The following is a 72089-nucleotide window of genomic DNA, read 5'->3' as shown; positions in this document are numbered from 1 at the left end:
TAATGATATTAGTGGAAAGTGTTAATGATCAGTGGAAAGAGCACGGGCTTTGGAGTCAGTGGTCAGGGGTTCAAATCCCGGCTCCGCCAATTGTCAGCTGTGTGACTTTGGGCAAGTCACTTAACTTCTCTGTGCCTCAGTTACCTCATCTGTAAAATGGGGATTGACTGTGAGCCCCCCGTGGGACAACCTGATCACCTTGTATCTCCCCCAGTGCTTAGAACAGTGCTTTGCACATAGTAAGCGCTTAATAAATGCCATTATTATTATTATCATTATTATTGTTATTTGTAATGATATTATTAGTAACGATTATGAACATATAATCCTTCTAGACTGTGAGCCCACTGTTGGGTAGGGACCGTCTCTATATGTTGCCAACTTGTACTTCCCAAGCGCTTAGTACAGTGCTCTGCATACAGTAAGGGCTCAATAAATACGATTGAATGAATACAATGATATGCCCTTTAGCAAGACTCTGAGGGTGGGAATAAAAGTTGGGAAATGGGAGGTAATATAGGAAAAGGGAAGAAAAGGTGACTGCAGCTCCGTCTTTCTTGTCAACTCCATCCTCTCTCATCAGTCCGTCTTTTCTTCCTTCCATCCATTAATCCTTCGAACCATTCATCTATCTATTTATCTACCCATCCATCCATCCATCCATCCATCCATAGCACGGGCTTGGGAGTCAAAGGTCGCGGGTTCTAATCTCAGCTCCTCTATTTGTCTGACCTTTGACCTTGGGCAAGTCACTTCACTTTTCTGTACCTCACTTACCTCATCTGCAAAATGGGGATTGAGACTGTGAGCCCCATGTGAGACAGGGACTGTATCCAACTTGATTACCTTGTATCTACTCCAGCACTTAGAAGGGTGCTTTGCACATAGTAAGCACTTAACAAAGATCATAAATATTACTATTCTTATCAGTGGTATTTATTGACCACATGCTGGGGAAAGGCACTGTAGTAAGATCTCAGGAGAGTTGAAGAGAGATATAATTACATTGTTCCTGCTCTCCACGAGATTATGATCTAATGGGGGAGACAGACAGGAAATAACTTACTTAGAGGAGAAAGGCGGGAAGGGAATTCGTCCGCTGAGAAAGTGGACGAATGCTTTATTCAGGAGTACAGTTTATATATTCAGTATGAACAGAGCTTTAACAGATTTGCAATCAGGACATGTCAGAAGAAGCAGAGTGGTCAAGTCGGTAGAATGTGGGCCTGGGTTTCAAATGGACATGGGTTCTGATCTCGGGGGTACCACCACATGTCTGCTGTGTGACCTTGGAGAGGGTCGCTTAAATTCTCCGTGCCTCAGTTCCCTCATCTGTAAAATGGGGATTGAGATGTGAACCCCACGGGGGACATGAACTTTGTCCAATCTGATTAGCTTGTATCTACTCCGGCACTTAGTATAGTTCCTGATATATAGTAAGCACTCCACAACGACCATAAGAAAAAGTTGAAATAGGCTGATTGACTGACAGATTGAGTGTCTCAGATTTTGAATTAGACAAAGGTGAAGCCATTAAAAGTGGCTAAAGACTGTCATTGAATACAGGAAGCATTGGGACGCTGGGTGCAAATGCTGCTGTTTCCACGGGAACCCCGAGGGCCGGCACCATAGCTGATGCTGCAGTGACCGGGCCCTTGTCTCCCAGGAGCCTCAGGAACAACGTGACCAGAGGGTACGTGGCTTCTCCAGGCCACGAGGTCCCTCGGCAGGGCCCTGAGTTATCCTCCAGGGATCTCCCTTGGAGCAGCTCCCGCTTTATCCTCAGGGACAGGTTCCATCTGGAGAGCTTCTCGGAGTCTGAGGGAGAGCGGAGAGGGACCTAGGGTTCCTCTATATTCCTTCCTGGCTGACTAAATACAGGAGCCTGAGGGGAAAGATGAGACCTGCCCAGCCCTGCAGAGGTCAGCGACCCCCAGCCCGACGCTGCCCCGGTGAGAGTGAATGGGGGTGAGTGGGATGGAGGGGTGGGGGGAACGAAGACGAGGATGGAAGAGATGGAGCCAGTCTGGGGCCTAAGTTGGGGTTCGGACCAGGTCAGCGGCTCCCAGCAGGGCAGTGGTACTAGCAGGAGGGGAGGTGTTTCCCAGTTCAGCAACCCCCAACAATCATACCCCTCTCCTCCTTCCTCCTCAAACCTAGCTACCATAACAATGATGGCATTTGTTAAGCGCTTACCATATGTGAAGCACTGTTCTAAGCGATGGGGGGGATTCAAGGTGATCAGGTTGTCTCACGTGGGACTCACAGCCTAAATCCCCATTTTACAGATGAGGTAACTGAGGCCATGAGAAGTTAAGTGACTTGTCCAAAGTCACACAGTTGACAAGTGGCAGAGCCGTGTTTAGAACCCATGACACCTGGCTTGCAAGCCCGTGCTCTTTCCACCACGCCATGCCAGGTACCCCCCCAGGCTACCATGCTCCAGCACAGTGCCAACACTACGGATAGTCACCTTGGGCTTTCCTGGGTCCAGGAATCCCTTGCAGAGGGTAAATGACATGCAGGGCTGAGAGAATGGGACCAGCTTTGGACCACCAGTGGCACTATTAGCAATTCCTCCCTGTATGAGTTTTTCCCAAATTTTGGGAGAAAACAAATAGCGGGAAAGGTTGGAATCCCTGCCTTCATGGGTTTTCTAGCTGGCTGGGCTACGTTGACACAGTATAATTTACTATCAATCAAGTAATCGTGAATCATATTTATTGAGAGCTTATTGTGTGCCCTAAGCATTTGGAGAGTAATACTAATAATAGTAGTATTTGTTACGCTCTTCCTATGTCCCAAGCACTTTCCTAAGCTCTGGGGTGGATACAAGTTAAGCACAGTCCTTGTTCTTATGACTCCCAAGCCTGTGCTCTATTCACTTTAGAAAAACATAACAGACACATTCCCTGCTCCTTCTAGAAGGAAAGAAAGAATGGCAGGGTGAATATGGAATTATTGCGTGCCATTTTACAGATAAGGAAACAGAGGCCCAGAGAAGTGAAGCAACTTGACCGATGTCCCAATCAGAAAAAGGAGAGAGGCAGGATTAGAACCCAGGTCCTCTGACTCCCATTAAGCTAATTAAGCTAATCTTGGGACAGTACAATAAAACAGATCTGGTAGATGTGTATGCTACCTACTAAGAGCACACAGTCATGACGAGAACCCCTGGGCCCATGCTTTTTCCACTAAATGAGTATGGAAATGAGTTGATTCATGCTTGAGTTAGATGAAGTGGATTTAGAGGGATGGGAAATGAATGTGGAAGATGGTTGGAGGAGGGGGGATTTTAGCAGTGCTCAGTATTCGGGAAGACCTGTGCTCTCTCCGATTTTGAGTGGATAAGAGAGGGAGTTCCAGGCTAGGAAGGAAACAGGAGAGTCGATCGTGAGTATCAACTAGAAAGTTACTTTGAGGGCTGAGAAGACGAGTTGAACGATGGACAGGAGTGAACTGCACCCATTGGGCAGAAAGTCTTCAAGCCGAGTGTGAGTTTTTGTTGCTTGTGAAAAAACTTGTACTGAGTGAAGGCTGACGAGAAGAGAAGATGTAGGCTGAGCGATGCTTTAGGAAAGGACTTGTACTTCCCAAGCGCTTAGTACAGTGCTGTGCACACAGTAAGCGCTCAATAAATGCGATTGAATAAATTGAATGAATGAATGACTAGATGAATGATGAGTTACTCTTGTGTTTTTGTGAGTCAACGTGTGAATGCAGATATTGAACAAATTGAATCAGTTGATGTATATGTGGGTTTTATTTTTGTTGTTTGTTTTATGGTATTGTTATATGCTTATTATATGCCAGGTATTGTACTAAGCACTGGTGTAGACACAAACTAATCAGTTTAGACACAGTTTATGTCCCACATGTTGTTTTCAGTCATAATCCCCAATGTACAGATAAGGTAACTGAGGCACAGAGAAGGTACGTTACTGGCCCTAGTTCATACAAGAGACAAGGGACGGAGTCAGGATTAGAATTCTGGTACTTCTGTCTACCAGGCTCATTCTTTCTGCACTAAATGGATGAATTTTGTATAAAGACATTTCTTGTTTGATGCTAAAACTACCAAAAAAATTTCACAACAGTCGTGTTCATATCCTTATGTTCTCTGACATCTCCTATCCCCTATTCATTTTAATTTCAGCCTCCTCAACCAAAAATAATACTCTTGATAGTTATTAAGAGCTTACAACGTTCCAAGCATAGTATTAAGTGCTGGGGGAGATTCAAGATAATGTGGTAGAACACAGTCCGTGTCCCACGGAGCATTCACAGACTAGGTAGGAGGGAAAACAGGTAACAAATCCTCATTTTACTATTGAGAAACTAAGGCATAGAGAAATTAAATCACTTTCCCATGGCTATGCAGCCGACAAGTGGTAGAGTTGGGATTAGAAGCCAACTCCAATAATTTCCGGGCCTGAGTTCTTCCCAGTAGCACCTTTTTTTCTACACAGTTCATATATTGGTGCGTCCAATAGAATGTAATCTCCTTGGGGGCAGTGATTACATGTATTATTACTGTGACCTCCTTAGGTACTCAATAAATAGAAATGATTGACTGTGAGCCCGTTGTTGGGTAGGAACCATCTCTATCTGTTGCCAACTTGTACTTACCAAGCGCTTAGTACAGTGCTCTGCACACAGTAAGCACTCAATAAATACGATTGAATGAATGAATTGACTTATTCATATTCCTTCACCCCCAACATAATTATCTGTAAATTAAATTCTTCCTTCCATATTCCTTTTCCGGAGTCGACACCATTTCCCAGAAATGTTCAATGTCTCCACGGTGAACTCGAATATCATTTTGAATTCATTAACTGTCTCCTCTCCATAATCACTAGCAAGTGTCCTGTCAATTCCTTCACTCATCTCATCCCAACTGACTCTACCTTTGGCTCTTCTATACAGCATGAAGTATAGATCACATACAGAAATCAATGCTGCCTCCCAGAAATGTCCAATATCTCCACGGTGAGGGAATTCCTCTTACTGAGTTTCTCAGAATTCCGGGAGCTGCAGCTGGTCCACGCCATGCTGTTCCTCCTGGTATACCTGGCGGCCCTGACAGGTAATCTCCTCATAGTCACCGTCACCACCCCCTGACCAGTGCCTCCACACCCCCATGTACTTCATCCTCAGGAACGTATCCATCCTCTACTTCTGCTACATCTCCGTCACCATCCCCAAGTCTGTCGTCATCTTACTGACCGACTGTAGATCCATCTCCTTCCAGGGTTGTGTGGCCCAGGGCTTTTTGGTGGGTCTGTTTGCTGCTTCAGAACTGTTTGTCCTCACAGCAATGTCCTACGATCTCTAGGCTGCCATCTGCTATCCCCCGCATTGTGAGCTCATCGTGACCAACACGGCCTGTGGAAAGATGATGGACGCTTCCTGGCTCAGCGGGGTGCTACTTGGTTTCCTGCTTTCAGCTTCGATTTACTCCCTGAGGTTCTGTGGGTCCAACACCGTCCAGAAATTCTTCTGAGATGACCCCCCCTGCTGAAGATCTTCTGCTTTGAGAACCACGTCGCCATCGATGTAAGCGTCATCGGTGGGGTATCTTTAGCTGTCGTCTGATTCGTCTCCATCGTCGTCTCCTACGTGCACATCTTCCAGGCCGTGCTGAAGATGCCGGCCTCCGAGAGCCAGGCCAAAGTATTCTCCACCTGTCTGCCCCACTTCACTATCTTCCTCTCTACGGCCATCATCTCCTACCTCAAACCCGGCTCAGACTCCCCCTCGACCCTCGACCCGCTGGTGTCCATGTTCTACACAGTCGTGCCCCCCACCCTGAACCCCCTCATCTACAGCCTGAGAAATCGGGACATGCAGGCCGCCTTAGGGAGAGTCCTAAAGAGGAGATTCCTCCTCCCTCTTCTAGGAGGCAAAATGTCTGTTTCTTTTTGCTGAACTACCCCATTATTAATCAATCAATCAATCGTATTTATTGAGCGCTTACTGTGTGCAGAGCACTGTACTAAGCGTTTGGGAAGTACAAGTTGGCAACATGTAGAGACAGTCCCTTCCCAACAGTGGGCTCACAGTCTAGAAGGGGGAGACAGAGAACAAAACCAAACATATTAACAAAATAAAATAAATAGAATAGATATGTACAAGTAAAATAAATAAATGAATAAATAGAATAATAGATATGTACAAACATATATTCATATATACAGGAGTTGTGGGGAAGGGAAGGAGGTAAGATGTGGGGGAAGAGGGGGACGAGGGGGAGAGGAAGGAGAGGGCTCAGTCTGGGAAGACCTCCTGGAGGAGATGAGCTCCCAGTAGGGCTTCGAAGGGAGGAAGAGAGCTAGCTTGGCAGACGGAGGGCATTCCAGGCCTGGGGTATGACGTGGGCCAGGGGCCGACGGCGGGACAGGCAAGAACGAGGCACGGTGAGGAGATTAGTGGCAGAGGAGTAGAGGGTGCGGGCTGGGCTGTAGAAGGAGAGAAGGGAGGTGAGGTAGGAGGGGGCGAGGTGATGGAGAGCCTTGAAGCCGAGGGTGAGGAGTTTCTGCCTGATGCGCTGATTGATTGGTAGCCACTGGAGATTTTTGAGAGGGGAGTAACATGCCCAGAGTGTTTCTGGACAAAGACAATCCGGGCAGCAGCATGAAGTATAGATTGAAGTGGGGAGACACACGAAGATGGGAGATCAGAGAGGAGGCTGATGCAGTAGTCCAGACGGGATAGGACGAGAGCTTGAAGGAGCAGGGTAGCTGTTTGGATGGAGAGGAAAGGGCGGATCTCGGCAATGTTGCAGAGTTGAGACCGGCATGATTTGGTGACGGCTTGGATGTGAGGGGTGAATGAGAAAGCGGAGTCGAGGATGACACCAAGGTTGTGGGCTTGTGAGACGGGAAGGATGGTAGTGCCGTCAACAGAGATGGGAAAGTCAGGGAGAGGGCAGGGTTGGGGGGGAAGACAAGGAGTTCAGTCTTGGACATGTTGAGTTTTAGGTGGCGGGCAGACATCCAGACGGAGATGTCCTGAAGGCAGGAGGAGATGCGAGCCTGGAGGGAGGGGGAGAGAGCAGGGGCAGAGATGTAGATCTAGGTGTCATCAGCCTAGAGATGATAGTTGAAGCCGTGGGAGCTAATGAGGTCACCAATGGAGTGATTGTAGATCGAGAACAGAAGGGGACCAAGAACTGAACCTTGGGGAACCCCCACTGTAAAGTGATGGGAGGGGGAGGAGGAGCCTGCAAAAGAGACTGAGAATGAACGACCGGAGAAATAAGAGGAGAACCAGGAGAATACGGAGTCTGTGAAGCCAAGGTTGGATAGCGTGTTGAGGAGAAGGGGGTGGTCCACAGTGTCGAAGGCAGCTGAGAGGTCGAGGAGGATTAGGACAGAGTATGAGCCGTTGGATACGGCAAGGAGGAGGTCATTAGTGGCCTTTGAGAGGGCAGTTTCCGTGGAATGTAGGGGATGGAAGCCAGATTGGAGGGGGTCGAGGAGAGAGTTAGTGTTGAGGAATTCGAGGCAGCATGTGTAGACAACTAACCTTGGGGATATCCATATAAAGAGCTGTCCAAAGAGAAATTCCAGTGTCTGTGGATTTGTCACTGTCTGGGACAGAGGGTGATTAGGCATGTTTGACTGTTAACCCGGTGTGGGCATGGATTGTGTCTCTTAATTCTGAATGGTACTTTCCACATGCTTAGTTAAGTGTTCTGCACATAGTAATCAGTCTAAATATGATTAAATGAATGAATAAATGACTGAGAATTGATTGCCTGGGCAGAATCATGGCATAGTGGAATGAGCATGTGTATGACCTTGGTCCAGCCACATAACCTCTTTGTGTCTCTCTGCAAAATCGGAATTCAATATGTGCTCTCTCTCACTCTTACAGTCTGAACCCCTGTAGATCAGGAAATGTGTCCGATCTGATTAGTTTGATTCAATTCCAGGACTTGGTAGTCTTTTGCAAGTAAATTCTTAATGAATTCAATAATGATAATGTTGACATTTCTATTGATAATAACCGTAATTCTATGAATTTTAAGATTGCTCGGTGTTGATGAAAATCAGAAAATGAGAGGGTGACAAGGGAGAAGGGATGCAATCATGGATACTGTACCCCACATTTGACTGCTTGTTTACTTGCTTTGATGCCTGTCTCCCCCTTGTAGACTGTGAGTCCGTTGTGGGCAGGGATTATGTCTATTTGTTGATGAATTGTACTTTTCAAGCGCTTAGTACAGTGCTCTGCGCACAGTAAGCACTTAATAAATACGATTGAATGAATGAATGAATTAATTTGGCTGATCAAATCATTGTCTCGAATCCATTTATTCATCCATCCACCTATCCTTCCGACTGTCCATCGTCCATTTGTCTGTTTGTTCACCCATCTGTCTGTCCATTCATCTATCCAACCGTCTATTCACAAATGCATGAATCCATAAAAATAACAATGGTGATCTTTGTTAAGCTCTTAGTATGTGCCAGGCACTGTACTAAGTGCTGCGGCAAATACAAGCTACTCGGCTTTTACACAGCCCCTATCACACGTTGGGCTCGCAGTCACAACCCCCATTTTACAGATGCGGTTACTGAGGCACAGAGAAGTGAAACCCCTTGCTTAAGGTTACACAGCACACAATCCACGCATCCATCCATCTATCTATCCATCCATCTACCCATCAGCCCTTCCACCATCCATCCATCCAACAACCCATCGGTGCATCCATCTATCAATCCATCCATCAATCAATGATATTTGTTGAATGCATCCTGGGTGTAGAATACTGTAGTGAACCACTTCAGGGGGATCAAAATATATTAAACACCATCCCTGTTTTCCAAGAACTTAAAATCTAACAAGGGAGATAGACATACAATCAATTAGTGAAAGGATGAATAGGGAATGGAAAGAATGGTAAATAGATGACTATGTGCTCAAAGAGTACATTTTGTCAAAGCCACTATGTAGAAAACTATAATGGTGCCTGTGAGTGCAAAAATGGAGTATTGGCCTAAGATGCTGATTGGTAGATGGGACAAGATGACGTAGAGAGAGGACGCATTGTGGGATGATGGAAGGGCATTTAAGATGGGGAAACTGTGCTCTGACGGACTGGAAGGTGGCAGGGGGTGGTGGAATTGTGGGATGACAGATTATTCCTCCATTTTCCGCCACTGAGATATTTTGAAAGGGGAGGGGACAGGGCCATTCAGAGGAGAGAATGCAGTGACCTCCCCACCCCAGTTTGGTACAGTGGCTCAGCTCTGAGATAGAAGAGGACGATGTCTAGGCTACAACCTATTCCTTCTGTAACCAGGGATCTTCCCGTACACCCACTCACTATCAGTGATTCCTTCTCATCATCCCGTTCTCAGAACTCCTCAGTCCCTCCCAAAATGATAATATTACAATAGCAATAATGATAATTGCATTTGTTAAGTGCTTACTATGTGTCAATCACTGTTCTAAGCATTGGGGTAGGTAAAATGTAATCAGGTTGTCCCACCTGGTATTCACAGTCTTAATCCCCATTTTCCAGATGAGCTGAGACACAAAGAAATTAATTGGCTTGTCCAAGGTCACAGGGCAAACAAGTGGCAGAGCTGGGATTAGAACCCACGTCCTCTGATTCCGAAGCCCCGGCTCTTGCCACTAAGCTATGCTGCTTCTCATGCTGCTTCTCTGGGTTGATCCCCCAAGCCAGCCCGGGGAAAGCTCTTAGGATGAATTTAGCATTATTTCTCGTTCTTTCTAGATTTGCAATCAGAAGACGTCAGAAAATACAACAGATTAAATTAAACTGAGGGACGCAGCGTGGCCTAGTCGATAGAGCATGGACCTGGGAGTCAGAATGACATAGGACTTAACCTCGGCTCTGTACCTTTCTGCTGTAAGACCTTGGACGAGTCTTTTCATTTCTCTTGTCTTCAGTTCTCTTGTCTGTAAAATAGGGATTGAGAATGTGAGTCCCAGGTGGGACAGGGACTTTGTCCAACATGATTAGCTTGTATTGAATCCCAGGACTTAGTACAGTGCCTGGAACACAGTAAGCGCTTAACAGGTACCATTGAAGAAAAATAAAGAAGCTGAAGTGTCCACCCGTTGACCCAGATTGTCACTAACTGCGGGAACCATTAGGATGCTGTGGCCATAGGAACCCTGCAGACAAGTGTCATCACCGGATCCTCATCTCTGTGGGGACTCAAAGACTGTGGGTATAAGCTGTCGTGATCCAGCCAGATACTTCATCACCAATTCCTCCTCAGAGGACTTCCCCTACCAAATCTTTGGAGGATGCAAGAGAGAAGCAGTGTGGCCTATCGGATAGAGCATGAGCTGGGAGTCAGTGGACTTGGGTTCTGATAACGGCTCCACCTCTTTCTATTTTTTTAATGACATTTGGTGTGTGCTTACTATGTGTCAAACATTCTTCTAAGCACTGGACAAGTTAATCAGGTTGGACACAATCCCTGTACCTCATGGGGCTCACAGTCTGAGCAGGAGGGAGAACAGGAGAACTGAGGCACAGAGAAGATAAGTGACCTGCTCAAGGTCACACAGCAAAAAATTGTCAGAGCTGGAAGTAGAGGCCAGGCCCATGCTCTTTCCACTGGGCCAGGCTATTTCTCTTCTGAATGTTCGGGGGCAAGCCACTTTGCTTCTCTTTGCCTCAGTTCTCTCATCTGTAAAATAGGGACTGAGACTGTGATCCCTGAGTGGGATGGGGACTGTGACCCACCCAATTTTTTTGTATTCACCCCAGAGATTAGTAAAATGCCTGACATATAATGAGAGTTTAAGTAATACTGTAAAGAAGAGGTAAAATGCATGATCCCTGCCCTCAAAGACTTCACAATCTAATAGGCTAGAAAGGGAAAATGTCATTTACAACTGAGAGGAAAAAAGAATGGAACAATGGACATGTGGATGAGAAGAAGCCTGTCTTAGTGGAAATAGCAGGGGCATAGGACTCAGAGGTCATGGGTTCTAATCCCAGCTCCTCCACGTATCAGCTGTGTCACTTTGGGCTAGTCACTTCACTTCTCTGTGCCTCTGCTACCTCATCTGTAAAATGGGGATTAAGACTGTGATTCCCAGTTGGGACAACCTGATTACCCTATATTTCCCCCAGCGCTTAGAACTAATAGTAAGCACTCAACAAATGCTATCATTATTGTTATTATTATTATTAGTGCTTGATTTTCATATTTTGAGTGCTTGTGTGCAGAGTGCTATTCTAAGTGCTGAGGAGAGTACCCTATAAAAGAGTTGGTAGATATGTTCCCTGCTCAAAAGGAGCTCACTGTCTAGGGGTGAAGCAGACATTAATCAGTCAACCAATCGGAGACCTTTATTGAGCGCTTACTGTGTGCAGAGTTGGTAGACATGTTTTCTCAAGAAGCTTACAGACTAGATTAATGAACCTTACCTACACTATCCAGAGGGTCTGCAGATGCATTTAGTCTAGAGATGGTCACTGACAGATGGTGGGAAGAAGTAAACTAACTAAATCCACCTTGAGAAGGTGGAATTCCAGAAGGTTTTTGAGGGTGGGATATCTCTGGGCTGGGAAATTGAAAATGGTGGATTTCCAGGCCAAAGGCAGGGTGGGAGCCAGAGGTGGGAGGAGGAAGCATCGAAAGTAAGTCACGGTAAGAAGGTTCTTTTTGGAGGGTTGGTTGAAGAAATCAGATAATGAGGGGGAGAATTAGAACAGGTGGATGGCACTGAAGCCAGTCACCAGGCATTCACTGAGGTCAACCCAACTACAATCTGTTATTCCTTTAAACTCTAAGCTAGTTGTGGGCAGGGACTGTGTTTGTTCATTATTCTATTTATTCTTCCCAGCATTAAGTACAGTGCTCTGCACACAGAAAATGCTCAATAAATACGACTGAACGAATTCATTTTCCACCTTACAGGAGCTGCTGCAATCAGGTTCCCTGTGGTAGAAGCTGTGTGTGTTTGTGTCTGTTTGTATATGTGTACATATTTATTGGTGTGTGTGTGTGTGTGTGTGTGTGTGTGTGTGTGTGTGTGTGTGTGCGGGCGTGCATGAGCACACGCACAAAGTTTGGGTAGTGGAAGCCGCGAACAAGTTAAAGCAGTGGGTAGGGTTGAAGACGAAGGTAGAAAAAGATCTCCCTCCAGATTGTAAACTCGATGTGGTCAGGGGATGTGTCTACCAACTCTTTTGGGGTGGTCGAGGGGAGACAATCTCAGGAATTCCCTTAAAATAGACCAAAATAAAGTGAAAATCTGGACTTTAGAATAATAGCAACAATAATGGCATTCGTTAAGTGCTTACTATGTGCAAAGCACTGTTTTAAGCATTGGGGTGGATACCAGGTGATCAGCTTGCCCCACGTGGGGCTCACAGTCTTAATCCCCATTTTACAGATGACATAACTGAGGCACAGAGAAGTTAAGTGACTTGCCCAAAGTCACACAGCTGACAAGTGGTGGGGACGGTATTAGAACCCATTACCTCTGACTCCCAATCCCGGACACTTTCCACTGAGCCATGCTGCTGTCCTGGGTCCCCTTTTGGATACCTGGCAGGGCCGGGATTAGAACCCATGGCAGGGCTAAGGATCTCAGAGATAATTTTGAATTCAATAACTGTCTCCTCTCCTTAGAGAATCACTAGCAAATGTCCTGTCAGTTTCTTCACTCATCCCATCAATGGACTTTAAATTTGGCTCTTCCCTCATCAAATGCAGAAAGTCAATGCTGCCTCCCAAAAATGTCCAAAGTCTCCACGGTCCCGGGATTCCTCCTGCTGGGTTTCTCAGAGTTCCGGGAGCTGCAGCTGGTCCATGCTGCGCTGTTCTTCCTGGTCTACCTGGCGGCCCTAACGGGGAATCTCCTCATCGTCACCGTCACCGTACTCAACAGACGCCTCCACACTCCCATGTTCTTTCTCAGGAACCCGTCCGTCCTCGACCTCTGCTACATCTCCATCACCGTCCCAAACCATCCTCAAATCCCTGACCGACCACAGAGAAATCTCCTTCCTGGCTGTTTTTTCCAGGTCTTCTTCTTGAGTCTTTTTGCCGGCACAGAGTTCTCCATATTCACGGTAATGTCGTATGACTGATACCTGGCCATCTGCAGTGCTCTGTACTATGAGGTCATAATGAACCACAGGACCTGCCTTGAGATGGCAGTCAGGTCCTGGCTTACCGGGGCAATATTCGGAGTCTTCGTTTCAGCTGCGAAAGTCTCCCTGCATTTCAGCAGGTCCCATGTGATCACACAGTTTTTCTGCGATGCGCTGTCAGTAATAAAACTCTCCTGCTCTAAAACGTATGCAGCCTTCAAGGTGGCTGTAGCCCCTGGTGCCTGTTTCAGTGTCTTCTGCTTCGTCTCTATCGTGGTCTCATACTTGCGCATCTTCTGGGTCGTGCTGAGTATGCCAGCCGCCGACGGTCGGGTCAAAGACTTCTCCACCTGCCTGCCCCACCTCTTCGTCGTCACCGTTTTTTTTTCTGCACGGCCCCCTTCGACCACTTAAAGCTGACTTCCAGCTCCTCCTTCCGGCTGGAACTGCTGGTGTCCGTGTTCTACACCGTGGTGCCACCCAATTCTGAACCCCCTCATCTACAGCCTGAGGAAAAAGGACGTGAAGATGGCGATCGGGAGGGTCCCGGTTGATTCTTTTCACCTGAGATAGAAAATTTCACTCAGCAAGGACTGACTCTAGACAGACTTGGGAAGACTGCAGAGATCTGTGCATTTGTCATTAGAGACTTTTCCTGGCTGCACGCTGCCTATTATCAATGGCTTTGTCTAGTTTGGTAGAAGACTTCTATCCAGCTGTTCTTGACTGGTATTCAGATATAGTTCCCATGCCCGGGGATGGATCTATATACTTGGACTCACCCCCTTCATTCACCACCAGCAGAGGGTAGAGCTGGCGGTAGCCTGGGAGTCAGAAAGACCTGGGTTCCAATCCTGGCTCTGCCATTTGTCTGCTCTGCTTGTCTCTCTATTGTCTTGGTTAAGTCACTTCACTTCTCTGGGTCTCAGAGAATGGGGATGAATACTGTGGGCCCCATGTGGGACATGGACTGTGTCCAACATGATTACCTTATGTCTACCCCAGTGGTTAGTACAGCGCCTGGTAGATAGTAAATGCTTCGCAAATACCATTAAATAAAATGGAAGAGTAGCTGAAGAAGGGTGTTTTAGGCTTAATTTTGATCCTCAAATCTGACCCAGAAGCCAGGAGCAGGAGTACATGTTGAATTTTTCCAACCACTTAATGCTTTCAGTTGTAACTCAATAAACACCATTATGATTTCTCTTTCTACTTTTTTACTGTTGCTACTATTACTATTAACTGCATAATATACTTCAATATTTAAATATTAATCAATTCAATCTATCAATCAAATTTAAGTACAACAAAAGGCCAAGGTTCATTCTTTGCACAAAAGGAGCTTACACTTTTCAAAATGTTACAGGCGCCTGTGACACCCAGCCATTCAGTGGCAGAACTGTAATGAGATCTTGGGATCATTTTCTCTTTTTTGCCAGTTAATCTGAATATTGTATTCAACCATTCAACCATGACTAACCAAATGGGCTAGGGTGCCAATTCTCCCTACCACGAAATACCTCCAATCTCCAGAGTAGAAACAGAAAGCTATTACTAATCATGGAAAAAAAATGATGAGTCCGTTGAGGTTCTTCCAGGAAGGAGTCCCAAAGTGGGAACCACGTGGGACTGGGCAGTCATTTAGGTTGTGGGGGCCGGGACCACAGAGAGCCCACGATCCCGGCCTTCTGAGATTCCCGGATGTTCATCCATCTCAGCGTAGCCCTGGGCCTGTCCTCCCAGGGGGAATCCCCCAAGAAATAACCCGGCCATCGTCTGAGGGGAAGGTGCAGTCATTCGGAGAGTTGAGAGAGGGAGGGAGGATCCTGACGGCTCCCACCCCTACCCATACTTTCCTGTCACCCCCACCAGCGTCCTGGACGGACAAGATGAAGTGAGCCTCTCTCTCAGCAGAGGTCGGTGCTTCCCAGCCTAGGACAGGCCCTGTGAGTCTGGAGAGGAGCAGGGGAAGGTTGAGGGGCAGGTAAGGGAAATTTCAATATAAACCCAGAATAAGAGGATCTAAGCTAGAATTTCTTCTATTCTTTCATGTTACTTCCATGAGGAGAGATGAACCATTTCAGCTAGTACCCGCTCCAGGGCCAGATTAGAGGGCGTGGGTCTTTGTGAGTGAGGGGAACTAGGCCACCAATCAGTTGTCAGTGGAAAGAGCCAGGTTCTGGGAAAAAGAAGACCCCCCCAACCCGCATCTCCGCCACTGGCCTGCTGTGTGATCTGGGGAAAGACGCTTAATCTTTCTGTGCTCCAGTTTCCTCATCTGCTAAGTGCTTAGTACAGTACCTAGTATCCGGTAAGTGCTCACCAGATATCATTGATTGATCGGTCCATCTGTAGCTTTCATTCAAACATCATAGCTTTCAGCAAGCATTGTGGCCTAGTGGATAGAGCACGGGCCTGGAAGCCAGAAGGACCTGGCTTCTAATCTCGGCTTTGCCACGTGTCTGCTGTCTGACCTTGGGCAAGTCACTTCACTTCTCTGAGCCTCAGTTACCTTATTTGCAAAATGGGGATTAAGAGTGTGAGCTCCATGTGGGACAGGAACTGTGTCCAACCTGATTAATGTGCATATACCCCACCCAGAGCTTAGATCAGTACTTGGTCCATAGTAATACTATTGTCATTATTATTCCCTGTGTCATAACTCATAAGGTGCTTGGAACCTCGGTTTCTTTCATACACTGTGGGCAGAGATCCAACAACCCATTATATTGTATACTTCTCGAAGGCAAGTATTTCATTTTTGCTCTCTCACTCTCTTGGACTGTAAGCCTCAGGCAGACCAGAAACTGTTCCCAACGTACCTATCCCAGTGATTGGCATACAGTAGAAGCAAAATGATGATTCACCATCAGTTCTACCTCCTACTGAGACTGGGGGCCCTAAAAGGGACCTGATTATGTTACATGTACCCCAGGACTTAGTATAATGCTTGACAAATAGTACGCATTTAACAAATACCAAAATTATTGTTATTATATTATCTATATCATATATTAATATATCAATTCGCATTATGGTCATAAAATATTTTAGGTATCTTACTGATTTGCATATTGTAATGTAAGAAAAAGGGGCAGGTTTAAGCATAGGGTGAGGGATAGAAATAAGTTAAACTGGTCTCTAGACTGAGAGCTCGCTGTGGGTAGGGAAAACACCTACCAATTCTATTGCATTGTCCTCTCCCAAGTGCTGAATACAGTGCTCTTCTCACTGTAAGCACTCAATAAATACTATCGACTGATTAAATGTGGGTAGGGAACGTGCCAACAAACTCCGTTGTATTCTCCCAGCCACTTAGTTCTGTACCTGCACACAGTAAGGACTCAGTGAATACCATTGATTGATTAATTGTTTGAATATGGGCAGGGAAGTTCTCTGAAAACCATATTGTATTGTACTCTCACAAGTGCTTAGTACAGTGTTCTGCACTGTAAATGCACAATAAGTATCACTGAATGATCAAAGCTGTATTCTGGTTTGAGACAGGTTTAGGGATAAGGAAGAAATCATAATTAAGTATTGGCCTATGGGAAGCACAAGACCAGTAATGGCACATTACCTGCCTAAAAAGAGCTTAGACTCCGATCAATCAATCAATGATATTTATTGAGCTCTGACCTGTTCTCAGCCCTTGGGCGAATAATATAGAGCAGAGCTGCCAGGCCTGTTCCCTGTTCACAAGCTTACAGTCAAAAGGGGGAGACAGACATTAATAAAAATAAAGGAAAGGAGAGATACACATAAAAAGATTTACAGCAGAGCAATCTAGAGAGGTGGCTGTGCAATGGAGTGAAACAATATATATGCTAGGAGGAGTGTCAGTCGGTCCATGATGGGTAGAGATGGTGGACAGATTTACCTGAGAGTTAATTGGGGAAAGCTCGTTGGAGGAGATGGGATCTTGCGTGGAAATCGGAACGTGGAAGGAATGTGGTCTGTCAGGAGGAGCAGCATGGTGGAGTGGACAAACCACGACTCGGGAAGTCAGAAGGTCATAGGTCACACCCTACTTGTGGTCACACCCTTGACCTCATCCTCTCCTACCGCTGCACTATCTCCACCCTCACCAACTCTGAAATCCCTCTATCCGATCATAACCATCTCACCTGCCTCCTCACTCACACGCCTCTTCACTGTAAATCTATATTACTACCCCTCAGAGACCTCTCCTCTCTCGACCCCATCCATCTTTCTGAGCGCCTCACACCACACCTCGCCTCCCTTTCCTCTCTACCCAATCTTGATGATCAGATTACTGCTATCAACTTTACCCTCTCTACTCAGCTCGACTCCCTCGCTTCCCTTTCCCTTCGCCACTCCCGTACCACTAACCCACAACCTTGGATCACGGCCACTGCCTGCCTCCTTCGCTCTTATGGTCGAGTTGCTGAGCGCTGCTGGCCAAAGTCTGAACACCAAGCCAACCTCAACCTCACTTCAGGTTTATCCTTTCTTGCCTTAACTCTGCCCTCTCCTCTACCAGACAAAACTATTTCTCCTCCCTTATTGACACCCATGCCCATCATCCCCGTCAGCTCTTCCGTACATTTAAATCCCTTCTCAGGCCCTCTGTTCCTCTCCTCTCCTCCAGCCCTCACCCCCAACGATCTGGCCTCCTACTTCATTAGTAAAATTAGCTCCATCAGGTCTGAGCTCCCCAAAGTCACTCCTCCCCCTTCTCCAACTCTCCGGCCCTCAACCCTCTCCGCTACTCCCCCATCCTTCCCAGCAGTATCCTCAGATGTGATCTCCTCTCTCCTCTCAAGTGCTACTCCGGCCACCTGTGCTTCCGACCCCATTCCCTCTCATCTTATGAAATCTCTCTCTCCGTCCCTCCTCTCCTCCTTAACTTCCATCTTCAACTGCTCACTCGCCACTGGTTCCTTCCCCTCTACCTTCAAACATGCCCACGTCTCCCCCAGCCTAATAAAACCCTCTCTTGACCCCACCTCCCCTTCTAGTTATTGCCCTATCTCCCCCCTACCATTCCTTTCCAAACTCCTTGAGCGAGTCGTCTTCACCCGCTGCCTCTATTTCCTCAACACCAACTCTCTCCTCAACCCTCTCCAGTCTGGCTTCCGTCCCCTAGATTCCACCGACCCTGCCCTCTCAAAGGTCACCAATGACCTCCTGCTTGCCATATCCAACGTCTCCCACTCTATCCTAATCCTCTTCGAACTCTCAGCTGCCTTCGACACTGTGGACCACCCCCTTCTCCACAACACGTTATACAACCTTGGCTTCACAGACTCTATCCTCTCCTGGTTCTCCTCTTATCTCTCCAGCCGTTCATTCTCAATCCCTTCTGCGGGCTCCTCATCCCCTTCCCATCCCCTTACTGTAGGGATTTTTCAAGAGTCAGTTCTTGGTCCCCTTCTGTTCTCTTTCTACACTCATTTCCTTGGTGAATTCATTCGTTCCCACAGCTTCAACTATCATCTCTACGCTGATGAAACCCAAATTTACATCTCTGCCCCTGCACTCCCTCCCTCCCTTCAGGCTCGGGTCTCCTCCTGCCTTCAAAACATCTCCATCTGGATGTCTGCCCGCCATCTAAAACTCAGTATGTCCAAGACTGAACCCTTTATCTTCCCTCCAAAAGCCTGCCCTCACCCTGAATTTCCCATCACCGTTGACGGCACTATCATCCTTCCCGTCTCACAAACCCGCAACCTTGGTGTCATCCTCGACTCAGCTCTCTCGTTCACCCCTCACATCCAATCCATCACCAAAACCTGCCGGTCTCAATTCCGCAACATCGACAAGATCCGCCCTTTCCTCTCCATCCAAACCGCTTCCCTGCTCATTCAATCTCTCATCCTATCCCTACTGGATTACTGCATCAGCCTCCTCTCTGATCTCCCAACCTCCTGTCAATCCCCACTTCAATCTATAGTTCACGCTGCTGCACGGATCATCTTTGTGCAGAAATGCTCTGGTCATATTACTCCCCTCCTCAAAAATCTCAGGTGTCTACCAATCAACCTATGCATCAGGCAAAAACACCTCACTCTCAGCTTCAAGGCGCTCCATCACCTCGCCCCCTCCTATGTCACCTCCCTTCTTTCCTTCTACAGCCCAGCCGGCACCCTCCGCTCCTCTGCCTCTAACCTCCTCACTGGGCCTCGCTCTTGCCTGTCCCGCCGTCGACTCCAGTCCCACCCCCTCCCCCGGGCCTGGAATGCCCTGCCTCCACACACCCACCAAGCTAGCTCTCTTCCTCCCTTCAAAGCCCTACTGAGAGCTCACCTCCTCCAGGAGGCCTTCCCAGACTGAGCCCCCTCCTTCCTCTCCCGCTCCTCCCCCTCCCCATCCCCCCACCCTACCTCCTTCCCCTCCCCACAGTACCTGCATATTTGTCTGTACAGATTTATTACTGTATTCATTTTACTTGTACATATTTTCTGTTCTATTTATTTTATTTTGTTAATATGTGTTGTTTTGTTGTCTGTATCCCCCTTCTAGACTGTGAGCCCGCTACTGGGTAGGGACCGTCTCTGTATGTTACCAACTTATGCTTCCCAAGTGCTTAGTACAGTGCTCTGCACACAGTAAGCGCTCAATAAATACGATTGAATGAATAGGTCCTAATCCCGGCTCTGCTACTTGTCTGTTGTGACCTTGGGCAAGTAACTTCACTTCTCTGGGCCTTCAGTTACCTCATTTGGAAAATGGAGGATGAGACTGTGAGCCCCGCGTGGGACCAACCCGATTTGCCTGTATCCACCCCAGTGCTTAGTACAGTGACTCACACATAGTAATCACTTAGCACATTCCGTACTTATTATTTGAAGTTGTGGGAGTTCTAAGCTGGTGAAACAGACCGAGAGAGGGGAGAGGCATGGGAGTAATGAGAGTGAGGCAGAGCTAGAAGATTGGCCAGGGATGAATTTAAAAAATATTTTGGGGAATAAAAGCCGAGGTGAATAGATGTGAAAGGTAAAGGAGCTATTGAATAGGCATAAAATGATAGGAAGGAATTTGACTAGTTCATAATATTAAGAATAATGGTATTTGTTAAGCATGCACTATGCGGTAAGCACTGTACTAAGTGCTGGGGTTGATACAAGTTAATCAGGCCCCTCATGGACCTCACAGTCTAAATAAGAGGGAGAACAAGTACTGAATCCCAATTTTGCAAACGCTGGAACTGAGGCCCAGAGAGGTGAAGTGACTTGCCCAAGGTCACACAGTAGGTAAATGGCAGAGCAGGGATTAAAAACCAGGTCTGAGCTCTTTCCACAAGGCCGCGCTGCTTTTCAAACTATGTGGAATTAAGTGACTACAATACTTGCAGATATTTGCAAATTAGAATATTAATGATAATAATAATAATAATAATGGCATTTGTTAAGCCCTTACTATGTGCAAAGCACTGTTCTAAGCGCTGGGGACGATAAAAGGTGTGATCATGTTATCCCACGTGGGGCTCACAGTCTTAATCCCCATTTTACAGATGAGGTAACAGGCAGAGAGAAGTTATGTGACTTGCCCAAGGTCACACAGCTGACAATTGGTGGAGCCGGGATTTGAATCCATGACCCCTGACTCCCAAGCCCGTGCTCTTTCCATTGAGCCACGTTGCTTCTCTTGGAACAGACACCTCGGAATCAGGAATGGTTTTCTGAGCTGGCCTGAACAGAGGCAGATAAACTGAGGGAGATGAACACCGTGATTACCTTGTAGCCATCCTACTACCAAGCACGTGGTAAGAACTTAACAAATCCCATAAAAAACGCGAAATCTGAGATTTCCCTGCAACTCAAAGATTTTCTCCTCTTCTGTGAACTTTTCTCTGGATTACTATTCTCGTCCATATTTGAATCTACTTCTCTTTTCTAAATGTCCTTAGGCAGTCAGTGTCAATTCCCAGAATATGACCGGTGTCACTGTGAAGACAGAACTCCTGTTTCTGGGATTCTCGGATGTTCTCGAGCTGCAGCTGGTCCACGCTGTGCTGTTCCTCCGGGTCTATCTGGCAACCCTGACGGGAAATTTCCTCATCGTCGCCATCACCGTTCTCGACTGGCACCTCCACACCCCCATGTACTTCTTCCTCAGGCATCTCTGTGTACTCGATCTCTGCTTCAACTCTGTCATCTCCCCAAGTTCCTCTACAACTCCCTGAGCAATAGTTACCCCATCTCCTTCCTCGGTTGCATCGCTCAGCTTTTTCTGTGGATCTTATTTGTGGGTTCTGAGTATTTCATCCTCACGAGAATGTCCTATGACCGCTACGCCGCCATCTGGCACCCCCTGCGCCACGACATCATCATGGACCGAGGGGCCTGTGGGAAGATGGACCCCACCTCATGGCTCAGTGGAGGACTGACTGGGGTGTTGTTTTCAGCTTCGATATTCTCCACGTTCTTCTGCAGGTCCAACGTTGTCCCCCAGTTCTTCTGTGACGTCCCCACTCTGCTGAAGATCTCCTGCTCCAAGGCCCATGTTTTCATGGACCTGAACATGACTACAGGGGTAGCGTTAGCTGTAGTCTCTTTCATGCTCATCATCGTCTCGTACCTCTACATTTTCTGGGCCGTGCTGAAGATGACAGCCACTGAGGACCAGGCTCCATCTGCCTGCCTGAACTCACCATCGTCATTGTTTTTTTCTCTACCTGGACTTTCGCCTACCGCAAGCCGCCCTCGGACTCCCCCTCAGCACTGGACCTGCTGGTGTCCGTGTTCTAAACCGTGGTGCCCCCCGCCCTCAACCCCATCATCTACAGCCTGAAGAACAAAGATGTGAAATCTGCCCTGGTGAGGGTCCTAAAGATTACACAGTCCCAGCTCCCTCTCTGGCATAAAATGTCTGTTTCCCCTTGCCAGTGATCCCAGCAGTTGTCAGAGGCATTGTCCAAGGATTTGTCCAGATTTACCACCATCCGTCAGGTCTAAAGACAGAATCCCAGCAGGGAGGATTTTCCTATGTGTGCTGCTGTGGCTGAGAAGGCTCTCCTTTATGTTCAGGATTTAGTGATCTTTCCTTGATCCCTGTTAGATTTGCACAGGAGAAATGCAAAGTACCCCTGTATGTTGTAAGCTCCATGTGGGCAGGGAACATGTCGACAAACTTTCTTATATTGCACTCTCCCAAGCACTTAGTACCATGCTCTGCACATAGTAAGCATTCAATAAATAACACTGATTGATAGATTGTTTTGTACAGGGCTCCACACAGTGTAAGTGCTCAGTAAATACCACTGACGCATTGTCTGATTGATTAATTGTCTGATTAATATCGGTATCCTCCTGTAGACTTGTAAATATACTCCTCTAGACTTGTAAGCTCATTGTGGGCAGGGAATGCGTCTGCTACCTCAGTTATACTGTACTCTCCCAAGTGCCTAGTACAGTGCTCTGTTCATGGAAAGTGTTAATTAAATACCACTGATTGAGTGATCGATTGATTAATGTCTCTATCCCCTCTAGCATGTAAGCTCACTGTGGACAGAAAACCTGTCTACCAGCTCTGTATAACTATACAATCCCAGGGATTTAGTACAGTGCTCTGCACACAGTAGTCGCTCAATAAAGATCATAGATTGATTGACTGATTATTTGACGAGCTGGGTTGACCGGGGACAGAGAAAGGGGGTATAGAAGAGGGTACCAAGACCCAAGAGACACAGTTGCTATTTCCACAATTTCTGGAAGTCTGCCCCAAGTAACTCACAATAGTTCAACTGTAGCACATCAATAGTTACCCTTCATCCCCATGTATGTTTTTACACTCCTCATTCTTACCTATACATAGATTACCAATTGTATATTTGGTTAGTAATGGATCTACTTCCTCATGGCATAGGTACCCCTCCCTGTAAAATCCTTACGTTATCTCATGAGAACTGGTGTCCATTCTCTTCACTAAAATGTGAACTTTCTGAGGCCAGAATGTGCATGTCTTCCTTTTTTTGGAAATTGTTAAGTGCTTAGTATGTGCCAGGCATAGTACTAAGTGCTAGAATAGATACAAGATAATCAGTCAGTCAGTTGGTCAGTTGTATTTATTGATGCTTATTGTGTGCAGAACACTGTACCAGGTGCCTAGGATAGTACAATGGTACAATATAAAATTAGCATTCCCTGTCCACAACGAGCTTCCAGGCTAGAGGGGAAGACAGACATTAATGTAAAAAAAATTACTGTATTGGGGTATAAGTGCTATTGGGCTGGATGAAAGAAGGGAGCAAATCAGGCTGACACAGAAGGGAATGGGAGAAAAGGAAATCAGGGCTTATTCAGGGAATGTGCTTTGGAGGAGCTGTGCCTTAAATAAGGCTTTGAAGGTAGAGAAAGTGATCATCCATCGGATATGAAGATGGAGAACACCCCAGCTCAGAGACAAGATGTGGGTGACAGGTCGGCAATGAGATAGACTAAATCGCAGTACAGTGAGTAGGTTAGCACTAGAGGAGTGAGATGTGCAGGCTGGGTTGCAGCGGTGAGGTGAAGTAGGAGGGGGCAAGCTCACTGAATGCTTTAAAACCAATGATAAGGAGTCGTGCTTGATGTGGAGGTGGATCAGTAACCACTGGAGATTCCTGAGGAGTGGGGAAACATGGCCTGAATGTTTTTGTAATAAAATGATCAAGGGCAGCAGTGTGAAGTATGGACTAGAATGGAGAGAGACAGGAGACAGGGAGTTCAGCAAGGAGGCTGGTGCAGTCAACAAGGTGGGACAGGATAAGTGATTTGATTAATTTGGTAGCAGTTTGGATGGAGAGGAAAGGAAATTATTTTATATACTTCAACATTTAGGTACTAAGTCAATCAAATTGAAGTACAATTAAAGGTCAAGATATATTCTTTGCAAATAAGGGGTTTACACTTAACCAAAGTTTTACAAGTGCTTGTGAATGCCCGAGTTCTAAAATGACAGATGGGAAAATGAAATTTAAATGGAAAATTCTCCCGGATGAGTTGGGCTTCCAAGAGGGATTTCAAAATGGGGAGAAATGAGGCTTAGCAGGTTTGAAGGAGGGAGGGCGCACCAGGAAGGAGGAAGGGTACAATCCAAGGGTTGTAGGCAGGGAAGTTCAGAACGAGACATGGTAAGAAAATCCGGGGGGAGTAGAGAGTGTGAGTTGGGGTGTAGTGGGAGAAGAGAATGGGTAGGTAAGAGAGAGAGAGCTTATTTAGAATGGTCCACGGTCTTGGCCTGATATATCTCCAATCTCCAGAGTTGAAACAGAGACCAATTATTAATCATGAAAACAGAATGATGACGACTCCATTGATGATGTTCTAGGAAGGAGTCCCATAGTTGGAATCATGTGGGACTGGGCAATTATTTAGGTTGTAAGGGTTCAGACCACAGGGAGCCCACGATCCCGGCCTTCTGAGATTCCCAGACAGTAAACTCTCTCGGCCAAACTCCGGGCCCGTCCTCCCATGGGGAATCCCCCAGGAAATAACCCGGCCATCTTCTCAAGGGACGGCACAGCCATCTGGAGAGCCGAGACGGTGGGGGAGGATCCTGACAGCCCCTCCCCTCACCCAGACCTTTCTCACATCCCCACCAGCGTCCAGGACCGACGAGATGGAGTGAGCATCTCTCTCAGCAGAGGTCGATGCTCCCCAGCCCAGGGCAAGCCCAGTGATTCCGGCGAGGAGCAGGGGAAGGTGAGGCGTAGGGAAGATAAATTTCAATATAAGCCCTCCTATTCTTTCCTAATAATAATGTGTGGCATTTGCTAAGTGCTTACCATGTGCCAACATCATACTCAGTGCTGGAGTAGATATGATATAATCAGATTGGACACTGTACCTGTCCCGTGTGGGACTCACTGTCTTAAACCCCCATTTTACAGATGAGGAAACCAAGGAACAGAAAAGTTAAGTGACTTGCCCGAGGTGGCCCAGCAGGTAAGTAGAAGAGTCGGGATTAAGAGCAAGGTCCCCTAGACTCCCAGGACCATCCTCTTTCCACTAGGCTATGTTGCTACTCCAATTATGTAGAATTATGTGACCACAATCCTTGCAGATGTTTGCAAATGGAATAGACTTCTAGGAGTCCGGAATGGTTTCAGTGCTGTCCTGTACCAAGGCAGGTTGATTGGAGGAGATGAACAAGCTGATTAGTGTTTAGTTCAGTATCTGGAACATAGAGAGCGTGAAAAAGTACCATAAAAAAACCCCAAGATTCCCTCCAACCCAAAGATTATCTCCTCTCCCGTGCACTTATTTTCTGGAATATTATTCTCATCCATATATTTCTAAATGTCCTTAGGAAGTCAACGTCAATTCCAGAAAATGACCAATGTTACCGTGAAGACAGAATTCTTCCTGCTGGGTTTCTCGGAGGTCCGGAAGCTGCAGCTGGTCCAGGCCGCTCTGTTCCTCCTCCTCTACATGGCAACATTAATGGGGAATCTCCTCATCGTCGCCATCACTACCCTCGACTGGTAACTCCACACCCCCGTGTACTACTTCCTCAGGTACCTGTCTGTTTTCGATCTCTGCCTCATATCTCTCATGGTTCCCCAGTCCATCCAGAACTCCCGGATTGAACGTAGATCCATTTCCTTCCTGGACTGGGCTGCCCAGGTCTTCTCGGTGGTTCGGTTTGGCAGTTCATAGATATTCATCATTACAGCAATGCCTTACGACCGCTACGTCGTGATCTGCTGTCTCCTTGGCTATGAGGTCGTCATGAACCAAGGGGCCTGTGGGAAGATGGTGGCCGCTTCCTGGCTCACCGGGAGTCTGTTTGGCGTCTTGCTGGCGGCTTCGACCTTCTCCCTGATCTTCTGCGGTCCCACGTTGTCCCCCAGTTCTTCTGTGACGTCCCTCCTCTGCTGAAGATCTCCTGCTCCGAGAAGCACATCGCCATTGACGCGACTGTAATTTTGGGGCAGCCTTAGCCTCTGTTTGCTTCATGTCCATCGTTGTCTCGTACGCATGCATCTTCCGGGTCGTGCTGAGGATGCTGCCAATGGAGGGCCAAATCCTTCATCACCTGTGTGTCTCAGCTCGTCATCGTCACTGTTTCCTCTCTGTGGGTGTATTTGTCTATAACAAGGTGCCCTAAGAATCCTCCTTGCTCGTGGACCTGCTGGTGTCCATGTTCTACACGGTAGTACCCCCGGCCCTGAACCTCTTCATCTACAGCCTGAGGAATCGGGACATGAAGGCCGCCATGGACAGGATCCTAAAAGAGTCACTCACCCAGACTCTTCTGTGTGACCAAATGTCTCCTTCCTTGTGCAAATAATCGCACACGACCACTTAACCAAGGAATTGTTCTTGGACCTAACCAGATACTTACAAATCATACTGGGTTCACAGAAAGCCCTGGACATTGTTGAATAATCAGTCTGGGAGGGAGGTGGCTAAGAATGTAGTAGTAATGACAATCCAGTTTTAGGGAGGCATCATGGCCTAAAGGAAGGGAAGCTCATTATGGGCAGGGAATGTGTTTAACAACTATGGTGAGCTGAACTCTCCCAAGTGCTCAGTACAGTAAAACCAGTTTTGGGGCGGTTCTAATCCCTGCTCTGCCGCTTGTCATCTGTGTGACCTTGGCCTATCCTCTTAACTTCTCTGTGCCTCAGTTTCCTCATCTGTTAAAAGGGGATTAAGACTGTAAACCCCATGTGGGAGAACACGATTAGCTTGCATCTACTCCACTTTGCTTAGAACAGTGCTTGGCACATAGCAAGTGCTGAACAAATACCATAACTTCTTTTTAATTTTGTCGTGGCCTAAAAGAGGGAGAATCACTCTAAACTGTAAGATCATTGTGGACAGGGAACGTGTCTACCAACTTTATTATATTGAACTTTTCCAAGTGATTAGTACAGTGCTGGCCCCAGAGTAAGTGCTCAATAAATACGATTGATTGACTGATTGACACTTGAGTTCTGTTGCCAGCTCTGCTACTGGAATGCTGAGTGATCTAGGGGTAATGTCTTAATATCCTTAAATCTCTCTTCCCCTTACGCTGTGAGCCCCTATGGGACACGAATTTTGTCTCTACTGATTCTTTGGTTTCTACTACAGCAAGTGGAACAATTTAGGCACACAACCTCTTAATGAATACAATAAAGATATCATTATTAGCAATGACTATGAAAATATAATGATATGCTCCTTAGCATGACTCTGGAGGTGGGCATGAAAGTTGGAAAATTGGAAGAGGTATGGAAGAAGGGAAGAAAGGATGACTGCAGCTCCATCTGTCTTGTCAAATCCATCCTCTCTCATTAATCCATTTTTCCTTCTTTCCATCCATCCAGTCTTCCAACCATTCATCTATTCATCCATCCATCCAGAGCACGGGCTTGGGAGTCAGAGGTCTCGGGTTCTAATCTCAGTTCCGCTACTTTTCCTCCCTGTCAACTTGGACAGGTCACTTCACTTCTCTGTGCCTCATTTCCCTCATCTGTAAAATGGAGATTGAGACTGTGAGGGCCATGCGGGTCAGGGACTATGTCCAACCTGATTACCTTGTATCTACTCCAGCACATAGAACAGTGCTTGGCACAGAGTTAAACGCTTAATGAAGACCATAATTATTACTATTATTATTATCATCGGTATTTATGGACCTTATCCTGAATGAAAAGCAGTGTAGTAAACTCTCAGGAAAGGTGAAAAGAGATACAATTGCATTGTTACTGCTCTCCAGGAGATTATAATCTAATGGGGGAGATAGACATAAAGTAAATTGCGTAGAGAAAGAAGGACAGAAGGGAAAGATGAGAAAGAAGATGAACGCTAGATTCAAGAGTACAGTTTATTAGTCAGTATGAACAGCGCTTCAGTGGATTGGCAATCAGGAAAAATCAGAAGAAGCAGCGTTGCCTAGTGGGTAGAGGATGGCCCTGGGATTCAAATGGACATGTGTTCTGAACCCGGTTCCACCACATGTCTGCTTTGTGACCTTGGGCAGGTTCACTTAACTTCTCCGTACCTCAGTTCCCTTAGCTGTAAAACAGGGTTTGAGTTGTTAGTCCCCTTCTAGATTGTGAGCCCGTTGTTGGGTAGGGACCATCTCTATATTCATTCATTCAGTCGTATTAATTGAGCGCTTACTGTGTGCAGATCCCTGTACTAAGAGCTTGGGAAGTACAAGTAGACAACAAGTCGACAACACGGCAAGAACTCTATATGTTGCCGGCTTTTACTTCCTAAGCGCTTAGTACAGTGCTCTGCACACAGGAAGCACTCAATAAATTCGATTGAATGAATGAATAAATAAATATGATTGAATGAATGAATGAATGAACGGGGAACGGGGGTTCTGTCCAATCTGATTTTAGCTGTCCAATCTGATTACTATACTCCAACACTTAATATAGTGCCTGATATATAGTAAGCGCTTCACAAAGGCCATAGGAAAAAGTTACAATTGGCTGATTTACAGACAGATTGAGTGTCTCAGGTTTTGAATTAGATAAAGGTGATACCAATTACAGTGGCTAAAGAGTGTCGTTGAAAACAGGAATCGTTGAGACGCTGGAATGAGGATGCTCCTGTTTCCACGGGAACCCCGAGGGCGGGCACCATCGCTGATGCTGCAGCGTCTAGGCCCTTGTCTCCCAGGAGACTCAAAAGCCACGTGTCCAGGCCACGAAGTCCCTCGGCAGGTCCCCGAGCCATCCGCTAGGGATCCCCCTCAGAGCACCTCCTGCTTTATCTACAGGGACAAGGCGCCATCTTGAGAGCTTCTCGGAGTCTGAGGGAGAGCGGAAAGGGATCGAGAGTTCCTCTCTGTTCCTTCCTAGCTGACAGAACCCACGGGTCTGAGGGGAAGTGGGGACCAGCCCAGCCCTGCAGAGATCAGCGACGCCCAGCCACACGCTGCCCTGGCGAGAGTGACCGGGGGTGGGTGGGATAGATGGGCAGGGGGGACGAGGATGAGGATGGAACAAATGGAGCCAGTCTGGGTCCTAAGTTGGGGTTCGGAATAAGGCTGTGGCCAGTAGCGGGGGAGGTGGGCTTGTAGGAGGAAAGGTGTTTTCCAGTTCAATAACCCCGAACCATCACACACTTCTCCTCCTTCCTCCTCAAACCTCATCACGTTGCCAACAACCCGCCGGTATACGGTTCTCCAGGACAGTTGTAAGAACTACGGACAGTCACTTCAGCCTTCAGTGGGTTCCAGAATCTCTTGCAGAGGGTAAATGACAAGTAGAGCGGAGAGAATGTAATCAGCTTTGGTCAGCCACCAGCACTATCAGAAATTCCTCCTTGTAAGAGTTATTCCCAAATTTTGGAAGGAGACAATTAGTGGGAAAGGTTGTAATCCCTGCCCTCAAGAACTTTCCAGTCTACCTGGATAGGTTGACACAATATAATTTACTATCAGTCAATAAATTTTGAATCATATTTACTGAGCGCTTACTATGTGCACTAGGCCCTTGGGAGAGTAATAATAATGATAATGATAACAGTACTTGTAAAGCCCTTACTCTGCCCCCAAACACTGTCCTAAGCGCTGTCGTGGTTCCACATGGGGATCACAGTCTTAACCCCCACTTTACAGATGAGGAAACTGTGGCTCAGAGAAGTTAAATAACTTGCCCATGGCCACACAGCAGACATGAGGCAGAGCTGGAATTAGAACCCAGGTCCTTCTCACTCCTGATCCCAGACCCATGCACTATCCACCTTATAACACCATAACAGACATACTCCCTGTCCCTACTAGAAGGAAAAAATGAATGGAAAGATGAATATGCAATGATTGCGTGCAATTTGACAGATGAGAAAACTGAGACCCAATGAAGTAAAGAGACTTCTCCAAGATCCCACAGCAGCAAAGGGACAGAGGCAGGATTAGAACCCAAGTCTGCTGACTCCCACTAAGCTATGCTTGGGAGTGTACAATAGAACAGAGCTGGTAGATGTGTATGCTGCCCTCAAAGCGCTCACGGTGAGGAAGAGAACTTCTGGGCCCTTGCTTTTTCCACTAAATGAGGATGGAAATGAGTTGAGGTCGTCATGAACCAAGGGACCTGTGGGAAGATGGCGGCCGTTTTCTGGTTCACCGGGAGTCTGTTTGAAGTCTTGCTTTCGGCTTCGACCTTCTCCCTGTTCTTTTGCTGGTCCCACGTCGTCTCCCAGTTGTTCTGTGACGTCCCTTCCCTGTTGAAGATCACCTGCTCCAAGAACCACGTCGTCATCGTTGATCACCTGCTCCAAGAACCACGTCGCCATCATTGTGAGTGTTGCTATTGGTTCCTGTTTGGTTTTTGTGTGCTTGGTCTCCATCAGGGCATCATATGCCTCCATCTTCTCCACTGTGCAGAGGATCCCTTCAGGAGATAGTCGGTCGAAAGCCTTCTCCACATGCCTGCCTCAATTTTTGGTGGTCACCGTGTTTCTCACGACATCTGCATTCGATCACTTCAAGCCACCATCAGAAACCTTCCCGATCCTGGACTTCCTAGTGTCCGTGCTCTATATCGTGGTACCCCCTGCCCTCAACCCCTCATCTACAGCCTGAGGAACCGGGAGGTGATGGCCTCCCTGGGGAGGGTCCTTGAAGGGAATGGCTTCTGTTTTGGAGATAAAATCATCATCTTCTGACTTGAATGATGCCAGTATCGGTCAGGGACCTGATCTTTGTACCCAAGTGTGAGTTACCCAGATTTTCCCAAAGGAATCACTAAATCCATCAATAAATCATATTCATTGAGTGTTTACTGTGTGCAGATCACTGTACTAAGCGCTTGGGAAAGGACAGTATAACACAGCTGATAGACACGTTCGTTGTCTACCACTCAGGAGCACTTAGTGTGTGAATCAACTGTGCCTGAGCACTGTAGTAGGTGCTTTGAAGAGAACAGTGGATGTCGTAGGCATGATCAGTCAATCAATGGCATTTATTATGACTGTACAGAGCACTTTTCTAAGCACTTGGGAGAATATATAGAGTTAGCAGACACAATCTCTGCCTTCAACAAGCTTACAATCTAACAGGGGAAAAAGCCACCAGAATGAACTATAGACAAGAGGAAGAAAGAGAAGGGGATATTTTACTGTATAAATAATAAGGTATACACAGTATGTACACTAATGCTAAGGGTGTTTGTGAATACTCAAGTTCATAAGTGATACAAGATTCTGAACAAGCAATTGATTCATTCATTCAATCATATTTATTGAGCACTTACTGTGTGCAGAGCACTGTACTATGCTCTTGGAAAGTACAATTCAACAATAAAGAGAGACAATCCTTGCCCACAGTGGGCTCACAGTCTAGAAGGGGGGAGACAGACAGCAAAACAAGTAAATAGGTATCAATAGAAATAAATAGAATTATAGCTATATACACAACAAAACAAGTAATCAGGCATTACGACAAATAGAATTATAGATATGTACATATATACATAAGTACTGGGGGTGGGGGAAAGCAAATGGAAAGATGTGGGGTGATGCGGAAGGGAGGGAGAGCTGAGGAAAAGGGGTCTCTGTGACGAAAGGGGGGACTTGTAGTAACAAAACTTGTGGTATTTGTTAAGCCCTTACTATTTGCTAAGCATTGCAATAAGCACTGGGATAGATACAAGATAATCAGATCCTTCATAAGGATCACAGTAGGAGTGAGAACAGGAATTGAATCCCCATTTTTGCAGCTGAGGGAACTGGTGCACAGAGACGTTAAGTCACTTGTCCACAGTCACACGGCAGGTACATGGTAGAGTCGAGATTAGAAACTGTGAGCAAAATACCGGTAGTGTAAAATAAGAAGGCAAAGGGGAGTAAGTAGGTTGGCTTGAAGAGCAGCACTGCCTAATGGATAGAGCACAAGCATGGGAGTCCAAAGGACCTGGGTTCTAATCCTGGCTCTGCCACATGTCTTCTGTGAGAACTTGGGCAAGTCACTTCATTTCTCTGTGCCGCAGTTACCACATCTGTAAAATGGGGATTTATACTGTGAGCCCCATGTGGGACAGGGACTGTGTATAACCCAATTTGCTTGTATCAACCCCAGCACTTAATATAGTGTCTGGTACATGATAAGTGCTTATGAAATGTTATAATTATTATTATTATTATAACAAGGGACTAAAAAGCGTGAACTGGGGTGTAGTTGTAGAACAGAGGCATAGAAAAAATAAAGTGAATTACCCAAGTCACACAGCAGACAAGTGGAGGAGATGAAATTAATAATGATAATGATAATAATAATAATAATAATAATAATAATAATAATAATAATAATAATAATGGCATTTGTTAAGCACTTACTATGTGCAAAACACTGTTCTAAGCTCTAGGAAGGATATAAGATGATCGGATTGTCCCACGTGGGGCTCACAGTCTACATCACCATTTTACAGATGAGGTAACTGAGGCACAGAGAAGTTAAGTGACTTCCCCAAAGTCACATAGCTGACAGTTGGCAGAGCCGGGATTTGAACCCATTACCACTGACTCTCAAGCCCGTGCTCTTTCCATTGAGCCACGCTGCTTCTCTGTATGGTGATGGTATTTGCTAAGTGCTTACTATGTGCCAAGCACTGTTCTAAGCACTGAGGTAGATACAAGTTAATCAGGTTTTTCCACATGGGGCTTACAGTCTTAATCCCCATTTTAAAGATGAGGTAACTGAGGCCCAGAGAAATTAAGTGACTTGCCCAAAGTCACCCAGCTGATGAGTGGCAGAGGCAGGATTAGAACTGAAGTCCTCTGACTCCCAGGGCCATGTTCTACCTGCAAGACTATGTTCCTTCTTTGACTTTAAGAGCTCACTCCCAGCTCATTGACCTGTTGTATTGGACTCTCCCAAACAATTAGTACAGAGTGCTGCACATAAAAAATAACCAATAAACACCCTTGATTGACTGACCGATTGATTGATTACATTTATAATTTCTTACTGCTCCCCGAAATGTGGCAACCCCGATTCCTTGTGGATGGACGACAGTAATAGGAAACACGTACAGTGATAAGAGATGACAATATCAAGCTTGCATCCATGTTGGTGAGAAGGTGGGGTGAAGGATGAAGTCAGTAAAGTCGAGGAGTGAGAAGCAGCGTGGTCTCATGGGTAGATCACGAGCCTGGGAGTCAGAGGACCTGAGTTCTAATTTCATCTCCTCCACTTGTCTGCTCTGTGACCTTGGGCAATTCACTTCGCTTTTCTGTGCCTCTGTTCTTCTGTTCGCCCTCCTACTTAGATGGTGAGCCCCACGCGGAACAAGGACCGTGTCCAACCTAATTCACTTGTATCTACCCTAGCACTTAGAAGAGTGTTCGACACACAGTAAGTGCTTAACAAATACCATTTCCGATCCCTGAGCAGGGAGGGAAGACTGTAACAGCCATCCAGACCCTAGCTCTTGCCATTCCTCCTGTCAGGAACTTCCTCCCAATTCAATCCACTCCCCTCTGTGTCACTCTTGCGCTTGGATTTGCTCCTTTTATTCACCCTTCATAGATCCCACAGCACTTATCCATCATTTCTTTAGTTATATTCAAGTCGATCCCCCCTTATAGGCTGTAGGCAGGGATCGGGCCTACCAACTCTGTTATATTTAATCTCCCAAGTGTGTAGTTCAGTGCTCTGAACTCAATAAACACTCAAAATATACGATTTATTAATTGATTGATCGATAGGTCCACCAGGCCTCTGCTCTCCCCATCTTCAAAATCCTTCTGAAATCTCATCCCATCCCACACTGAGAAGCAGCGAGGCTTGGGGGAAAGAGCACGGGCCTGGGAGTCAAAGGACATGGGTTCTAATCCCAGCTCTGCCACGTTTCGGCTGTGTGACCTTGAGCAAGCCACTTAACTTCTCAGTGCCTCAGTTACCTCATCTGTACAATGGGGATTAAGACTGTGAGTCGCACGTGGGACAAACTGATGACCTTGTATCTACCCCAGCGCTTAGAATAGTGCTTCACATATAATAAGCTCTTAAAAATACCATCATCATCATCATGATCATCGTCAGATGATGATCATCTGATGATCATCGTCAGAGCGCCAGAGAGGCCCGCCATAGACGCCCGGGACTCCGTTCCCGAGAGGCCCTCCCGCCATCATACCGCGCAGCCTCGCTGCTCCCGGAAGGATCCTCTCCTCAGAGCGCCAGAGAGGACCGCCATAGACGCCCGGGATTCCGTTCCCGAGAGGCCCGCCCGCCCACCCGTCATCACACCGCGTGGCCCCCGCTGCTCCCGAAAGGATACTCTCCTCACAGCGCCCCCACAGACGCCCGGGACACCGTTCCCGAGAGGCCCGCCCACCATCACAACGTGTGGCCCCCGCTGCTACCGGAAGGATCCTCTCCTCGGAGCGCCGCCACAGACGCCCGGGACTCTGTTCCCGAGAGTCCCGACTGTCCACCATCACACCGCGTGGCCACTGCTGCTCCAGGAATGATCCTCTCCTCAGAGCGCCCCCATAGACGCCCGGGACTCCGTTCCCGAGAGGCCCGCCCGCCCGCCCACCATCACACCGCGTGGCCCCGGCTGCTCCCGGAAGGATCCTCTCCTCAGAGCGCCAGAGAGGCCCACCATGGACGCCCGGGACTCCATTCCCGAGAGGCCCGCCCGCACGCCATCACACCGCGTGGCCCCCGCTGCTCCCGGAAGGTTCCTCTCCTCCGAGCGCCGCCATAGAAACCCCCTGCTTCCACCCCCCCAATTAAGCGACCTTCCTTATAGTGCCCCCCAACACCCCTTCCCGGTCCGGTCCTGACTGACTCTCCCCACCCCACCCCGGGAAAAAGGCCCTTGTTATCACCAAGTTAAATTAACGACATCCTCATTCGCACCTACTCAGCCTTCCTGTCCCGCCATCGACCCCCGGCCCACGTCCTCCCCCGGGCCTGGAATGCCCTCCCTCTGCCAATCCGCCAAGCTAGCTCTCTTCCTCCTTTCAAGGCCCTACTGAGAGCTCACCTCCTCCAGGAGGCCTTCCCAGACTGAGCCCCTTCTTTCCTCTCCCCCTCGACCCCTCTCCATCCCCCGCATCTTTCCTCCTTCCCTTCCCCAAAGCACCTGTATATGTGTATATATGTTTGTACATATTTATTACTCTATTTATTTATTTATTTATTTTACTTGTACCTATCTATTCTATTTATTTTATTTTGTTAGTATGTTTGGTTTTGTTCTCTGTCTACCCCTTCTAGACTGTGAACCCACTGTTGGGTAGGGACTGTCTCTATATGTTGCCAGCTTGTACTTCCCAAGCGCTTAGTACAGTGCTCTGCATACAGTAAGCGCTCAATAAATACGATTGATTGATTGATTGATTGATCATCATAAAGAACATTTCCTCGTTCATTTCTCTTCTCTACAGATCATACCTACTAACTCCCTTTGCTTTTCTAAAGATTTATTAACCTTGTTATTATCAGGGAATGTGTCTGCTAATTCTGTCGTATTGTATTCTCTATCCAGTCCCTTAGTACACTGCTCTGCACATAATAAGCACTCAATAAATACCACTGATTGATTTTTTTACATGCCCTATTAGTTAAGCACTTACGTTTCCTTCTTCCTTCTGTTTATAACTTTATTGTCTGTTTCCCCCCTCTAGACTGAGGCGAGGGTTTATATTTTCATAGTCTACAATTTTCTCTTAAAGATCTTAGGATAGGACTCTGCACACCTTAGGAGTTCAATAAATACTACAGATTGAATGATTTATTAAATTACCTCTTCAGCACTTTTTTACCACCTCTGCGGTCATGTATGTTTTTATAGACCCAGGTAGGAGGAGGTTGAATCCTTCAAGAGGCCAGAGAGGACTTTTTTAAGGTACTGGTAATGTGCTTACTTTGTGCCAACTACTGAAATTTTTGCTGTGGTGGATAAATGTTAATCCCAGACTAAGACCCCCTTTTCCTCTGCTCCCCCTCTCCTCCTCATCACCCTGACTCACTCCCTTTGCTCTATCTCCCTCTCACCCGCTGCTGCACTTGTGTATCTTTGTACCTATTTATAATTCTATTCATTTATATTAGTGATGCGTATATATCTACAATTCAATTAATTTACATTGATGCTACTGATGCCTGTTTACTTGTTTTGATGCCCATCTCTCCGCTTCTAGACTGTGAGCCCGTTGTAGGCAGGGATTGTCTCTCTTTGTGGCTGCATTGTACTTTCCAAGTCCTTAGTACAGTGCTCTTCACATAGTAAGCGCTCAATAAATATGACTGAATGAATGAAGGAAGGAATAATCAGTTTGGGTATAGTCCTTGTCCACACGGGGCTCACAGTCTAAGTAAGCTTGGCATAGGATTTAATCCCGATTTTACAGTTAAGGAGATTTGTGCATAGGAGAAGTAAAGTGATTTGTCCAAGGCCACCTAGCTAACATACGGCTATATGCTGGGGTAGTTACAAGAAAAGCACGTTGGATACAGTGCCTATCCTACATAGGACTCTCAGTCCCTCAGAGTGGGTAACTGAGGCACTGGGAAATAAAGTGATGTGCCCAAGGTCATAGAGCAGATGAGCGGTGAAGTCAGGGTTAGAACCCATGTTCTCTGGCTCCCAGGCCCGGGCTCTTTCCATTTGGCCAAGCCACTTCTAGTCTCCAGACACTACATGAGCTTGCCAATCTGTCACTCCTCTGTGTTGAGGGTTCTGATTCTCCATTGGTTACTCTGAGCCAAGCACATTCCCCAGTGAGGCTATGATGATATAGTCTATTTTTGATATGGTATTTGTTAAGCACTTACTTCGTGTCAAACACTGTTCTAAGCGCTGGGATAGAAACAAATTATTCAGGTTGCACACAATCCCTCTCCCATATGAGGTACACAGTCTACACAGGAGAGAGAACCAGTATTGCAACTCCATTTTACAGCTGAGGAAACTGAGGCCCAGATAAGTGAAGTGATTTGCTCAAGGTCACATGGCAAGGATTCGGGAAAGCTGGGACTCTCGTGCCAAGGTTCTTTCCACTAAATCATGCTGCTTCTCCTATTCAGAAGAGTATCACTGTCTCCCTGTCTCTGTCTCTCTGGACATGGGTATACTTATGTAGAAGAAGATGCTGTTGTTGCCATGGGAACATCACGGGTCAGGACTGTTGGGAGTGCCAGGTTCTTATCTATGCAGGACCTCAGGAACCATGTGACCAGAGGGTTCTCGCGCCACCTGACCCACGAGGTCCATCCACGGGGCCCAGGTCAGTCCTCCGTTGATCTCCCTCGGAGCAGTAAGTGCTTTTATGTACGGGGACGGTGTCCGTGTGGAGAGCAGGTCAATATCCATGGGAGAGCACAGAGTGGCTGAGGACTCCTGGCCGGCCCTTTGTGGCTGAACGAACCAAGGAATCCTAGGAAAAAGAGGAGACCAGCCCAGTCCAGCGGACCCCAGTGCCCCCCTCCAGCCCCGGCTTTTCTGGTGAGAGTGAGCGGGGATGGAGAGAGGCAGGATGGGACTAGAAGGATGAAGCCAGAGATGGAGCCATTCTGGGGAGATTCTCGAAGTTGGGGAACAGGTTAGAGTTCATTCATTCATTCAGTCGTATTTATTGAGCGCTTACTGTGTGCAGAGCACTGTACCGAGTACTTGGAAAGTACAATTCAGCAACAAATAGAGACAACCCCTGCCCACAACGTGCTCACAGTCTAGAAGAGGGGAGATACAAGTTCAGACCAAGACTATACCCCAAACAGGGCAGGCTTGTAGGAGGGGAATGGCTTGCCAGCAATAATAAATCATAAATAATTGTGGTACATTTTAAGCGCTTACTGTGTGTCCAGCATTGTTCTAAGCGTTGGGTTAGATACAAGCTAATCAGGTCGGACACACTCCCTGTCCATCATGGAGCTCACACTCTTATCCCCATTTTATAGATGAGGTAACCGAGGCACAGGGAAGTGAAGTGACTTACCCAAGGTCAGACAATAGACTTGTGAGGGAGCCGGGTTTAGAAACCACATCCTTCCGACTCCCAGGCACGTGATGTATCCACCAGTGGCACCATCACCCACACAGCTCTCCTCACTCCAGCATCCCCACCCTGGCTACCGTGGCACCTGCCTCCAGGCTCGGATGCTACAACCGAGCATCGGCATGATGCTACAGTCACTTCGGCTATCAGTGGTTCCTTTATGTAAAAAACGTTTTCAGCGGAAACGTGACTGTCAGAGATGAGAGAGTGTGACTGATTCTGGGAGAAACCCCAGTACCATCATCAATTCTTCTGTACCAATGTTCTCCTACGAATCAATGCCTTACCGTGGCAGGAGAGTTTGTCTACACCAGTATAGTTTAGAGCTATGCCATTGAGAGACACTCTCGCTAGGGTTACCCGTAACCGAAAGATCTAAGCGAGAGCATCAGACAAAATTCATTTACCTTTGTTGGGCAGTAGCAGGATGGGAAAGAGTCAAAGGCAGATGTAAAAATGATCAAAATGTGGATCAAAGACAACAACAGAGACTAAGGTTTTCATTAAGTGGAAGGAGGTAATGGCAAAGTACTTCTTTATGTTTACCAAGAAAACTCTATGGATACCAGAATGACTACTGGTAGTTTATCCATAAAGCCTTCTTGGTAAACAAATGGCAATGGTTTACCTTCTTCCATGCAGTAAACTTGAGTTTCTGCCCTCGACTCTCTCCCATAACGTTGATGCCCAGCACGGGTGAGTTTTGACATGAAGCAGATTGCCTTCCACTCGCTAGCCACTGGCCAAGCTAGGAATGGAATGGGCAGGCCTCTGCTTGACTCTCCGTCCCGTGGCCGAGACTGGTGGAGTACTGTAAATTTTCCAGGTGCGATCGTGAGAGGGGTTGAGGATATTAGGTTGAGTATAAAATCACTATATATAAATCACGACTATGCGCTCATCATACGCAGTGATTGTCCCTACCAGCTCCATTATGCTGGACTCTCCCGACCATTTATTACAATGCTCTTCACACAGCAACTGGTCAATAAATATGTCGATTGACCAACAACATTTCACAGCAGTCAAGTTCATCTTTTTATGTTTTCTGGTAGTCTCCTATCTCCACTTTATTTTAGGTTTTTTGTTTCCCCAAATAATAATAATGTCTGTGTCTCTTGTTAAATGCTAATTATACGCCAAGCACAGTAGTATGTACAGAGGTGGATGCACAGTAATCAGATAGGAAACAGTGTTTACCCCACACTGAGCTCACAGTCTCAGTAGCTGAGAGAAATTCAGGTCTTGAATTTCTGTTTTATAGATGAAGAATCTGATGCTCAGAGAAGTTAAGTATGTTGCCCAAAGTCACACAGGAGGCAAATGGTAGAGCCAGAATTAGAACCCAAGTCCTCCGACTCCAAAGCCCTTCCCACTACACTATGCCAATCCCGCAAGACTGTGAGTTTGGAATTCCTTGACAGCAGGGATCATTTGTACTAATACCCTTTAACTCTGTTGGTGCTCAGTACGTGGAAATGATTGATTTACTCCTACGGGAATTAATGCTGATTCCTCTATCGATGCCATCAAGGTTTGTAGATTGAGGTCTTCCCTCTCCCTGTGCAGGGAGTCGACATCATCACCCAGAAATGTCCAACATCTCCACGGTGAGGGAATTCCTTCTGCTGGGATTCTCGGAGGTCCGGGAGCTGCAGCTGGTCCACACTGCGCTGTTCCTACTGGTCTACCTGGAGACCCGGACGGGGAATCTCCTCATTATCGCCGTCACTGCCCTCGACCGGCATCTCCACACCATAATGTACTTCTGCCTGAGGAACCTGGCCCTCATCGATCTCTGCCTCATCTCCAGAACTGTCCCAAAATCCGTCACCATCTCCTGGACTAACTGCTGATCCATCTCGTTCTTGAGCTGTGCTACTGAGCTCTTCCTGATGGACCTATTTCCTGCTTCGGAGATTTTCATCCTCACGGCGATGTCTTACGACTGCTACACCGCCATCTGCCTACCCCTGCGCTACAAGGTCCTCATGAAACCAGGGATTGTGGGAAGATGGCGGCCACCTCCTGGCTCAGCGGAGGGCTCTTCGGGGTCTTGTTTTCAGCTTCAACCTTCTACTTGTCCTTCTGCGGGTCCACCGTCGTCCAGCATTTATTCTGTGACGTCACCTCCCTGCTGAAGATCACCTGCTCTAAAGACTACTCCGCCATTGACGTGAGCATGACGTTCGGGCTAAACATGGGTGCCGTAGGCTTTATTTCCATCGTCACCTCGTATGTGCGCATCTTCCGGGCCATTCTGAGGGTGCCGGCCGCCATGGGCCGGGCAAAAGCCTTCTCCACCTGCCTGCCCCATCTCGTCGTCTTCACCATCTTCCTCTCCTCATGCATGTTTGCTTCTCTAACACTCCAGCTTCTCTCACACTCTTCCTCGGAGATTCACCCAGACTCCTTTATAGTTCGACATGTCTGTTTCCTTGTGCTCATATTAAATCCATAAGTCATCCAATCATGTTTACTGCAGGATCAATCATATTTACTACTATAGAATAAGGGATCGGATTACCGTGGCCGCAGTTCAGATGGAGAGGAAAGGGTGCATTTTAGCAATGTTATGAAGGGGGAATTGACAGGATTTAGTGATGGATTGAATGTGTATGTTGAATGAGAGAGAGGAGTCGTGGAAAATGCCAAGGTTATGGGCTTGTGAGACGGGAAGAATGGTGGGTCATCTACGGTGATGGGAAAATCAAGGGGAGGATAGGATTTGGAGGGAAAGATAAAGAAAAGATTTGGTAGACATGTTTCCTGTCCACAAGGAGAGTACAGTCTAGAGGGGATTGATCATGCCACTGGGAGTCATGGCACGAGTTCTAATGACAACCCTGCTACTGACCAGGTGTACGACTTTAGGTCACCACCTTAACCTCTCTGGACCTCTCTGTAACATGCAGAGTTGATGCTTGCTTTCTCTTTCTCTTATATCCTGAGCCTCCTACGGTCAGGGACTAAGTCGGAGCTAATCATTATGTTTCTACTCAGCACTTGTTGCAGCCTTTTCATTCATTTATTCAATTCATTCAATCGTATTTATTTAGCACTTAGTGTGTGCAGAGCGCTGTACTAAGCGCTTGGGAAGTACAAATCTACAACATATAGAGATAGTCCCCACCCAACAATGGGCTTACAGTCTAGAAGGGGGAGAAAGACCAACAACCCCCACAAAAAAACAAGTAGACAGGTGTAGGTACCAACATTGTAAATAGAAGTATAGATATATGCACATAAATAAACAAATAAAATTATTATTAATAATAATAATAATAATAATAAATGAAATAAAGTAATAAATATGTTCAAATATACACAAGTGCTTTGGGGAGGGGAAGGGGGAAGGGCAGGGGAAGAGAGAAAGAGAAAGGGTGGGAGGGGGGAAGGGGACGGAAGGAGGATGAGAGGAAAAAGGGGGGCTCAGTCTGGGAAGGCCTCCTGGAGGAGGTGAGCTCTCATTAGGGCTTTGAAGGAAGGAAGAGAGCTAGTTTGGCGGATGTGTGGAGGGAAGGCATTGCAGGCCATAGGTAGGACGTGGGCTAGCGGTCGACGGCGGGACAAGCGAGAATGTAGCAAAGTGAAGAGGTTGGGGCAAAGGAGCGGATTGTGCGGGCTGGGCTGTAGAAAGAGAGGAGGGAGGTGAGGTAGGAAGGGGCGAGCTGCTAGAGAGCTTTGAAGCCAAGAGTGAGGAGTTTTTGTTTGATTCAAAGGCTGATAGACAACCACTGGAGATTTTTGAGGAGGGGATTGACATGCCCAGAGCATTTCTGTACAAAGATAATCCGGGCAGCGAGTGAAGTATAGACTGACGCAGGGAGAGACAGGAGGATGGGATATCAGAAAGGAGGCTGATGCAGTAGTCCATTCGGGATAAAATGAGAGGTTGAACCAACGCGGAAGCGGTTTGGATGGAGAGGAAAGGGCAGATCTTTGTGATGTTGTGGAGGTGAGACCGGCATATTTTAGTGACGGATTAGATGTGTGGAGAGCGGAATCAAAGACGACACCAAGGTTGCGGGATTTCTGAGACGGGAAGGGAGGGAATGAAGGGAAAGTCAGGGAGAGGATAGGAATTTGGGAGCGAAGATAAGGGGCTCAATCTTGGATACGCTGAGTTTCAGATGGTGGGCAGACATCCAGATGGAGATGTTATGAAGGCAGAAGGAGATACGAGCCTGGAGGGACTGAGAAGGAACAGGGGTGGAGATGTAGATTCGGGTGTCATCAGAGTAGAGATGATAGTTGAAGCCGTGGGATCGAATGAGTTCACCAAGGGAGTGAGTATAGATGGAGAACAGAAGGTGACCAAGAACTGACCCTTGAGCGACCCCTACAGTAAGGGATGGGGAGGGGAAGAGACGCCCGCGAAGGAGGCTGAGAATGAACGGCTAGAGAAATAAGAGGAGAGCCAGGAGAGGACAGAGCCTGTGAAGCTAAGGTTGGATAGCGTGTTGAGAAGGGGATGGCCCACAGTGTCGAAGTCATCTGAGAGATCGAGGAGGATTAGAATAGAGTAGGAGCCATTGGATTAGGCAAGAAGGAGGTCATTGGTGACCTTTGAGAGGGCGGTTTCGGCGGAGTGTAGGGGACGGAAGCCAGATTGGAGGGGGGTCTAGGAGAGAGTTGGAGTTGAGGAATTCGAGGCAGTGAGTGTAGACGACTCGTCATAGGAGTTTGGAAAGGAAAGGTAGGAAGGAGATAGGGTGATAACTAGAAGGGGCAGTGGGATTAAGAAAGGGTTTTTTAGGATAGGAGAGACGTGGGCATGTTTGAAGGCAGAGGGGAAGGAACCAGTGGAGAGTGAATTGTTGAAGATGGAAGTTAAGGAGAGGAGGAGGGAAGGGGTGAGAGATTTTATACGATGAGAGGGAATGGGCTCCGAAACACAGGTGGATGGGGTGGCACTTGAGAGGAGAGAGAGCTCATCTGAAGATATATGCCCTCAGGTGACAAACCTAACCTCTCTGGGCCTCTCTGCAACATGAAGATTTAGTACATGCTTTCTCTTTATCTTATATTCTGAGCCTCTTACGGTCAGGGACTTAGTCGGAGCGAATCATTTTGTTTATACTCAGCACTTGTTGCATCCTTTTCATTCATTCATTCAGTTCATTCAATCATATTTATTTAGCACTTAGTGTGTGCAGAGCTCTGTACTAGGAGCTTGGGAAGTACAAATCTACAACATATAGAGACGGTCCCTACCCAACAACGGGCTCATGATCTAGAAGGAGGAGATAGACAAAAAACCCACAAAAAAACAAGTAGATAGGTGTAGGACCAACAGTATAAATAGAATTATAGTTATATACACATCATTAAAATAATAGAGTAATAAATATGCACAAATATGTACAAGTGTTGTGGGGAGGTGTCACCTTTCGTCCGGGGACAGGTTCGTTCAGTGAGGCGAGAGAGAGAGAGAGAGGCTGGGGACGGAAAGCCTGAGTTTTATATATAATTTATTCTGCGAGGCAAATTGAATTTATGTAATTGTTTAGGCCCTGTGGATTGAACTTCCTTTTCGGGGGAATATAATTAATTAGCAATATTAGAGCTTCCCTACACGGGAGGAACACAATCATACGTTAATCTCGCGTGGGTGAGGCGGCTAGCTCTCACCCATGTGCACTTCCCACTCTGGAAGAATCCACTTACTTTCCCAAATGGGAAGAATTCATTACATTCCCCTCGCACGTGGTGAGCGGCTAGCTCTAAAATGTGCTCTCCCTACATGGGAGGAATCCACTCATGATTCCCATTAGCAGCGGGGTACCTGGGTCCCACCCACGAGATACTCACCCGTCCCGCGGCCCTTGCCTCAGTGTGTTGGTTCTGGTTGTAGAGCGGGCATCTGGCCTTCTGGGCAGAGTGACACGTGGGCTGCTGCTGCTGCTGTTGTTGCTGCTGCTGCTGCTCCTCCTGCTGCTGCGTGTCCTGGTATTCTGACCCCGAAGGTCAGAGGTGATAGGTATTTATTGCCTGTGCCCCAAGGCCATTCCAGCTTCCGGCCTCAGTCTACCCAATCTCTGGCCTCCCCCCTCCTCGATACCTAATTTGATTGGCACAGGGGCAAGGGACACCTTCTCTATTCCCGGCTTGGGCTGTCAATCTGGCAGATTTGGTCGTGGGGGTGGTATCCCACCCTCACTTCTGAGCCCCGCCTGCTTGTTCAGGTGGTTATGAGATAGCTTTTAACTTTGAGTTGGCCGGTACCCCAGGGTCACCTTGGGACATACCACCCCTTGGCCCTCGCCATCCATGCCCACCTGACCCCACCTCTTCATGCATCCCCTCCGGGTCGCATAGTGGTGGGGTTGCACTGGAAGCCATGCCTTCCGGCGCTATCCCTCCCCTGACCGCATGGGCTGATAACCTCCCTGGCTTGCCACGGGAACCAGAAAAGCAGATCCATAGGTTGGGGCAGAGGACGTTTCCTATCCCATGGCCAGGGGCAACAGAAGGCGGCGCCCCACCCTCAAGGAGTGCGAGTAGGAGGTATGGAGGTATGGAAGGTGGTCGGTGGCCCACCATGATTTTGAGGCACTGCACTGAGGAAAGGGGCCAGGGATGGTTGAAGTGGCCGCTACCCACAGATAGAGCAGTGTAGCACTGGGACAGATAATAAGACCCTCCCTTTCTAGCACAAGGGACTTAAGATAGCGCATAGAGGCAAGAGCTGGGGCGACTGTAGTGTTTGTTGCACCTGTGTAAAAGGGACTGAGCAACAGCAACTTAGTAGCCACCATCCTGCCACTAAGACCACCGCCAGGAGCAAACGTAGCAGCAACCCATGGAATAGTGAGCTTCCCCCTCAGGTCTAAAGAGTCCATAGAACCAGTACAAAACTCTTCTGGTGGTGTGGACTACTCATTAGCTGCCTGGTACACTGCCAGAGATCATCGTGTCCAATTGTCCAGAGTCACTGGAATGAGGGGGCGAGAAGCACCGGTCATGTTGAAACAGGAAGAGGTCACCTGGTAGAAATAGGTTCCCTTCCCTGATGCTGTCACACCATGGCTAAGACTGAAGACTGGCTTTCTGGGAGGCAGTTCAGTGATGATTCCTTTGCTGGGCCTGTCTGGAAGTCAGGCAATCCTGACCGTAGAATTGTGAGGCAGAGAAGTACCCAGGAGCATCATATAGCCAGATACGAATGATAAAGTTTGAAATCATAGCTTTTTCCTAATAATATTAAATAATTATTCTTAACTCATTCTTAAAAACTACTAGCAATTTTAACAAATTTTCCAATTATTCTTCTGTTGCTTTCCAAATCCTTGGGATATGATGACTAAACCTTTCCAGTCCCTTAAAAGGAAACACTCGCAAAGACAAAGTAGACATCCAGATCGGTACATATGTATGATACCGAATAACATACAACTGCTTTTTGCCAATTGGATAGGCTGTAGCGGAAACAACATGCAGAACTTGCATTATCAACCTTGAAAAATGGAGATTTTATATTAAAGACCATCTGAACTAATTCAACAAGCAAAGATGAACAAACCCCAGTTCTAATACATATAATTTATAATATGCAGCAATTAAATCTGGACTTTGTGTGTTCTAATATTTAACACGTTAAGTGACGAGCAGGCCAAGCAGTTTCATAGAGTCATGTGTCGTCGTTCCCCTTCTCCCAGGTGTGGTGTCTGCAAGAAAAGAGAAGGGTCTAGGTCTTGGAGGGACTCCAAGCCTCTACCAAAGTTAGTGGGCAGCCCTCATTGGGATTAGCTGCACAGGTTTGCTCAGTCAGATTCATTTATCATTTCAAATATATCAAGATGACTTTTGTATTTGATCTGCTTTTACCGTTTACTAAGTTAGAGAAATTTAAGGCAATGGCATTTCAGATATGATTAAATCACCACCCCTCCAGTTGTTCCTAGGCTGGGAGAACGATGGCAAGTTCACTCCCAATTCATTCCTAATGACCGCCATTGTAGTTTCTATGGGGAAGTGCCTTAGGCTGAGAAAGGCAGCCATTCACTAGGAGGGAGGCAACCCTTTGCTAGAGGGAGGTGCCTTCCCTCAAAGGAATTCCATTTTGATCTCCCAAATGATAGCTCTCGCCCTGAAGGCAAAGTGGTTAAGTTTCCTACCCCCATGCTTTAGCTTGCAAATTTCTTGAGTAGCTGGGTGCTCGGGTGACGGGAAGGGTCCCCCGTTTCCCAGTAACCCCAATTATGGAATTATTTCCTGTAATTGATGGTTGGCCTCCTTGCCAAGCATCCTTCCTCATCATAGGTACCCGGGCCCTGGTGTCTACCGGTAAGACTTTCCGACGATCATTTACTGGGACGGTCATATGGTGGGGAAGGTGGGGGGACACCCGGGTTGCGAGAGGGCCGCGGCCGCCGTCCAACGGCCGGGCCCGCCGGATCCCCCTTCTAATTTCCCCGCTCCGTGGTGGTTGGGGCCGTTGGTCTACCTTCCTGAGTGAGCAGCTTCAGGATATGTGTGGGCAGCCCATCCAGCTCATCCATAGGAAATCCCCGCTCCCTTAACTCCCTCCATATGATCACCCGTTCTCCTGGGCCCAACCTTCCTGAGCCGACCCGCTGTGGGGGTCGGTGGGTATCCCTTTTAACCGGCTTTGCCCTCCTGAACCCCAGGCCTTTCCTAATCATGGCTGCTACACGCCGGGTAATTGGCATCTTAGGGGACTGGAATAGGGACCAGTCACTGTTGACCACGCTGGCCAAAGTGCTCCAGGTTTGTACCCCAGTGGCCCTATCCCTCAAACGGTGGGCCAGCCCGCGCTCCGGCCCTGGGGGTGCACCCATTACTATTGCACGAAGTAGGCCCTCTTGGGCAGGGAGGGACCAGGGGCTTGGTTCCTGAGTTTTCTCCCTCTCATCCAGGAGTTGTTCAATTCCAAGCACCAGGAGATGCTGGTTTAATGTAGCTGGGTCGGTCCAGCGGAAGGTTCCGGCCCTTCCCTGTTCACTCTGGGGGACTGTCCGAGCCAAGTGTACCGCGAGGGTCCAGAGGGCACGACCTTGAGTGTGAGTGTGGGTCACATCCACCCCTGGGCCCAAATCGAGGCGGCTGCTTTCATTTGGGCTGAGGTCCAGCTGGGCCGCCGCTCCCTTCCATACCCTGGCCAACCAGCCTATCACCGGCTCCCCGGGGTCCCGGGAAAACTCCTTAGAGAGCTGCCTGAGTTCAGTGGCTGTGAAGTGAGTAGTTTGGGTGGTGACCTTTCCCTCAGGATTCCGCTTTTCTTTGATAATAGGATAGAGGGGCTTGAGCTGCCCCTCAGGGTTCTGCGGGGGCACCTCCCAATCCCAAGGGGAAGAAGCTGGTTCCAGTTGTGGTAGAGGATCGGGACCCCGCTTCTCCTCCCCAGAGGGATTCTTCCCACCCAGCTCCGAGTACATGACCCGCTTGATCTCCTGCTCAGTTACGGGAAGTTTCCTCTGTGCTTCTAACTCCTTAGCCACCCGGGGTGCCAATTTCTGCTCTAAAAGTATCGCCTGCTGCATTTTTACCTCGGCCGCTGTCTGCAGTAAGAGGCATTTCGTCTCACTTTCCTTTAGTTTTGCCTCCAGGGCGGTCCGCTCCTGCCGCCACCGCTGGCGGTCCTGGGCGGCGGCCTGCAGCGCTGTTGCTAGGAGACCAAGGAGGGCGATCTTTCCTTTCCTCTTCCTGATTTGGGTAGCCTCCCGCCAATCACAAAATTCCCTCACCAAATTGGCCGGGTCCTCCCAGTGCTTCTCCACCCAGCGGCTGTCCCATCTTGGGGTTTTCCATCCCTGATCCGCGAGGAATTTAAAAAGCCCTCTCGGCTCTCTGTCACCTATCGCCAATCCCACCCTCGTCGCCATTTATGTCACCCGTCGTCCGGGGACGGGTTCGTTCAGTGATCGGCGAGGAGAGAGAGAGTGAGAGGCCGGGGACGGAAAGCCTAAGTTTTATATGAAATTTATTCCGCGAGGTGAATTGAATTTATGTATTTGTTTAGGCGCAATGGATTGAGCTTCCCTTTTGGGAGGAATATAATCAATTGGCAATATTAGAGCTTCCCTACACGGGAGGAACACAATCATCCGTTAATCGCGCGTGGGTGAGTTGGCTAACTCTCACCCATGTGCACTTCCCACTTGGGAAGAATCCACTTACTTTCCCACGTGGGAAGAATTTATTACATTACCCGCGCACGTGGTGGGCGGCTAGCTCTCACAACGTGCTCTCCCTACATGGGAGGAATCCACTCATAATTCCCATCAGCAGCGGGATACCTGGGTCCCACCCACGAGACACTCACCCATCCCGCGGCCCTTGCCTCAGTGTGTTGGTTCTGGTTGTAGAGTGGGCATCTGGCCTTCTGGGCAGGGAGAGACACGTGGGCTGCTGCTGCTGCAGCGGCTGCTGCTCCTGCTGCTGCGTGTCCTGGTGTTCTGACCCCGAAGGTCAGAGGCGACAGGTATTTATTGCCTGTGCCCCTAGGCCATTCCAGCTTCCGGCCTCAGTCTATCCAATCTCTGCCCTCCCCGCCTCCTCCATACCTAATTTGATTGGCACGGGGGCGAGGGACACCTTCTGTATTCCCAGCTTGGGCTGTCAATCTAGCAGATTTGGTCGTGGGGGCGGTATCCCACCCTCACTTCCGAGTTCCACCTGCTGGCTCAGGTGGTCACGAGATAGCTTTTGACCTTGAGATGGCCGGTACCCCAGGGCCACCTCTGGACAGCTTCCCAAACGCTTAATACAGTGCTCTGCGCTTAATAAATAAGATTGAATGAATGAATGAATCCTAATTCTCCTTAACTTCTCGCCTGCCTTCTGCACTGTCGACCACCCCTTCTCCTGGAAACATTATCAAACCTTGGCTTCACTGACACGGTCCACTTCTGGTTCTCCTCTTAACTCCCTGGTCGCTCATTTTCAGTATTCTTTGTAGGCTTCTCTTCATCCTCCCAACCCCTACCTGTGGGGATCCCTCAAGGTTTATTTCTGGGTCTCCCTTCTATTCTCCATCTACACCCACTCCCCTGGAGAACTCATTCGCTCCCAATAGCTTCAAAACCACCTCTATGAGGATGATTTCCAAATCTACATTTTCAGCCCTGATCTGTCTCCCTCTCTGCAGTATCCTATTTGTTCCTGTCTTCAAGACATCTCTACTTGGATGTCTTCCCATTATCATCTCACTCCCTGACTTTCCCATCACTGTAGATGGCACCACCATCCTTTCTGCATCACAAGCTCACAACATTGGCATTATCCTTGACTCTGCTCTCTCATTCATCCACATATTCAATCCATCACTAAATTCCGTTGGCCTCACCTTCATAACATTGCTAAAATCCGCCTTTTCCTCTCCATCCAAACTCTTACCACGCTAATACAATCACTCATCCTATCCCGCCCGGATTACTGCATCAAGCCTCCTCGCTGACCACCCAGCCTCCTGTCTCTCCCCACTCCAGTCAATACATCACTCTGCTGCCTGGATCATTATTCTACAGACACATTCAGGACATATTTCCCCACTCCTCAAAAAACTCCAGTGGTTGCCCATCCACTTCTGCACCAAATAAAAACTCCTCACCATTGGCTTTAAAACACTCAGTCTCCTCCTACCTCACCTTGCTACTTTCCTACTAGAACCCAGCCCACACACTTCGCTTCTCGAAAGCCAACATTCTCACTGTAACTTGATCTCCTCTATCTCACTGCTAGCCCATCACGCACATCCTGCCTCTAGCCTGGAAAGCTCTCCCTCCTCAAATCTGACAGACAATTACTCTCTCCACATTCAAAGGCTTTTTAAGGCACATCTCCTCCAAGAGGCCTTACCAGACTAAACCCCTCTTTCCTCTTCTCCCACTCTTTCCTGTCACCTTGACATGCTGTCTTTGTTGATCCACCCACCCAGCCCCACAGCATGTATGTACATATATGTAATTTATTTATTTATATTAATGTCTGTCTCCCCCCACACCCCCATTAGACTGTAAATTTGCTTGTGGACACAGAACGTGTCTGTTCATTGTTGTACAATACTCTCCCAAGTGTTTAATAAAGTGCTCTGCACATAGTAATCACTCAATCAATACGATTGAATGAATGAATGAATCAATTTGAAAAAGCCCTCCAGTAGACAGTCCTCACTTTTTTTTCCAAATGATAAGTGTTAAGTACTTATTCTGTGCCAGGCCCTGTACTAAGTGTTGGGGTAGATACAAATTAATCAGGTTAGACACAGTCCCTGTCCAACCTAGGGCTCACATTTACATTTAATCCCCACTTTGCAGATAGGCAACTGAGGCACAGACAAGTGAAATGACTTACTCAAGGTCACACAGCAGGGAAATGGAGGAGCCAGGATTAGAACCCAGCGTAATAATAATAATAATAATAATAATAATAATAATAATAATAATGGTATTTATTAAACACTTACTATGTGTAGGCAGTGTACTAAGAGCTGGAGTAGATGCAAACAAGAGTCTCTGCCCCATGTGGGGATCACAGTCTCAATCTCCATTTCACAGATGAGGCAGCTGAGGCACAAAGAAATGAAGTGACCTGCTAAAGGTTACAAAGTAGACACGTGGCTGAGCCTGGATTAGAACCCATGACGTTCTTTGACTCCCGGTTCCATGCTCTTTCCAGTAGGCCACATTGCTTTTTAACCTAATCAGTCTTATTTATTGAATGCTTACTGTATGCAGAGCACTGTATTAAAGGCCTGGGAGCATACAATATAACAATATAATCAAGTTGGTGAACATGTTCCCTGCCCACCATGAGTTTACAGTCTAGAGGGTGTGACGGACATTGAAATCAGAAGCAGTTGAATTGAATTGAATTGAGAAGCAGCATGGCTCTGTGGAAAGAGCACGGGCTTGGGAGTCAGAGGTCATGGGTTCTAATCCCAGCTCCGCCATTTGTCAGCTGTGTGACTTTGGGCAAGTTACTTAACTTATCTGTGCCTCAGTTACTTCAACTGCAAAATGGGGATTAAGACTGTAATCCTCACGTGGGATAACCTGATTGCCTTGTGTCTCCCCAGCGCTTAGAACAGTTCTTGGCACATATTCATTTATTCATTCAATCGTATTTATTGAGCGCTTACTGTATCCAGAGCACTGTACTAAGTGCTTGGGAAGTACAAGTTGGCAACATATAGAGACGGTCCCTACCCAACAGTGGGCTCACAGTCTAGAAGGAGGAGTGTTCTCCCTCCCCCTTAGGAATTAAGTGGCTTGCCCAAGGTAAACGCTAAACAAATACCATTATTTTTATTGTTATTATTAAATAAAAATTAGGTGGAAAGGTCTTTACTCCCCATTTTACAGAGGAACAATCTGAGGCACAGGGAAGTTAAAGGACATGCTCAAGATCACAGCAGAGAGTAGTGAAGCTAGGAAAAACCTCCAGTATTTCAGGGACATCTTTGCTGTCCACATTAGCCATTTATTTTGAGGGATTTCTACTGGATCCACCCACCCCATGCAACGCTGATTCTTTGCTCAGAAATTTCCCCCAGTGGTGGCCCAGTGCCAGCAGGCCGAACTGGAGCTTGCACTGGCCTAGTGTATACAGCCCTGGCCTGGATACAGTAGGACCTAAGTTCTAATCCCAGCTCCATCACTTGTCTGTTGCATGACACTGGGCAAGTCACTTCAAGTCTCTATGCCGCAGTTACCTCATCTGTAAAACTGGGATTAAGAATGTGACCCCCATTGTGGGACAGGGACTGTGTCCACCCCAATTTGCTTGTTTCTTCCCCTATGCTTAATTCAATCAATCAGTCAATCAATCAATCGTATTTATTGAGCGCTTATTGTGTGCAGAGCACTGTACTAAGCGCTTGGGAAGTACAAGTCCGCAACACATAGAGACAGTCCCTAACCAACAGTTGGCTCACAGTCTAGAAGGGGAGACAGAGAACAAAACCAAACATACTAACAAAATAAAATAAATAGAATAGATATGTACAAGTAAGATAAATAAATAGAGTAATAAATATGTACAAACATATATACATATATACAGGTGCTGTGGGGAAGGGAAGGAGGTAAGATGGGGGGATGGAGAGGGGGACGAGGGGGAGAGGAAGGAAGGGGCTCAGTCTGGGAAGGCCTCCTGGAGGAGATGAGCTCTCAGTAGGGCCTTGAAGGGAGGAAGAGAGCTAGCTTGGTAGATGGGCAGACGGAGGGTATTCCAGGCCCGGGGGATGACGTGGGCCGGGGGTCGATGGCGGGACAGGTGAGAACGAGGCACGGTGAGGAGACTAGCGGCAGAGGAGCGGAGGGTGCGCGGTGGGCTGAAGAAGGAGAGAAGGGAGGTGAGGTAGGAGGGGGCGAGGTGATGGAGGGCCTTGAAACCGAGGGTGAGGAGTTTCTGCCTGATGCGCAGATTGATTGGTAGCCACTGGAGATTTTTGAGGAGGGAAGTAACATGCCCAGAGCGTTTCTGGATAAAGACAATCCGGGCAGCAGCATGAAGTATGGATTGAAGTGGGGAGAAACACAAGGATGGAAGATCAGAGAGAAGGCTGATAGTTCGGTATCTGTCTCAGAATAAATGCTTAACAAATGCCACAATTATAATTATTTTTAGTTCAGGGTCTCCCAATTCTCACGGGCATGTTCTTTCCCCCAGAACCACAGCAGCGTGGCCTAGTGGATAGAGCATGGGTTTGGAAGTCAGAAGGACCTGGCTTCTAATTCCGGCTCCAGTACCTTTCTTCTGAATGACCTTCGGCAAGTCACTTCGCTTGTCTGGGACTCAGGTACCTCATCTGTAAAATGGAGAGTAAGACTGTGTGCCCCATATGGGACAGGGACTGTATCCAACCTGATTAATGTGTATCTACCCCGGCACTTAAAACAGCGCCGGGCACATAGTAAGCCCTTAGTAAATACCATAAACAAAACACGCAACATCAAAGGCAGAGCTTAACTGAAAGCGAACTGACATTCTGGTGACTGTTCCATTTCCCAGCAGAGCCACCAGGACAGGGCTTGGGTGTCCTCCAGAGAAATTCACCTGCAAAGCTCTTCGGTAACTTGCCAGTAATGAGATCCCAGTCGCATCTCTCAAAGAGCTCCTTCCCCCAGGGAATCCTGGCTGCTCCTAATAATGGGAAGTTAGAAGCAGCTGTTGATTCTTTTGCCGTTGGTGAGCTACGGTGAGTGGGGACCAAGAGGTCTGGAAATCCTCTTCCTCCTCACCAAGGGTTTCCAGGCTCGAAAGAAGCTAGAGATGTGAACCAACATGAACACTGAAGCCAAGGCCTGACGCTATGAGTCCGAATGGGAGATACAGGAGGAGAGCAGGCCAGAGAGGGAGTTTCACAGGAGGACTGTGACTGGGGAAAATGAAAATAGGAATCTCTCCCATTTCCTTGCAGAAAACAAGGCAAATAAATCCATACTCCCCGTCTTCATCCTCAACATTGTTATGATTTTTATTGAATGCTTCCTATGTGTCAAACACTGTCCTAAGCCATGGAGTAGTTGCAAGATAATCAGATTGGACACAGTCCCTGTCTCACATGGGTCTCACAGTGTAAGTCTATAGGAGAACAGGTATTGCATATCTGTTTTCCAGATGAGGTAACCGAGGCAGAGAGAAGTTAAGTAACTTGCTCAAGATTATACAGTAGACAAGTGGCAGAGTTGGGATTAGAACCCAGGTCCTCTGACTCTCAGGCTTCTACTCTTTACACTAGGCCTTGCTGCTTTCCAGTATTTATCTTCTTCCTCTTCTTTTTCCTCTTTTTTCATTTTTAACTATATTTGTTACGCACCTACTATGTGTCAAGAACTGTTCTAAGTGGCTGGGGTTGATTCACGGTAATCAAGTCAGACACAGTCCCTTTACCACGTTTGCCTCACAATCGAAGTACTCTATCCCCATTTTACAGTTGAAGAAACTGAGGCAAAGATAAATTAAGTGACTTGGCCGAGGTCAATCGGGTGGCACAGGTATGTTCAGGAATGTGATTCCTAAAGTCTTTGAATATGAGACAGAGTAATTGTCGGATATGAAAAGGGAGGGATTTCTAGGTCAGAGGCAGGACATGGGTGAGGGGTCAAAAGTGAGGTAGATGAGATCGAGACATAATGAGTTGACGCAAGAGGAGCGAAGTGTGTGTGCTGAGTTGTAGAATGAGAGCAGCGAGGAGAGGTGGAGGGGTCAAGGTGACTGAGTGCATTAAAACTGATGGTGTGATGTTTCTTTTTGATGCAGATAAGATCCACTGTCCAGGTAGACCAATGAGAGAGGGAGAAATATTGAACACGGAAATGTATATTCCAATGAATGGTGAAGGGAAATTTGACTCAACTGTCCTTTAGACTGTAAGATCATTGTTTGTTAGGGGACATGTCTACCAACTCTGTTGTATTGTACTCTCCATGTGCTTAGTACAGTGCTCTGCAGACAGTAAACACTCAATAAATACAATTGATAGATTCATTGATTGATCAACTGGACTGAGGATGTAGTCTGACTTCTGGGGTAAAGTTTCACTTGTGGAGTAAGGTTTCTGACCAAAGTACCCTCTGGGGCATTGTGGGTAAGAAAATTGTCTATCAACTCTGTTTGTTTTTTTTAATGGTATTTGTTAAGTGCTTGCTATGTGCCAGGCACTTCACTAACCACTGGGGTAGATACAAGTTAATCAGGTTGGAAACAGTCCCTGTTACAACTCGGGGTTCAGTCTTAATCACCATTAATCCCCAAGGTCACACAACAGACAAATGGTGGAGCCAGGACTAAAACCCATGTCCTTCTGATTCCCAGCCCCATGCTCTATCCACTAGTCAATGCTGCCTTTCAACTTAATCAAGCAATCACGGTTATTGAGCATTTGCTGTGTGCAAAGCTTCTCTGCTATATTGTACTCTCCCAAGAGCTATGTACAGTGTTCTGTACAAAGTAAGTACTCAATAAATACTATTGATTGCTTCCACGAGGTTCAACTGTAATCTTCATTAGGAGTGAGTTAATGTGAGCAGAGAAGAACACAACTTTTGTCAAAGGAACTACCAGTTAGATCATGGCACCTTGGCACCAAGGAAGAAGTGTAACCTCGGGGGAAAAAAAGAACACAGTCCTGGGAGTCAGAGGCCCTGGAGTTTAATCCCTGCTCCACCATTTGCCCGCTGGGTGACTTTAGCAAGTCACTTCAATTTTCTGTGCTTCAGTCTCCTCTTAAAAATAATCTGGGGAGCTGAGTGAAGTATGGATTGGAGTGTGGAGAAATAGGAGCTAGGGAGGTCAGCAAGGAAGCTGATATAGCAATCAAGGCAGGAGAAGGCAAGTGCTTGGATTAGTGCGGTAGCAGTTGGGATGGAGAGGAATGTGCAGAATTTAGCAAAGTTGTTAAGTGACAACAGGATTTGGTGACACAATGTGAGGGTTTAATGAGACAGATGAGTCAAGGATGATACTAAGGTTATGGGCTTGAGGGGCTGGGGAAATAGTAGTGCTGCCTACAGCGATGGGAAAGATAGGAGAAAACGGTTTGGATGGGAAAATGAGGAGTTCTGTATTGGATGTGTTAAATCGGAGGCATCAGTGGGACATCTAAGTAGAGATTTCCTGAAGACAGGAGAAAATACAACACCGCAGAGAAGAAGAGAGGCCAGTGCTGGTTATGTAGATTTGGAATCATCACCATAGAGATGGTATTTGAAGCCATGGTAGTCAATGAGCGCTCTAGGTTCCTTCCCCTCTGCATCCAAATATGCCCACGTCTCCCCCATCCTAAAAAAACCCTCTCTTGACCCCCACCTCCCCTTCTAGTTATCACCCTATCTCCCTCCTACCATTCCTTTCCAAACTCCTAGAATGATCCGTCTACACCCGCTGCCTCGAATTTCTCAACCCGAACTCCCCTTGACCCCCTCCAATCTGGCTTCCATCCCCAAAACTCCACCAAAACAGCCCTCTCAGAGGTCACCGGTGACCCCCTTCTTGCCAAATCCAACAGCTCCTACTCTATCCTAATCCTCCTCGACGTCTCAGCTGCCTTCGATACTGTGGACCACCCCCTTCTCCTCAACAGACTCCGTCCTCTCCTGGATCTCCTCATCTCTCCGGCCGTTCATTCTCAGTCTCCTTTGTGGGGTCCTCCTCCTCCTCCTCCCGTCCCCTTACTGTAGAGGTTCCTCAAGGGTAAGTTCTTGTTCCCCTTCTGTTCTCTATCTACACTCACTCCTTCGATGAACTCATTCGCTCCCACGGCATTAACTATCATCTCTACCCTGATAACACTCAAATCTACATCTCTGCCCCTGCTCTCTCTCCCTTCCTTCAGGCTCGGGTCTCCTCCTGACTGTCTGCCCACCGTCTCAAACTCAGTATGTCCAAGACTGAACTCCTTATCTTCCCTCCTAAATCCTGCCCTCTCCCTGATTTTCCCATCACTGTTGATGGCACTACCATCCTTCCTGTCTCACAAGCCCGCCACCTTGGTGTCATCCTCGACTTCGCTCTCTCGTTCACCCGACACATCCAATTGCCGGTCTCACCTCCGCAACGTCGCCAAGATCCGCCCTTTCCTCTCCATCCGAACCGTTACCTTGCTGGTTCAATATTTCATCTTATACCGACTGGATTACTGCATCATCCTCCTCTCTGATCTCCCATTCTCCTGCCTCTCCCCACTTCAGTTTATACTTCACTCTGCTGTTCGGATTATCTTTGTACCGAAAAGCTCTTGGCATGTCACTAACCTCAAAAACCTCCAGTGGTTGCCTGTCAACCTACAAATCAAGCAAAACCCCCTCACTCTCTGCTTCAAGGCTCTCCATCACCTCGCCCCCTCCTACCTCACCTCCCTTCTCTCCTTCTACATCGCAGCCCGCACCCTCCACTCCTCTGCCGCTATCCCCCTCACTGTACCTCGTTCTCGCCTGTCCCACCGTTGGCCCCCGGGCCTCGTCCTCCCACTGGCCTGGAATGCCCTCCCTCCACACATCCACCAAGATAGATTTCTTCCTCCCTTCAAAGTCCTACTGAGAGCTCACCTCCTCCAAGAGGCCTTCCCAGACTGAGCCCCCTTTTTCCTCTCCTCCTCCGCATTCCCCCGCCCTACCTCCTTCCCCTCCCCACAGCACCTGTATATATGTTTGTACAGATTTATTACTCTATTTTACTTGTACTTATTTACTATTCTATTTATTTTGTTAATGATGTGCATCTAGCTTTACTTATATTTATTCTGATGACTTGACACCTGCTCACATGTTTTGTTTTGTTGTCTGTCTCCCCCTTCTAGACTGTGAGCCCGTTGTTGGGTAGAGACCGTCTCTATATGTTGCCAACTTGCACTTCCGACGCGTTTAGTACAGTGCTCTGCACCCAGTAAGCGCTCAATAAATAATATTGAATGAATGAATGAATGAATGGATGAATGTTCCCTGCCAATAATGAGCTGAAAATCCAAAGGAACCAGTGTCCAGTTTCTCTTTCAACTTCTGTTTCCTCTCAGACCCTCTTGTAATCTTCCCGCCACTCTTCACCCCGGCTTTTCTGAGATGGTCACCAGCACTTTCATCATTTCAGGGGCATCTGCTTCCTCTCCCAGACTTCGGTGGGACTGGTCGGGAACTCCTTTCCCCTCACATTCCACGTCTTTCTGCTCCCCCTGATCCATGAGCCTAAGTCCACAGACTTGATTATCACCCACCTGGCCCTGGTCCATGTCATGATGCTCCTCACCAGGGTGGTCACAGAGGCAGTGTCAGCCCACGGCCTGCAGCTGCTACAGGTTGTCATCAGGTGTAAGATGTTAGCCTTTGTCTACCGCGCTACACGTGGCACATCCATGGGCACCACCAACCTTCTGAGCGTGATCCAGGCTTTCGTCATCAGCCCCAGCCACCTCTCCTGGGCCCAGCTCAATGCCCAGTTGGCCAAGCATGTCTTCCCGGCCTGTGTCATTATCAGGTTCATCAACGTGCTCGTGGAACCAACCTCCTTATGAGGATGGTTTCATCCCCCAACGTGACCAGCAGAGAGAACAGGTTCCAGGACAACTACTGCCTGGTGTCCCAGATCAGCATGTCCATTAGCGCTCTGCTCCAGGGGCTGTTTATGACCCTCATGACAGTCAGTGATGTCCTCTCCTTAGGGCTCATGGGAAGCTCCAGCGGCTACATGGTCCACCTACTTCTCTGCCACAGCTGGAGGGTCTGCCATCTCCATGGCCACTGCCTGACTCCCAGGACCTCGACGGTGACCCAGACCACCCAAACCATCCTGCTCCTAGTGAGCTGCTTTGTGGCCTTTTACTCTGGCGACTTTGTCCTCTCTCTCTCTCCCTCGGAACAACCCGGAGAAACGATCCCTTCCTCTTGGTGATTTCACACTTTATGTTCAGTGGTTACACGACCGACAGCCCCTTTGTGCTGCTTAACAATCACGACCAGATCACCAAATTCCTGGGTTCTTTCTTAGGGAAAAAATGACCCCATCCCTCAAAGGACTCCATTACTTGAATGAGAATTATCCCCCTCCCAACCATGGAAGAGGCTTAAACTTTCTGTGCCTCAGTTTTGTCATCTGTAAAATGGGGGTGCAATCCCTACTCTCCCTCCTACTTGGATTGTGAGCCCCAGGTGGGACAGGGACCTTGTCTAACCTGATTACCCCAGCACATAGAACAGTGCTTGACAAAGTGCTAGATCAATCAATAGCATTTATTGAGCCCTTACAGTTTGCAGAGCAGTATACTAAGCTGTTGAGGGAGTACAGTATATGAAAATTCACGGACATGTTCCCTGCCAATAACAAGTTTACAGTGTAGAGGGAAAATGAACAAATACCGCAATCATTACAATTATCATTCATTTATCTTTCACTCAATCAGTGGGATTTGTGGAGTGTGTACTATGGGCAGTGCAGTGTACTAAGCAAATGGTAGAGTCCAATACATCAGAATTGGTAGACATATTCTCTGTCTGCAAGGAAGACTGACAGATTGATTGAGTTAACCCTTTCACTTTTTCATACTAATCAATCAATTGTATTTACTGAACACTTACTGCGTGCAGAGCACTGCACTAAGTGTATGGGAGAGGACAACACAACAATATCAGAGACACATTCCCTTTCATTCATTCATTCATTCAATCATATTTATTAAGCACTTTCTGTGTGCAGAATACTGTACTAAGCGCTTGGGAAAGTAGAATACAAATATAAATAGTGGCATTCCAGGCCCACAACAAGCTCACAAACAGACGTCAATGCAAATGAATAAAATTACAGATTTGTACATAGGTGCTATGGGGCTGAGATGGAGTGAAGGGCAAAAGGAACACGTCAGGGTGATGCATAAGGGCTTTGGAGATGCGGAAGAGTGAGGCTTAGACTGTGAAGGGCTAGGGCGATCGCTAGATCTTAGCAATACAGATACATTTAAGATTAAGATTAGTTTTAGAGGTAGAATTAGGTTTAAGGTTAAGATTACCACTGGATCTAGGGCTAGTGTTTGCGTTAGTGTTAGGGGTTTGGTTAGTTTTAGGGTTAGGATTAGGGTGGGAGCTAGCCCGAGACCCAGGACGAGGGATAGTGTTAGTTTGAGGATTAGAGTTAACATTAATGTTATAGTTAGTGTCAAAGTTAGGGTTAGGGTTAAACCTAAACCTAGGGTTAAGATAACCTTTAGAGTTAGAGTTAGGATTAGGGTTAAGGTTAGGGTTATGTTTTGGTTTAAAACTAGGTTTGCTGTTAGAGTTAAAGTTGGAGGTTGGTTTAAGGTTCAGGTTAGTTATAGGCTTAGGTCTAGGGGTAGGGTTAAGGTTAGCCTTAGGCCTATGTCTTGGGTTCAGATTAGGGTTAGAGAAAGCATTAGGGTTATGTTGAGGTTTAGTGTTGTGGTGAGGGTTAGCCGTTGCGCTGGGCTAAGGTTGGCCTCGGGTTAGCCTTAGCATTAGGGTGAGGCCTAGCATTAGAGATAGGTTTGGGGCTCGGGTTAAATTTAGCATTTAGGGTTAGCATCAGTTTTAGGTTTGGGATTAGATTTAGTATTAGATTTAAGGCTAGGCCTGGAGTTAGAGTTACAATTAGATCTTGCGAATGGGTTAGGGTTAGGGTTATCATGAGGTTTAGTGTGAGAGTTAGGGTTGTGGTTAAGACTGGGGCTCAGGTAAAGTTTATAGCTACTTTGGCCTTGGGCTAGGGTTAGTGTTAGGATTAGTTTTAGGACTATATTTAAGGTTAGGGTTAGGTGTAGGTTTATGCTGAGGCTTATGCATTGCCTAAATTTAGGTTTGGGGTTAAGGTTAGGTCTATGGTTAGGGTAAGGTATAAGGTAGGGCTAGGATTAGGGTAAGGCTGTCATAAGGTCAGGGTTAGGGACAGGGTTAGGGGTTGAATGAGGACATGGTTGGGGTTAAGGTTAGATTTAGGGTCAGGGGTATGCTTATTGTAAGGCTAGGGTTAGGGCTTGGGTCAGGATTTATGTTAGAGTTAAGATTTAAGTTTTGGTTAGGGTTAGACCTAAGGCTATGGTGAGTGTTGTATTGTACTCTCCTAAGTGCTTAGTTCTGTGCTCTGCTAACAGTAAGTGCTCCATAAATCCCATTGAATTGAAGGAGTTAGGATTAACATTATGGTTATAGTCTGGGTTAGGATTAGGGTAAGGGGTATCCTAAACCTAGGATTTGTGTTTGGATTAGGGTTAGGGTTAGGGTTTGGTTTATGTTTATATCTAGGTTTGCTAGTAGGGTTAATTTTAGCGGTTGGCTTAAGGTTAGGGTTAGTTGAAGTCTTGGGTTAGCTTTAATGTTTGCCTCAGGCCTGTGACTCGGGTTAAGATTATGGTTAAAGAAAGAGTTAGGGTTAAATTGAGATTTAGTATTATGGTGAGGGTTAGCCATTGGGCTGGGCGCAGGGTTGGCTGGGGGTTAGCCTTAGGAATATGTTGAGGTTTAGCATTAGGGACAAGTTTTGGGCTCATCTTAAGTTTAGAGTTTAGGTTTAGCGTAAGATTTAGTATTGGGGTTAAGGTCAGTAATAGGTTTAAGGCTGGGCCTAGGGCTAGATTTTGGACTAGATCATGAGAATGGGTGAGGGTTAGGGTATGGTGAGGTTTAGTCTTAGGGTTAAGGTTAGGGAGAAGACTAGGGCAAGGGTAAAATTTAGAGTTAGTTTTAGTCTTGAGGTGGAGTTTATGGCTAGGTTAGGGACTAGGCCTAGGGCTAGGGTTAGAATTCACTTAAGGGATAGATTTGGTGTTAGGGTTAGACTTACGTTTAGGCTTAGGTCTAGGTTTAAGGTTTGGATGCATGTTAGGGTTAGGTTTAGGGTTAGGGATGTGAAAAGGTCAGGGTTAGGGCCAGAGGTAAGGTTAGGGTTAAGATAGGGTTTAGGGCTAGGCCTAGGGATAGGGATAGGGTTATATTTATAGTCAGGGGTAGGATTATGGTAGGGCTAGGGCTAGGGCTTGGGTCAGGATTTGCCTTAGCATTAAGGTTTAAGTTATGGTTAGGCTTAGGCCTAAGGTTATGGTTAGGGTTGTTGCATTCTACTCCCCTGAGCGCTTAGTCCTGTGCTCTGCTCACAGAAAATGCTCAAGAAATCCCACTGAATTGAATGAATGCACCCAATAGGCACTCAGTAATACGATTGCATGAATTAATGAATGAGTGCCCTTGTTAGGGTCTGGATTAAGTTTAGAGTTAGTGTTAGGGTTAGGGCTAGGGGTGGGGTTCAGGATACAGTTAGGGCTAGCCTATGTGATATTCCATGGCTTAGGCTTAGTGTTTAGTGTTAGGGCTAGGGCTAGGGCTAGACCTTAGGTCTAGAGAGTGATTTAGTGTTAGGGCTAGTTTTAGAGTTAGAATTAGGGTTAGTATTAAGATTACCACGAGGCCTTGGGTTATTTTTATGGTTAGTGTTAGGGGTAGGATTAGGGCTATGCCGCAGCCTCGATTTTAAACTAGGGCTAGTGTTAGTTTGAAGTTTAGAGTAGGAGTAACATTATGATTAGGGTCAGGGTTAAGGCAAGGCCTAAACCTAAGTTTAGGCTTCCCTGTAGAGTTATAGTTAGGGTTAGGATTATGGTTAGAGTTAATTTTAGGATTAGGGTGAGTGTTAGGTTTAGGTTTAAATCTAGGTTTGCTGTTAGGGTTAAGCCTAGAGGTTGGCTAAAGGTTATGGTCAGTTGTAGGCTTTGGGCTAGGGTTAGATTTAAGGTTATCCTTAAGCCTATGTCTCAGGTCAAGTTTAGCATTAGAGAAGGTTTAACGTTATATTGAGGCTTTGTGTTATGGTGAGGTTTTGCCATTGGGCTTGGCTAGGGTTGGCGTGGGGTTAGCTTTTGGATTAGGGTGAGGGGTAGCATTAGGGATAGGGTTGAGGCTCATGTTAAATTTAGGGTTTAGGGTTTGCATCAGATTTAGGGTTGGGGTTAGGGTTAGTATTAGGTTAAAGGCTAGGCTTAGGGCTAGCATCAGGATTAGATCTTGAGAATGGGTTAGGGGTAGGGTTATCGTGAGGTTTAGTGTTAGTGTTAGGATTAGGGTTGCGGTTAAGACTAGAGCTAGGGTAAATTTATGGTCTACTTTGAGTCTTTGGGTAGTGGTTATGGCTAGGGCAGAGGCTTGGCCTTGGGCTAGGGTTAGTGTTAGGATTAGTTATAGGGCTAAATTTAAGGTTAGTGTTAGGGTTAGGTTTTTGTTTATTCTTAGGCTTAGGCATAACCTAAATTTAGGTTTGGGGTTAAGATTAGGTCTATGGTTAGGGGAAGGTAGGGGTAGGGCTAGGTTTAGGGTAAGGCTGTGATAAGGTCAGGGTCAAGGACAGAGTTAGGGATTGGGTGAGGACATGGTTAGGGTTAGGGTTAGATTTAGGGTCAGGGTTAGGTTTATGGTAAGATTAAGGTTAGGGCTTGGGTCAGGATTTATGTTAGAGTTAAGATTTAAGTTATGGTTAGGGTTGGGCCTAAGGTTCTCCCATCCCCTGGGGATCTTGCCTGCTCACAGAGGCTAGGATTCCCAGTGGGCCGTTATGTTCAACCTCTAGGATCATAAAAATTGCAAAACTCAAGGGAGAGATGGGCCCACCTAGATTTATCTGCCTAGATTTACTATAATTATTAATATTAAAATAATTTCTATTGCATTTCCTAAGCGTTCACTATCCTATTATGATATTTATTTAGCACTCACTCTGCTATTATTATGGTATATATTAAGCACTCACTATATTATTACTGTGGCATTTGTTAAGCACTCACTATTTTGTAATTATTATGACATTTGTTAAGCACTCAACATATTAGTATTATGAGATTTGTTAAGTACTTACTATATAATCATTATGGCATTTGTTAAGATTTTACGATATTCTTATTATGGTATTTGTTAAGCACTCACTATCTTATTATTATGGTATTTGTTAAGCACTCATTATACTATTATGGCATTTGTTAAGCAATTATTACATTATGATTATATTTGTTAAGCACTCACTATATCATTATTATGGCATTTGTTAAGCACTTACTATATTCTTATTATCGGTGAGGAATCTTCTTCGAAGATGGAGGACAACTGTCAATTAATCAATGGTATCTACTAAGGAATTACGTGCTTAGTATAGTGTTCTGCACATGGTAGGCACTCAATAAATACTATTGACTATGATGATGATGCAGAGCACTGTACTGAATGCTTGGGAGCATTTCATACAACAGAGTTGGTAGATGTGATTCCTGTCCACTTTTAGATTGTAATCTACATGAGGGACAGGGACTGTGTTTAATCCCCCCCCCCCCGTGTACTTTCTCCTATCATTTATTATTCATAAATTAATTGAGCTCTTACTATGTGAAGAGCACTGCACTAAGCGCTTAGTACAGAGCTCTGCACACAGAAAGCACTTAAAGAATACAATTACGACTTCTACTATGTACCTGAACGTGAATTCCTGGACTACTAGTTAAGTGGATTGTCCAAAGAGCGGTTAGAATAGCTTTTGATGTATAGTAAGCGCTTATACTATTACGACTTCTGCAGTGTATCTGAACGTGAACTCCTGGACCACTGGTTAAGTGGATTGTACAAACGGCACTTAGACTAGCGTTTGACGCATAGTAAGCACTTAACAAATGCCATAAAACAAACAAAAATACTCCAGCTGTGCCAGGTGATTAGCAAAGGCCTGGCAGGAAGTGCAGTGTCTCACGTGGTTTCACTCTGTCTCTGAGAATCTTGCTTCTCCTTGGACTACCACCCCAGCTAGTAAAAGTGGTGGTGGGGATGGCACAGTGATACAACGATGCCCCACAACACCTCCCAACCAGAGAGGGATAGAACAACCCACCCCTTCTATGGCTTGGCTTCTTCCGGCCTCTCATCGAAGAGAGAGGAGGTGAAAATCAGAGATTTGCTTTTGGGGTTCCAACGTTCAGATAAGAGGAGGCAGACAAGATTGGTCGACTCAATCCCTACCATGTCAGCTGGTGACCGGTAGGTGAGAACTCTATGTGCTAGTCTATCAGTTATCAGGAAAAGTGATGGGTGTGGGGTTTAGCGGCTACAGCGGAGAAGCAGTGTGGCCTATTGGAAAAATCCCGGGCCTAGGAGCCAGACGGACCTGGATTCTATTCTCGGACCTGACACTTGCCCGTTGTGTGTCTTGAACGTGGCACTTGGCTTCTCTGTGCCTCAGTTACCTCAACTGTAAAATGGAGATTAAGACTATGAGCCCTATGTGGGAGAGGGACTGTGTCCTACTTGATTAGCTTGAATCTACCCCAGCGCTTAGTATAGTGCCTGGCACATAGTAAGTGCATAGTAAGTGAGAAGCAGCGTGGCTCAGTGGAAAGAGCCTGGGCTTGGGAGTCTGAGGTCGTGGGTTCTAATCCTGACTCTGACAATTGTCAGCTGTGTGACCTGGGGCAAGTTACTTAATTTAGTGCCTCAAGGTGTCTCATCTGTAAAATGGGGATTAAGACTATGAGCCCCACATGGGACAATCTGATTTCTTTGTATCTCCCCCAGAGCTTACCATCGTTATTATTATTAACATATACCATAAAAACATACATTTTTTCCAGAAAGAATCCTGACAGTGTCCGTGCATCTCGAGACTGTATGCTCATTAATTCATTTTTATTTATTCATTATTTATTAAGCGCTCCCCATGTGTCAAGCACTATTCTAAGCATTGGGGTAGATCTGGATGCAGTTCCGGCCCCACTTAGGGCTGGCACTTTTAATACGATGGAAGCCAAGCTCAGTGTGGTCAGGGAATGTGTCTTTCAACTCTGTTGTACTTTCCCAAGTGCCTAGTATAGCACACAGTGAGCTCTTAATACATACCACTGGTTGATCTATATTGATGTGGGGATAAAGGGTGTAGACTAGTAGAAAGAGCAGAGACCTGGGAGTCAGAGGGCTGGGAGTCATTTGCCTGGTATGAGCTTGAGACGTCCAGGTTGGCAACATCTGGAGACGGTCCCTGACCAGCGGTGGGCTCACAGTCTAAAAGGGGGAGACGGACAACCAAACAAAACATATTAACATATTAACAAAATAGAATAAATGGAATAAATATGTACAAATAAAATAAAGAAATAGACCACAGCCCGTGCTCTTTCCACAGAGCCGCACTGCTTCTCTATAGAATTAAATATTTAATTTTAAATAAAATTAAAGCCAGATGCACGTCATTAACAAAAATAAACAGAATAGGCAATCTGTACAAGCAAAATAAATCCTTAAAGGGACAGAGACCTCCTCCTCAGCGGAAAGAGCCCGGGCTTGGGAGTCAGAGGTCGTGGGTTCTAATAATAATCATAATGATGGCATTTATGAAGCGCTTTCTATGTGCAAAGCACTGTTCTAAGCGCTAACCCCTCCCCATCCTCCTGCCTTACCTCCTTCCCCTCCCCACATTACCTGTATATATATGTATATTTGTTTGTTTTTATTTATTTATTTATTTTACCTGTTCATATCTATTCTATTTATTTCATTTTGTTAATGTGTTTTGTTTTGTTCTCTGTCTTCCCCTTCTAGACTGTGAACCCACTGTTGGGTAGGGACCGTCTCTATATGTTGACAACTTGGACTTCCCAAGCGCTTAGTACAGTGCTCTGCACACAGTAAGTGCTCAATAAATACGATTGATTGATTGATTGATTGATTGGTATGTGATCTTGGACAAATCATTCATTCATTCATTCAATCGTATTTATTGAGTGCTTACTGTGTGCAGAGCACTGTACTAAGCGCTTGGGAAGTACAAGTCAGCAGCATATAGAGATGGTCCCTACCCAACAACGGGTTCACAGTCTAGAAAGGGAGACGGACAACAAAACAAAACATGTAGACAGGTGTCAAAATCGTCAGAACAAATAGAATTAAATCACTTAAATTCTCTATGACTCAGTTTCCTCATCTGTAAAATGGGCATTAAAATATCTGTTTTCCTTCCTCTTAGACTGTGGGCCCCGTGTGGGACAGGAACTGTGTCTGATCTGATTGAATGTTATCTATTCCAGTGCTTGGAACATAGTATGTGCTCAACAAATACCCCAAGTAGTATTCAAATTGGGTGAATCGAACATATTGTTATTATGATGGTAGTTGTGGTCTAATGAAAAGACTTTTTATTGCAGCCTAATAAAAAGGCCGCCACGCACACGGCCGCCAACCTCTCCATCAGCTTCCGCGGGTCCAACGTGATCTGCTATTTCTTTTGTGACACTCCCCAAATGATGGAACTTTCAGATAGCCCCTCACTATGTGCAGAGCACTGTACTAAGCACTAGGGAGAGTATAGCACAACAGAGTTGGTTGACATGTTCCTTGTCCACAAGGAGCTTTTACTCTAGAAGGGGAAGCAGCCATTGATTGATCAAGCCATCAATCAGTGGCATGAAATGAGCTCTGACCACGTTCAGAGAACTGTACTAAGCACTTGGGAGAGTCAAATATGTGTCGCCATGATCTGGCCCATTAGAAGATAGTAGGAATAGTAGCAAAAGTATTTACAAAGAGCTTACTGTGTGTTGATTTGAAACATTTGTAATATTAAAAACAGTCTTCTCCCACACAGCTAGGACATCTTATCTCTGGGAAGGAAGTGGCCAATCTCATGGTGGTGACGGGATTCCTCCTACTGGGATTCCTGTAGGTCTGGGAGCTGCAGCTGGTCCAGGCTGCGCTGTTCCTGCTGGTTTACCTGGTGGCCCTGACGGGGAATCTCCTCCGTCGTCACTGCCCTCGACCAGGGCCTCCACACCCTGATTCATTAATTCAATCATATTTATTGAGTGCTTACTGTGTGCCGAGCAGTGTACTAAGCGCTTGGGAAGTACAAGTCGGTAACCTATAGAGACGGTCTCTACCCACCAACGGGCACACAGTCTAGGAACCAGTACGTCCTCGACCTCTGCGTCATTTCTGTCACCGTCCTCAAATCCATCCACAACTCCCTGACCGACCGTAGAGAAATCTCCTTCCTGGGCTGCGTCTTTCAATTGTTTTTCCTCCTGCTGCACGCCTTTTCTGAGTTGTACTTCCTGACGGCCATGTCCTATGATCACGACACCAACATCTGCCGCCCCCAACGCTACGAGGTCATCACGGACCGAGGGGCCTGTGGGAAGATGGCTGCGTCCTCCTGGTTGGGAGGTATTGTGAGCACCGCCACGCACAGTGCCACCACCCTCGCCATCGGCTTCGGCGGGTCCAACGTGATCTGCCATTTCTTTTGTGACACTCCCTAAATGATGGAACTTTCAGGCCCCAGTGGGAACCTCCAGGAGATTGGAGTCACGGTCTTCTCCTCCATTCTGAACGTCTCATGTCTCGTCTCCATTTTTTTCTTGTAAGTGTGCATCTTCCAGGCTGTGCTGAGGATGCTGGCCGCTGAGGGTCGCGCCAAAACCTTCTCCACCTGCTTGCCCCATCTCGCCGTGGAGATTTTATTCATCTCTACGGGAACTGTGACCCACCTCCAGTCTCCCTCATATTCCTCCTCCACTCTGACCTACTACCGTCTGTGTTCTACACTGTGGTGCCCCCCGCCCTGAACCCCCTCATCTACAGCCCTAGGATCCGGGGCATGAAGGTCGCCCTGAGGAGTGTGCTGGGAGTGAGAGGATGGCTCTGAGAAACAGGGACACATGAAGCTCGTCCTGGGGAAGGGTACAGGATGAAAAATCTTGTAGGAAATATGTCACTGTCTTCTACTTCGGTTGCTCAGGTAATCGATCACTCAATTAAACTATCATATTTTTTAATGGGAGTTGTTTAGCACTTACTATGTACCTGGAACATAACTAAGCGCTGGGGTAGATACAAACTCGTCAGGTTGGACACCATCCCGGTCCCACATGTTAATCACTCCCAGTCCACTACTGGAACTTTGAAACAAACTCCATTTAATGGTATCAATGGTATTTAGTGAGCACTTACTGTGCAAAGCACTATGCTATGCACTGGGGACAGTACAACATTGTTGGTAGAAGCGTTCTTTGCCCACATAGAGCTCACAAACTATGTAAGCAGGAACCCCAGAACTAAATCACCCAGACCTGTAATTCTAGAGCAAAGCATATAAGCCTGAGTAGCAGTGTGAAGAGTGGAAAGCACACCGGGCATTGTGTCAGAAGGCCCAGCGCTCTAATCCCGGCTCTACCATTTGCCTGCTGTCATTTGTTTTGGGCAAGTCACTTCAGTTCCCTGTGCCTCAGTTACATCATCTGAAAAATGAGGATTAAGACTGTGAACTCAACAGGGGACGGGGGCTGTGTCCAACCCGATTAGTTTGCATCGACCCCAGCCCTTAGTTCAGTGTCTGGCTCATAGTAAGTGCTTAAGAACAGCAATAAACAGAAGAAAGAATCAGAAGCAGTCAAGGGTGTGTCTGTAACTAGAATGAACTTTGTCTCAGCAGAAACTAAAGTTATACATGAAAATGAGAGACTCTGAAATCTTTGCATTACACCTAGAATGCCACACATCAAACACAGTTCTCCCAATTCCAGACGAAACAAGAGCCTGGGTTGGAAAGAGAGCCTGCAGCCACAAGAATTGGGATCTGGTAGGAGCAAGGGGTGGGAACAATTCAGAGAGATGGTGGTCCAGCAGTTCTCTGGACCTTGCAGGGTGATCCAGATGAAGTCATTCCCAGACTAAGCCTCCCTTTTCCTCAACTCCCCCTCCCGCCCGAATCACTTCAATTTACTCCCTTTGTTCTGCCCCCCTCCCTCCCCGCACCCCACAGAATTTATGTATTTATGTATATATGTATAATTCTATTTATTTATATTGATGCCTGTATACTTGTTTTGATGTGTACGTAGCTATAATTTTATTTATTAATATTGATGCCGGCTTGCTTTTCTTGATGTCTGTCTTCCTCCTTCTATACTGTAAGCCCTGTGTGGGCAGGGACTGTCTCTTTTTATTGCTGAATTGTACTTTCCAAGCGCTTATTACAGTGTTCTGCACACAGTAAGCGTTCAATAAATACGATTGAATGAACGAATGAATGAATGAATAAAGGATGAAGACCAAGGATGAAGACCCTTGTCGTGCTGTCCACCCCATTATTCATTCATTCACTCAATCATATCTAATAATAATAATAATAATAATAATAATGGTATTTAGTAAGCTCTTAATATGTACCAAGCACTGTTCTATGAGCTGGGGTAGATTAAAAGTAATCAGGTTTTTCCATGTGGGGCTCACAGTCTTTATCCCCATTTTACAGATGAGGTAACTGAGGCACAGAAAAGTTAAGTGACTTGCTCAAAGTCACACAGCTGACGAGTGGCAGAGACGGGATTAATGAATGTGAGAATGTTTTGAAGTGCTCGGAAGCTGATAGCTAAGGCATCTCTCTCACCAAGTCTCTCTCCCTGGAGTCCCCGCTCTGGCCACCTCTGTGCCCGACTAATTGTTACAGCTGGAGGATGTGAGGATCTCAGGGGGGCTCTCCCGATCTGTGCCAACATATCTCTCTCTTCGGCGATCCCGTCCCCTAGAAATATTGGTTCCCCCAAACCCCAAATGTGAAGAGCACCTGAACAGATGTTCTGGTCCTTATCACCTGATTGTTTCTCTCAATTCCCGAGATGCTACAGAAAGGGCAGTAGGACCCTGGAAAGATGAAGAGATGAAGAGCAGAGGCGACAGGAGGAATTAAATTTCCTCGGACGTCGGCGCTACCCCTGACCATCTTCCTACCAGCCACCCACTTCTGGAGAGATTTGGACAAATGGGCTTCGGATAATCCTTTCTCTGCCTCCCAGCTCAGCTGTTTCCAGCTCAGCTTCCTTCTCCTTCTCTCTCACGAGGCTGAGGATGGAATCTACAACCTTGACTCCTACTCAGCCCATCCAATGGAATCATTTCTCCGGCCCAGAGTGGGAATCTTTTTGCCTTTCCTTCGCACAAGGACTGCTGATTAGGGATGAAACAAAGACCCCCACACTCCCACCGGCCAATCAGCAGCCTCTATGGTATTTAGGAAAATGGAAATTTGGTATATATGCTACTAATCTAGAGTATTTAGTGAGCACTCCCTCTGTGCGGAGCAGGGGATTGTGCAATATAGGGCAGGATCCCTACCCTCGAGGATCTTAAGGTCTAGCCTGCCCTGTGTGGATTACTCCTGGCCCTGCCTCAAAACTCCATCCTGCCTGCAAAATCCCAGATGCTGAAGAAATCAGGTAGAAAGCCTTGGCCATCACTAGTCCACAATTACTAGCCCTGTCCCAGCCGAACAGAGATGGTCCACTCCTAAATGTGAGTCCAGAAGTGGCTTGGGAGATAGTCGAGAGAAACAAGAGTGTGAGCTGAGGTTCCCATTGACCTCGGGGAGCTGAGTAGTGGAAGGCGCTAAGGAAGAGTTGAGGGGTGAGAAGTAGCGTGGACCTACGGATAGACCTAAGCTCTTGGAGTCAGAAGGATCTGGGTTCTAATCCTAGTTCAGCCACTTGTCTGCCGTCTGCCATCTGCTGTGTAACTCTAGGGCAAATCACTCCACTTCTCTATGCCTCCGTTTCCTCATCTGCAAAATGGGGATTCAATACATGTTCTCTCTCCTACTTAGATTGTAAGCCTCATGTGGGACCTGATTATCCTTTGTCTACCCCAGCGTTTAGTACAGTACTTGGCATTAAGTAAGCACTTAACAAGTGCTGTCTACTAGTTTTGTTTTGTTGGCCTTCCTCCTCCCTTCTAGACTGTGAGCCCGTTGTTGGGTAGGGATTGTCTTCATCTGTTGTGGAATTGTATTTCCAAGCGCTTAGTACAGTACTCTGCCCACAGTAAGTGCTCAATGAATACAATTGAATGAATGGATGAATGAACGAGCTAGAGCTAATCTATCGGTGGTTTTTACTGAGCACTTACTGTGTAGAGAGCACTGTATTAAGTGCTTGGGAGAGTCCAATATAAAAAACCTGATGGACACATTGGTCCCCAGAGAAAGTGAAAGGGAACAGAGGAGCTGTGTGACTTTGGGCAAGTCACTTAACTTCTCTGTGCCTCTGTTACCTCAACTGTAAAACGGAGATTAAGACTGTGAGCCCCACGTGGGACACCTTGATTACCTTGTATCTACCCCAGTGCTTAGAACAGTGCTTGGCAAATAAGAAGTGCTTAACAAATACCATTATTATTATTATTATTATCATTATTATTATTATTATTATTATTATTATTATTATTATTATTATTATTATTATCTTAGAATTGGAGCTCCTTGGGGGCCAGGGATCCAATCTATTTCTCTCCCAGATCTTAGTGCAGTGCTTTGCACATAGTAAGAGTGAAATAAATACCATTCCTACTACATCAGAATGTCACTGAAACTGCACAGGGTGCTGGATTAATTCTACTGCTGGGTTTCCTTGGGCAAGTCACTTAACTTCTCTGTACCTCAGTTACTTCATGTGTAAAACGGGAAGTAAGACTGTGAGCCCCACGTGGGACAGCCTGATTACCTTGTATCTACCCAGCGCTTAGAACAGTGCTTGGCACATAGTAAGTGCTTAACAAATACTGTTATTATTGCTGTTATTATTACTACTACTACTGACTTCTATTTATTTTATTTTG

Source organism: Tachyglossus aculeatus (assembly GCF_015852505.1).
Source record: "Tachyglossus aculeatus isolate mTacAcu1 chromosome 12 unlocalized genomic scaffold, mTacAcu1.pri SUPER_6_unloc_3, whole genome shotgun sequence".
NCBI lineage: Eukaryota > Metazoa > Chordata > Mammalia > Monotremata > Tachyglossidae > Tachyglossus > Tachyglossus aculeatus.
This window is presented reverse-complemented; position numbering follows the sequence as displayed.